Raw genomic sequence first — 72,089 nt, forward strand, 5'->3', positions numbered from 1 at the left:
GGCGGCTGCCTTGTGCTCTTGTAAAGCCGCCTCGAGCTTTGCCACCTCGTCCGTTCGGGCGACCTTCTCTTTGGCCAGTTGGTCCATGAGCTCCTTCACCTTCTGCTCCAGCCCCCGAGCCTCAACATTCTTTTTCTCCAGATCGGAGATGGCTGTGTTTTTTCGAGTGGTGACCAAGGTTATCTTTTGGTCGAGCGTCTTGACTTGCCGCTCGAACTCACCCAAGGCATGGGCCTGATCGACCGTCTTCTTTTGCTCCGCCGCCAGCAAAGCTTGAGCCTTCTTTAGCTCCTTCTACAACTCGGCATACGAGGGGCCTTGAGAGCCGGACGGACCGCTTGCAGCCTTCAGCTGTCTCAATTCTGCGTCCACCATGGCTAGACGACTGCAAACTACGATCTCCTCCACCCATCTCTGTCATGAGCAAGGTGTTAGAAGCAGATCGGAAATAATGTGTAACGGACTATATGAAATAAACTTACCCCCGTGGCCTGTTGCATATGGCTGTTGGCCAGATTACTGAGGGGGATCAGGGCAACGCACGCCCGAGCGTCGACCCACATTTCGGCTAAGGGCCCTTTCATGGTAATCAGGTGCTCGGGCGTTGTAGGTCGATCGGCTTCAGGAATTAATTCCTCGGTCGGGAGATGAAGGGAGACCCGGATAGTTCGGCACCGACCGGGAGTTGTCTGAGCAAATGCCGGAGAAGGATCGGAGGCCAGCGCCGAAAATTGGGATAAAATGGTTAAACGTTGGACTTGACGGGGAGCGGGCGAAAGAATGCTGACAGGGACGGCCTCAAGAGGGTCCGCTGGCGCGTCCAATTGAGATGGAGTCCGGTCGGATGAAATAGCCTCGACCTCTGGAGCCTTGCCGCAAGCGGTTCTAGTAACCCGCTCGGATGGGTGGACCGCGGACGTGGCCGATCGGAGTGGAATCTCCACTAGGCGCCTCTTTTGGCCAGGTTGTTCCTCTGCCGAGCGGAACCTTCCTCTTGGACAGTTGGTCCTCCGCTGGGGTGGCTCCGCTGGCCACGTTCTGTTGAGAGGCCTAAGCGGCCGACTCTTCATGAGTCCCGCTCTCCCCTTCATGTGAGCCGACCGGTTGGATACCGAGCGTCTCCATTTCTTTGGCTGCCGCGGCTTCGAGCGTCGCCGCCTTCCTCTTCAGAATACCGGCCATGACCGACTCCATGATGATATTCACTGCAAAGGAAAAAGAAGAAAATCAGTTAGCAATCAAGGCAAATGTTCCAAGTAAAATTCTTACCGAAGCCGCTCAGGAGGGGTGTTCTGATCGGACTCAGCCCGAATATGTACATAACCCCTTATGGAAGGAATTTGGTGATGTCGACCCGCAGACCGGCAAGCATATTGGCAGCGTGTAGGTAATCCGGCCGGGTCTTAAATCTTTTGAGCTCTGGAGAGGTTGGTGGTCCGATCTGCCACTTCGTCAGGATGGGGGCTCGCTCGGGCATACGGAGGTAGAAATAAATTTCTTTCCAGTGCTTATTGGAAAAAGGAAGTTTATTGAAGAAAACTAAGCCGGGCCGAGCCTGGAACATATATGTGCCCAGCTCGGACTGTTTAGGGTAATAAAAATAATAGAAAACCTCCGGTCGGAGGGGGATATTGTGGATTTTGAATAGGACCACGACGCCGCATAAAAGGCGGAAGGTATTGGGGACTAGGCTTCCAAGCGGAATGTCGAAAAAGTTACAGACGTCAACGATGAAAGGATGGATGGGAAATCGCAAACCGACTGTGAATTGGTCGCGGAAAATACAAAAGGCTCCGCGCGGCGGTTTATGAGGCCGAGCGGAGGGACCGGGTAAGATGACTTCGAAATCAGAAGGGATGTCAAAGTTTTCGATCAAAAGATCGGCGTCACGCTGATCGAAGCGCGACTCCATGGTAGTGTACCATGGGCCGAGGGTTTGGTCTTCGGGTTGAGAAGATTGGGTCATTATCCGAGCGGACGAAATCAAAAAAGACGAAGGCAGAAGATAAAAGCAAGATGGCAACGGAACAGTATCCCGAAGATGGAAACTTGGGAAAGAAATGCAAAGAAAACGCCGGAAACAAAGAGGGAAAGAAAAAGAACCTTGCAACGAAGAGGAGGATCGAAGAAAGAGCACCGGAGATCGCCGAAACCGGAGGAATGAGATCACCGGAGAGCTGGAACGCGAGAAGTTGGGAGGCACGCGAGAGCAAGAGTGCGGCGAAGGGAGAAAACGAAGCTTTTTATAGGGTGGAGCCCGAGCGGCCTCCACCGTTGGATCCAGGTCGCGAGAATCGGAGCACTCATCACGCCGTTCATTTCGAACCACCTCGATCCCATCAGAACACCACGCCGCCGCCGTACGATGACGACAGCATCGCCACGTGGCATTCAACCACTGGAACGCATTTAATGTGCGCGTGCTAGACCTTAATGATGGAGATTGGCGGAAAATTCGAAGAAATGCTGAGTAACGGTGGCGTTGACTGGCGTTTTGGCTGCCCCTGGTTTTCGAGCGGATGGTAGTTGCAACACGCCGCTCGGCCCAACTGACGGTCCAGTTAGTCGGACTAATCGCCTCCTTCGACTAGACTTGAAGGGGAGGCAAGTGATCCGGCGATAGGAACAGGGCCCCCCCCCCCCCCCCCCCCTCTGAAGGAAGTCAACGCCACGTGAAAGTCAAAGGGCCGACCGGCCGACCGGAGAAGAGGAGACCGGTTGGCCAAACAGGGTCCCATCGGAGTCAAAGGCACCCGGCAAGGAGTCAGGGTTCCGACGCTCGTTGAACAGGTTTGTACGGCCGGGCGGGTGGCCCACTCGGCCGAAGGCATAAGGTAGCAATACTGCGATCAGTCTCCACAGAGCACACTACCGGGAATATCCTAAGTGGACCAGCACGTATGACCGACCGGACGCAAGTGGACTGCCGACCGGCCGGACACTCGGCATGTAGTAAGGGGAGAACAGGACGAGGAAACATCCTCTAACAGCGGGCATGTTCGAGGAGCAGGCCATACGCAGGATCTTATGACAGGGGTCCGCTGTCCCATCAAAGACGTGCTCGGACTGTAGCAGTAAGGGGTCAGGTAAGCTTTTCTGACAAGCCCATATGGAGGTATGGGTTGAGGACACGTATGCGCCTCGATCTATGTGCATGAGTCCCTTTCCAGCCCTATATAAAGGGCCTCACCCTTCACCGGAGGTACGCATGCTAGCATATTCAGAGCCACTTCTTTGTTGCCCACTTACCTGACTTGAGCGTCGGAGGATCGTCGCCGGGAACCCCTTCCCGGCCCGATTTCTTTGCAGGTTCGTCGGAGCGCCGTGCGACCGGCCGGAGATCTACGTCAGCAACTCGGAGAGCGTCACGTGCCCAGCGTCCGTTGATTCAGCTTTCGGACAGGATCACATTCGTTACACCAGCAGCAAAAAGGTTTACGGTTCAAAATGTTGGTTATTTCACTTGGGTAAATTTTATCTCGATCAGTCTGGCATTCAACGTGCGCAGGTCGCGCTTGAGTCAACATGGTTCAGTGGAATCCGAGCCTTGGATTTGCACCTCCCTGCTCACTCACGCGTGAGAGAGAGTCTCTCCCTATATATTTGTTCACATTATCAAAACATGTGAATCAATATATACAACCAATAAATCAAGAAACTCCCAATATGAAACTAAAGTCTTATTCACAATAGAACTTCTATCTTCTTCCATATCTTCTCCATTCACTCATATTCAACACTATAATCTCCTTTGTGAAATTATAGGCTCTTTTATATGCTTCTGTTGTTTGTCGGAAAAAACTTGTCATAAATTGGATGCCCTCATCTTATCTTGAACAAACTTATACCGAAGAGGTTTACGTTCGTGATACTCTAAAACTTCTTCCCTTGATTTTCTTGTTAGCATTTTTCTTATTTCAAAATTTACAATAATTCTTATTGACACAGACTCCTAGACACAAAGCAATTTATTCTTATTTGCAGAACTGGGGTGAGTCATTGCTCATGTATTAGGCTCTCCCTTGCTTCGTCTGTATACAAATTCAGTGTACTTTGCTATAATGCTATCATATTCTGTTGTTTGTTTTTTGACGGTGGCAGGTGGCATTGTCCACGAGGAAGGATTGCTGCCACAACCATGTATGCTGCGCAAATTTTGTTTCCCTCCTGCATCCGTGTTTTTGCTTATAATCCCTTGCATTGGAAATTTGTGGTCATTTGAATTTCTGCCCTTGTTCTGGATTAATTAATTTTTTGAGTGATTTATTTCTCTAAACGTTTCTAGTAATATCGCTATTGGTACATAAGGTGTCCGTTAAATTCTCCCAGTAAGAGGAGATTGTGCTTGATGACTTTCTTAGTTATTTAGCTTAGAAATATAAGATGAAGTAACCCACATCTTCATTAACATATATATGCAATTTTGTCACTATCCACAAGTATTCTACTAATCTTAACTTTATTTAGTGTAAATTCGAAGTTAGAATCGGACAGCCTAAGCCTGTCAATTTGTTTCTATATATTATCTATTGTGTTCTAACTCTATTTTACAGATAACTAATATTTTTATGCAGGATTAGAACTGATCGGGATCGGTCGACCGAACATCGGGATCGGTCGACCGAACCCCTAAGCCAGCAGATCAGATTTCCAGAGGTTGGACCGGGCTCGACCAACTGATCGGTCGACCGAACATTGGGATCGGTCGACCGAACCTAGGATGGACGTCGACTGGATCAGGTCAGGTGGACTGAGTCAGAGCAGCTGATCGGTCGACCGAACATGGCTATCAGTCGACCGAACCTCGGATAACAGTTGACCATATCGAAGCGGAGCGAGCGGATCAGATGAGGTGGAGGTCGTCTGATCGGTCGACCGAACCGGTGATCGGTCGACCGATCCGCTTCGAGTCAACTCTGATCCCGAAGTGATCGAATCTGGATCAGTGTTGCAGAGACTATAAAAAGGAGCCTCGGGGTACTGCTTCAGAACAACTCGAACAGAAGAACTTGTGATCTGGTGTGCTGCTCCGAAACCTTCGACTACACGCTGCTGCTCCGACAATCGACAATCACTTTCATCTTTTGTAGTTTGTCGGTATAACTTCTCTTTTAAGCTCATATTTGTATTCACCTGTTTGTAAAGATTTACGAACTTATAGTTGTTGCCCACCGAAAGCGATCAACGATCGCGAGCCTTGGAGTAGGAGTCATCACAGGCTCCGAACCAAGTAAATCTTGGAGTCTTTTGTGTGTCTGTCTTTTACTTATTTCCGCTACGTTACTCGTAAGATTTCCGAAACGAAAAGTGAAAACCACGAGCGCTATTCACCCCCCCTCCCTAGCGCTTTCGATCCAACAAGCCACGCCAATCCTAACACCTCCTTCGACTGAACATAAAAAGTGGGATTAGTGATGAGGAAGTATTTCCTAAGGGTCACTTGACCAAGAAGGTCAATAATTGAGCTAGGATGAAAGACGTGGTCAATGAGGGCCGACTCATGACTCCCGGCTCTTGGTTACTCTTGACTACTCCCTGACTTCCGACTCCCAGTTATTCCCCGTGACTCACATTTCCTACTTCCTTAAACTAAGCTGAAACAACTCCAACTGTCAATAATTAAAGCAAAGAACCATTGTTCTTTTAATGCAACCGTTATCGCAAGAAAGACGAAAAACACAGCTAATTACCTCGACATAAATGGGTCGTAATAGTCATTTATTTCAGGGAACATGGCCACAATAGCGAGAAATGAGGAGGCATGGAAAGAACATGGAGTAGAGTTCTGATCCTATAAAAGATAGTGGACTCTCATGAATAAAGGTATGTGTACATAACATTCCAAATCATAATTTCCATAACTACCTTTTTCACTAAAGGTTGACTTAAGCGTCAGAATGACCTTGTCGAAGACTTTCCTTACTATCCTTCTAACCTGTTTTCTTTAAGTATTCTTCCTCATAGGATAGAAGCATCTCCATCCTCTTAACTGCCCATAACAGTAGTACAATACCGGTAAATCAGACTTCTCTATTATCAGATAAGATCATCATTGATGATGTTAGTTAGTGAATAATATTGTTCTAAATTTTATAAAGTTTGTGATAATTTTTTTAAGACTTTGTAAATTTAAAATTCATTAATCTTAATTTATACAATCGAATTCAGATCTAAGGAGATTTACTAAAGTACATGCTTTTGTTATTTGAAGTGATTGAAAAACTAATATACTTTGCTAACTTTCTTAATTTATTCATGTCCTTGTTTTCGAATTTGATAAGTATAAATTGAGAATACTAAATAGATAGAATAAAAATTTGAAGACACCTGCACAAGTAATTATTTCGTGAGGATAACGGAAGGGAAATAGTGGAAATATGAATTGTTTTTAAAATTATAAAAGTTAGGCATTTCATGGGTAATAACAATTCCCTTCAACATGAGCAAGACAAGAAAAAACCCGGTCCACAACGGTCTTTCCGAACCGCAATGGTTCAACTTTCAGTTTGGAAACTGACAGCCAGGCCTCTATTACTCGGACACGAAACATATTTTATACTCCCTACAAGCGCGCCACGTGTACTCGCTGACCATTAATCTTAAAGACCGACGTGGACCTTGCTTGACCCAACACACCGAGGGAACCTAGTTTCGGACCCATTCACTTTGATGTCCAATGGAAATTTTCCACGTTGCGCTCGCTATGGGGTAATCTTGTGGGGCCGGAGGGAACGGGCGTGATCGAAGCTGTATTCTGTCTGAGAGCAGAGTAGGATATTTTAGGCCGAATCAAACGGCGAGGGTAAAAGCGTAAATAACGTCTGCGGCTGCCCACTCCGCGTCATAACAGACAAGGGCAGAAAACGGAAAGAGAAGGCGAAAGGAAACCCGCAGGCCGTAGCAGTCGTTTCAACCTCTCTTCCTTCTTCTCGTTTCTTCCCTGCTCTCTTGCGTCCGCCGCCTCCCTCAACCGCCAAGCGCCGCCGATGTCCGACGAGGCCCAGGTATGGCTTTGTTACAGCTAAATCGGGAGAGAAAGCACCCACCTTTCGCTCGAGTTTTTTTTTTCTTTTTCTTTTTCTTCCTCTTTGGTTGCCCTCCGCGATGCTGGTTTTTGTGATGGTTTCGATTGATCGTTTGCCACGATTGTGGTTCTTTCTTATTATGCTCGTGTTTTACGGAGGTTTGGCAGAGAATGACGGCGCTGAAGAGGGCTTACGCGGACATTATCTTCAACACGACAAAGGAGTCGGCGACTCGGATTCTAGCCTCGGAGCGGAGGGCGCTCCAGCTGCAGCAGAACCTGTCGCTAGTTAAGGAAGAGTCGTTGGCGATGCTTCTTCGTCTGAAGGCGATCATGGAGGCAAAGGTGCCGCCTTTATCTTATCCTAGCTCACACTGCTTATTGTTGTTCAGTTACGTTTTCTAGCAAGATCTCTCTTCTTTGGATTTCATTTCTAGATTTACAAGGTTTTCTGTGATGCGATTTCTAGGTCGAAATTGGCTCATTATTTTTGGCCATTAGGGCCTGAGTTCTGCTGTTTTCTCTCGTCACTTCCAACAAAATGTTTGTTTTTCGAATTGTAAGAAAAGATCCTAACATGATGTTCTTGTTACGCTCGTCATATAAACCCTTCTTTTACTAACTATTTCGTCTAATGCTAGTTGCCTTTTCAAGTTCTTAACCAGTTGAATATGTGTTTGTTCCCTACACATGTTTTTCAAAGTGTTTTATTAGCTTTAGTTGCCAAATTACTTATCTTCCATATTGTTGTTGTTTGCTCAAGTCTATTAAGAGTTAGAAGAAAGGTTATGAATGATACTTAGAATCTGCAAAGTTTAGTCAGAACCTAAATTTTAAGTACTCAGATGTCATCAACTTATAATGTTATAGTGATCGAGAAATATCTGTCCTTTATAGTTCCTGCAACCACAAATAGGCCAGGTAATCATTGAGACATTTAATTGGCCAAAATTACTTTGGTCATCTATCATCAGTTGTTATCTCATGATGTTTAATTGTGTTTCTGTTAAATGTCATTCCTTCATTTTATCTTCTAATTCCTAGATGAGTTTTGAGGGAATGCAATCTTATTTTATTTAGCGAGCAAACATTTTGGATTCAAGTGGTCATTCAGTGGGTAAGGTATACAGTCAGAAATGTAAAGGTTTATATTTCTGTGCATTTTCAACACATTTCTTCAAATTATTTAATTCCATCTCTCGACATTGTTAAACTTGCAATCTGATCTGATTCTAAGGTTCATTTGCTACTAGACAAGAAAGTTTACACATTGATTCTATCTCGAATTACAACAGAGTGTTATCTTGAATTGAGTTGGTATGCTTGATGACTTTGTGTTGTTCAAATTGAGTTTTCCTATTTGACTCTGGTTCATTCAGATGTGTGTGAGGATTGAGGTTGCAACATAGAAAGACTTTGCCTTGAAGTGGTGGATAACAAAGAATTTGGTCATAGTTATTAGATTTGAGTCAGACATCCCTGTCAAGTTCTAATCACTAGATTATTTGACAGATTGATGGGTGAACTAATTGGAACTCATTTAAGTTCACAATATTTGAGGCATGATCTACATGAAAAATAACATACTGTTATTATACATAGCTTGAGGAAGAGAGAAGAAAATAAGGCAGAAGAGAAGCACATTGTAGTTAAACATCATTTTTCATTTTCCTATTGGATCATTTTTTTGTCTCCTGCTGGTTGCCATCCCTAGAATAATTTGTTAAGGTACAATGAAGTGTTTTGACATATTGTAATATTGAGCAAATGACCTTATTTCAGCATACTCTACAAACGTTAGACATTAGCACAGACAACCATGATTAATCTTTTATTCTCTTATGAAAAGATGATAATTGAGTTCATAGACATATTATGACATGTTTTGCAAAAAGGAAGGCTATCTAGTAATTAGATTGATGCTATAAAGGACAATTGTTATAATATAGTTTAGTGTTGGAACATTTGAGGATGTATCTACTGAATTTCCTATTATTTTATATTGTCTTTCCATCTTCCGGAGAGGGTTGCACTTTGGCGAGAGCTGGAGTTTCTCATTCTAGTGAGCATGGCCTGTAGACCCCTATGCAACAAAACCCATGAAGGAGAACTAGAGGCCTCAGAGAAGTCCTTGGATAAGAGGCCAAAGCTGATTATGCAGTAGATGCCATGGAAGGAGAAGCTGGAATTTGTACTTCCGAATGCAACATAATGGATTGAAGGCATACATGTAATGTATTGTTTAAAACCTTGAGCTTCCTACGGCAAGAATGTGCCAACTGCGAAGATAATAGGGAATTTAACTATGGATCGACTAATGTTATAAAGCACATTTATAAGTTCAATGCACCAAATTGGAAAATTTGAAAGTTCAAGCTACATCTGTATTAGAAACTTAAGAGTTTAGGTTACTTGGGATTTTTTCCCTTCTATCAATGACTGGCAGAGCCCATTCCAAGACCAAGGGCCATTGTTGGTGACAACACCATTTTATGTTGTTGTCTGATAGTTTTTCTCAGAATAGTTGTTTCCCCACGAAAAACTTCCATTGCCTATTATATAATCCTACCTTGGTAAAAAAATGTTGATCAAGGCAAAGCTACTTAGTTTTTATTTTGTTTTATTTTATGTTTTTACATTTTATGTTGTGCATCAACCTTTTCTTTTCCCTTCATAGCTTATAGGTGATTTGGATTCTAAAATACTCTATAATTGGTTGTATCTAGAACTTTACCATATTAGACTATCCCCTCCGAAAACAAATAAACCTCGTTCAATAACCAGAAAGCATATACTTGTCTGATTAGCGAACAGTGGAAACCTCCATCAGCTAATTACTATCTTCTTTAGCCATTAAATATTTCTTATATCTATGTCTTTCATTGCCCTGCCTAATTAGACATACAGATATTTTGCCTCTTGGGATGGCCTAGAATGCCCACCCTTGACCATGCAGAATTACGGGTGTGGAGCAACCTTGTTTCAGCATGCCTTATTCCTATGAAGTTTAGAGGTACAATTTGAAGCTCTGGTGTGTGATAAAGGCTGGTCCTAAATCCGGATAAAGGAGGAGGTTTGTATTAGATTGTCAGCTAGCGTTAAAACTATAGCAAATATTCAATGAATGGATTCATTAAACTATTGTACTAATGCTAAGTTGTTCCCCGGGAGGAATGTGTTGCAGGGTCCGACTGTAAAATCTCAGCAAGGACCGCTACATCTCCAGAACTCGGATGTAGTGCTACATATGCAAGAGTTCGCGTTACAGGCTCTGACTGTAACGTATCGGCAAGGACCGCTATATCTATATAAGAACTTGGGTGTAGTCTTAAATATGCAAGAGTTCTCGCACCATAGGTTAGATAAGAACAAATATGATAGGAAAACTAATAATCTAAGATTTGGAACATGGAACATAGGAATCCTCACTGGTAAATAAATAGAGGTAGTAAATACGATGATTATGAGAAGAATTAATATTTTGGATGTACAAGAGACAATGGGTAGGCGAGAAGACAAAGATAATAGAGAACTCAGGTTTTAAGTTATGGTACACAAGAAAAAGTAAAGTAAGAAATGGAGTGAGTATTGTTGTAGATAGTTCGTTAAAGAATAAAGTTATAGGAGTAGTTAGAAAATGAGATAGAATTATAGCCCTCAAGATAATAGTGACGAAAGAAACTATGAACATAATTAGTGTATATGTACCTGAAGTAGGATTAGATGAAGCTACCAAATCAAGGTTTTGGGACGACGTAGATAAAATATTATAAAATATTCCGCTAAATGAAATGATTTTAATAGGAGGTGATCTAAATGTGCATGTCAGAGTGAAAAATGAGGAATATGAGAGGGTACATAGGGGTTATGATTTGAAATGAGAAACGTAGAAGGGAAAACTATATTAAATTTTGTGATAGGACCTTATATTAGTTAATATGTTTTTTAAGAAAAGAGAAGAACACTTAGTCACGCTCAAAAATAGGAATAATAAATCGCAAATTGACTTTCTTATGGTTAGGAAGAAGAATAGAAATATTTGTAAAGATTGTAAGGTCATCCTTGGAGAAAGCTTAACTACCCAACATAGGTTACTAGTGTTGGATATGCACCTCAAATATAGTATCAATAGAAAAAAATATATATATGACTTCTAAAATTAAGTGATGGAAGTTAAAAGATGAAAAATAAAATATATTTAAGGAGAAGGTAGAAGTACAAGCATTGAGTGACATATACGGTGACTCTAATACGACATGGGATAAGATGATATCAAAGTTGAAAATAGTAGCTAATAGTATACTTAAAGGGGCATGCACCATTAAGTAAGGAATCTTAGTGGTGGAATGAGAAAGTATAAGAAAAGTGAAGGAACAATGAATAGCTTATAAGAAATTATATATATGTAAGAACGAGAAAAACTTAAAAAAATATACAATAGCCAAGAAAGGAGCTAAGAGAGTAGTAAATGAAGCAATAAAACTTTTGAACGATTATATCAAAAATTGGATACAAAATAATGGGAAAGAGATATTTATAGAATAGCTAAAATGAGAGAAAGGAAGACAAAAGATCTTATCCAAATAAAATGTATTAAAGATGAATGTAATAGGGTACTAGTAAACGATGGAGAAATAAAAGAGCGGTGGAAGAGATATTTTCATTAATTTTTTAATAAAGGTTTAGGTGACCAACTTAACTTAGGTAATTTAAGTAAGTCAAATGAGCATAAAAATTTAAATTTTTATTGTAGAATTCAAACTTCAGAAGTAGGACAAGCTTTCAATGGGATGCATAATGAAAAAACCATTGGACCAGATGATATTCCGATAGAGGTATGGAAGTGTATAGGGAAATAAGGTATTAAATGACTTATAAAATTATTAAACATGATATTGAAAATGAAAAAAAATGTCTGATTAATGGAGGATAAGTACTCTAGTTCCCTTATATAAGAACAAAAGAGACGTATAAAATTGTGCAAACTATAGGGGTATTAAATTAATGAGTCATACATACCATGAAACTTTGGAAAAAAGTAATACAAAAAGGATTAAGAAAGGAGACCTCGGTGACCGAAAATCAATTTGGGTTCATGCTTGGAAGGTCGACAATAGAAGTTGAAAAATATCTGGAGAAAAAACAAGATCTACACATGATATTCATTGACTTAGAAAAAGCTTGTGATAGAGCTCCAAGAGAAATTATATGGAGAATTCTAGAAAAGAAAGGTGTTAGTGTAACATATATTGAACTAATTAAGGATATGTACGAGCATGTAACGATTAGAGTAAAGACTTTAGGCAATGTAAGTATTTCCAATAAAGATAGGATTATATCAAGAATCAACTTTAAGTCCCTATCTTTTTACATTAATTATGAACGAACTCATTGCACATATTCAAGACACAGTATTGTGGTGCATATTGTTTACAGATGATATTATTTTGGTAGATGAGACACGTGAATGAGTAAATACTAAACTAGAATCTTGACGGAAAATACTAGAAGGGAAAAGCTTTAGATTTAGTAGAATAAAAACAGAATATATGGAATTTAAGTTTAGCAATATTAGACGTAATGAGACAATTGTTAAGATAGGAGATGACGAGTTGCTCGGAACCGAGAGTTTTAAATATTTAGGATCATTTTTGCAAAACGATGGAGGGATTGAGAGAGTTATCTTACATAAAATACAAGCAGGATGGTTAAAATGAAGGAGAGTGTGGATGTTTTATGTGACTGTAAAGTATATTTAAAACTTAAAGAAAAGTTCAATAAAATCGTAGTTAGATCTACTATGTTATATGGAGCTGAATGTTAGGCTATGACTTGAGCACATGAGCAGAAGATGAGAGTTGCAGAGATGAGGATATTAAGATGGATATGTAGACATACGAGGATGGATAGAATAAAAAATGAGAGCATTAGAGAGAAAGTCGGAGTTGCATCTATTGAGAGAAAACTCTGAAAAACACGTTTAAGATGATACGGGCATGTACTTAGACGATCAATAAATGCTTTCAATTAGGCGATGTGAAGCTATGACAAATACACATATCAAATGAGGACGAGGAAGACCAAAAAAGACTTGGTTAGCAACGATTAAAAAAGATAAAATTTATTTAAGTATAGATGATAATATAGTAGGAGATAAAGTTTAATGGCATAAAAGGATCCATATAGCCAACCACCAAGTGGGATAAGGCTTGATTGTTGTTGTTGTATGTGATAAAGTAGGCAAACCTAGTTAATTCCATAATAACTACCCACATATGTGTGAGGGATTCCCCTTTAATATAAATACATACGAGATGCCCACCACATTTGACCATGTGAGACTAAATGGGAATGAATCAACCTTGCTTTAACACCTAACATTTTATTTAATAGAGTATTGCGCACTATAGTCTGACAAGGTATTCTTGTTGATTTGAAAGGTTCTTGGTGATCATGCAGCATATTTTATACAACCTCTCTTGTTTGAATTATATGAGCATTACCTTTCCATCGTTGCCTTGTCTTTTTTGACTGTTGGCTTTCGCTGTAGCCCATTCTGACATCCAGTGAACTTTTATGTTCTTACTAGAAAACTTCCTGGAACTTTTAAAGAGAAATACCGTCAACTAAATCAGACCTAAATACTTGTTTGTTTCTTATGCACAGACCAGTGATGTTAGCGTGATTGTTGTATATTTTCACTTTTGCTATAATCTAGCAAACCGAATATAAAATGGCACGTTATTTTTTTCTTTTTCTTGAATTGTATGTCTAGTCTGCAATTTGGCTTGTCTTTAAAATCCAAACTAGCAAGCAAATAGGCCAAGGCATTGATTCATTAATTTTATAGTCCAAACATCCAATTATATTTGCTTAAAAGGAGTTTTCGTTGGAGAAAATTGAGATACAGGTTAATAGGTTTGAATCACTCGGGTTGGATTGTTGTCGATCTATGCACAGATTGACTTTTCTTGGTTTAGCCCTTGGAGCTGACTGGTCTTGGAATGGATCCTCATTTGAAGTGTTAGTTTGTTATATTTAATTTTATAGTATAAAATTGTTTTTTGTTTGAAAAGAAAGTGTTTTTGCTATTGTCAAAAGCTAAATACTTATTCTCTCTACCGAAGTAGAGGCTGAAGGATGTCACTGATAAAGAGTATTGGCTTCACAGATCACTGAATCAGAAAAGGCAAACTTGTCTCAGGTAAAGAAGATTCAAGAACTTGAAGTTGAACTCAGAGAAGCAAATGATACGATACATTATCTTAAATCGGAAGTAAGGAGACTGAATTCTGAATTGGACCATAAGAGCGATATTGAAACCAAATTTATTGATGAGAAAAAACCTGGTAGCAGTGTAAGTTGCAAGAAGTATAATATTCGTGAGGACATATACAAATCGGGTTCACGCCTTCACTCTCCAAATGGGCTTAAAATTATAAAGAATTCTAGCCGCTACTTCACCAAAGATGTGACGAGACATGAACCCATGAAAAATTTGGTCAGGTCGAATCATTACGGTGGCAATCTGGACTTTGCATCAGTGACACAAAGCAACAAAGAGCCAGAGTTTTATCGCGATGGTTGCATTCATAGGACACAAGCATTTGAAGAAATTCATGATCAGGAATCAAATTCAACAACAATGTGTGTGAACAAGAAGGCTGAAGGAGCGCCCCCCAGGCGTAGCCGAGCTAGTAACCATGTGGCAGATTTGCAGCACAAGAAGGCTGAAAGGGCCTTTCCCCAAAAGTTTGGTACCACCAAAAAAAGGTTAAGAAGAAATACGAGACAACGAAAATTCCTTACGTGGCCCACAAGTTCTGATACCCTTCATGACATGCTGCCTCGAGGATTATTAAAGTCTAGTTATTCCATGGTTAGGCAAAGTGATCCAGATCGATCTGCTGAAAATATGCATAGGAATGGCAGAACAGCTTCTCCAGATTGTTCAGCACAAATGCCTGGAGAGGACCAGGAATCAGAAGAAAATCGGAAGACTAACTTGAACAGATCTTTCAGGAAAAAGAACTTGGGGCTTTCCAATGGCAGTGGAGTAATGGCAAGTGGAACCATCCTAAAGCCGTGCAACTCTTCGAGCAGCGGAACCACTTGCCAAGAAAATGGTCTAAAAGAACCACTCATGATGAATGCAAGAGTGTTGATTGATGATTCTGTTTCAGATGATGATGGTAAAAATAGCAGAACTACAGAACAGAAAATGCCAGCAAAATCATATTGTAATTTAGAACAGAATCTTGATACTTCTGCAACAAAGGAAGAAACAACTAATGCACCACCAAGTGATCATCAAGATGAACCTTGCAAACCAACTGAATCTGATGTAGTTGAAGGTGCCAAATTACTCAAATACACTTTTCAGAGGAAGCGGAAGAGGGGATGCATGGATAGCAAAGTTGGTTCCAAATTCCTGGAGGAAAAAATGTCTAAGAAAAATGTTGACAAAGGTAATGTGGAAAACTTGTCTCCAAGGGATATGGATAAAGAAAATGAGGAGAATGTGTCCACAAGAAAAATGGACAACGATAACGTTTTGGTGGAGAACCACAAATCTAGCATGGTAGTGGAATCATCTAGAGACAGCAGGAGGATGGCACAGGTTGCTCGTCAGGTTAGTGAAATTTTCTCATCACTTTATTGTTAGAACGCAGTAAATTGAGATTTGACCTACTATAGAAATGTTGTATTACTTGGTTTTGTGTGCTTAAACATTTCTATCAAATCTATAAAAGAGAAAACAACAGGTGCATTGTTCAATCGAAAGCACAAGTCAGGTTCTAGTGCCTATTATCTGGATATCATAACAAGGATTGTATAAAAATAGAAAATTGTTTATTTTGCAGTATTCCTAGGCTGACAGTAAGTACAAGTTTGAACTTGTAGCAAACTTGAACACAATAAATTCTTGTAAAGACTTTCTTCGCATAGTCTGCTGGATTTCAGTTGCAGGATTTAATTTCCCCTTCATTGAATTTCAGCTCATTTCCCTGTCTGAGAGGAGATGGTGGTAGATCTAATGTTTTATCCAAAATGAAGCTAATCTTCGATGAGGACAGAGGCCAGTTATTCATCCTGCAGATTCCATATTCAATATCCATGCGACCACCTTCAAGTATGTATCTTTACTTCGATAAAATAAAGAATCGCAACTGAATGAGCAAAAAGAAGAGACAAAAAAAACTGCTTTATATTTAAGAAACATTTACATTTCCCTCTTCTGTTAGCTATTTCTACTTAACTGGCAAAGCCTCACTTCATTGATCAACAAATTATTTCTTCCTTTGGTTTTAGTTTCTAGTTATGCTCAAACATTGGCTTTGCCAAAACTCTAAGAAAAGAAACACAATTAGCATATTCTACTGAACCGTAGCGCTTTCGTTTACGGCAAATGGCCATTGTGCATTGTCATCCATGCTTATTGAGAGTATATATATCCACTCATCATAGACAGATATTCTCTCAGAACATTGTTTAGGAAACTAACTTATGCATCAGAGTTGAGGACCTCATTATCATTTTCAGTATTCCTTCCTCTTTCAATATGTTTTTGAGTCTAGTTCAGTCCATCCCAATCACCTTGTGTTATTGTGTACAATCCTGATCACTGAAAGATGATCCATTTACACAAGAACATCTCTTTCATGGAGGGCTTAAATATCCATGTCGTGAAAAGAGCTCATTTCTACCTTGAACAACTTTAGTTAAACTTACTCTAAAGTGGAGCACAAAGGGGTATCTCGGCTTTTAGATTATGGATCACAAGCAAATATCTTTAGTCACTCAAAAATCTGAAGAAAATAAAAGAAAAAGAAAAAATAAATAAATTTTGATTTTCCTCTATAGTTTGTTTAACTTTTTTTAATTTTATTTCACCTTCCCAATTTTGATAAATTACACTTTGCATTTACCTTATTTATCATATCATTCATCACTAATAAATGTAAATTTATATTTTTTTGGAATTTATTTTCTGAGGGTAAAGATATTTTTTCCCAATAAGGCTAAAAATCAAATTTAGGATCTGAAATCTTAAGAATAAGCAAAGACAAATTTCTCAACAAGAAAAAGGAAAACCCGCAGCACAATCGGGACCCAAATTCCGACTCCAACCAACTGCACCCCACCGTGACCATTGCAATATATCCAATCACGATGTGGGTAATATCGCTATTTATTCTCTGTTTACTCAAATCGTGGGACTTAGGGGCATTTCGGTAATTGTGCCGCTCTCTGACCAAACTGCGGAAATGTAAAGGCGGCGAAAACCGCAAGCATGTCTGGTTATCCTTTTCGCTTCGCTCTCTCGTCGTCTCTCGGCCGCTGCCTCATCCTCTACTCGCTTCGTCTCCGGCGCAGGAAGGAAGGGTGTTCTCTTCATGGGTTCCGACTTCGTGTCTGACGGCGCTGTTACCCTCTCGCGCGACATCGCCAAGAAAAAGAAGGTGCGAATACGATTTCCTTTTAGTTCCTCCTTAATTCATGCAATTCGATCCCAATTTGCATGCCTGACGATGCTCTTTTTGGGGGGATTAGACCCACCGGTCGGCGAAATTGAAGCAGTGCAAACTCGACGCTCGGCGCGAGCAGTGGCTCTCGCAAGGTACCTGCTCGATTTGGGGATATAATTGTTTTTGAATAGTTGATTTTCTTGCTCGTTGTGTGGCCTTAAAATTTGATTTTTGCCTGAGGTGTCTGTTCCCGATCTGCAGTGAAGAACAAGGATTACGTGGTGTCGGAAAGGAGATCGCCGGCAGCGTCGCCTCACCTTCATCCGGTGCTGTCTAAGAAGATGGATCTCGGACTGAAGGAGGAGGAGGAGGTGGAAATTCGGGTTTCACCAGACCGTGATGGATCCAATTCGCACGACAGCGAAGGAGGTTCTCCGACTCATGGGGGCACTGTTGATGGATGCCCTGCGAATAGTATTAGTAGCGGAAGCAGTTTTGCATCCTCGTTGAGAAGCCTCAGCGACGCGGAAGTGGAAGGGGATGATCACGTCGAGAGAGGGGAAGAGGGAGTTGACGATTGGGAAACCTTAGCGGATGAGTTAGGGGATGATGGCAGCCAGCCTGATCCAAACTCTGTTGACACCGTCCCTGATTCTTCTGCAGTACCAGGTCACACTGACAAGGATACCCAGGAGAGTTTGGAAAAGCCGGAGGTTAAGCAGGCTATCAGTAGGGCTTGGAGGCCAGATGACACTCTCCGACCTCAAAGCCTACCCAACCTCTCGAAGCAGCGGAGCTTCCCCGTTAGCATGGCACGTCGCTATGCAGCGTCCAGGTGGTCTCAGAGCAACATTCTCTCTGCACCTACTTCATGCCCTATTTGCTGTGAGGATCTAGATCCAACGGACTCAAGCTTCCTACCCTGCAACTGTGGCTTCCGCCTCTGCCTGTTCTGCCACAAGCGAATTCTTGAGGCAGATGGGCGCTGCCCAGGCTGCAGGAAGCATTATGCTCCTGTAGCAGGTGGTGAGGTTGTCATTTCGGGCGGAATACCATCCTTGGCTCTTCGCCTCTCTCGTTCTTGTAGCATGAGTTCAAGAACCTAGGAAGTGTGTTCCACTGGCTTCTTTTCATTTTTACATATGACAGTTTCTTAACTGTGTCTTTTGAATTTCATTGTTATAGAGCAATCATTTTATCATAAGAAAAGATGTGTGAATATATGCCCTAGGTCTTGAGTGTATAAGAAGTGTTTTTGGTAAGTTAATTTGGAGTAATGTGTTCTTCAATTGTACGATGAGTGCATTCTCAGACAGATATATAATTAAATGAAATTTTCAACTATGTTAAAGTCAATAGGGCAAAGTTCAAAGTACAAGTGTTATCTTAAATTTGTTTTATATTTGCATAAACTACAATGCCATTTACATATGTCCATATGCTTTTATTGCGTTATTAATTGTCTTACCATTAGCCTTTAAGGTAACAAGAACATTTTCTTTATTCAATGTTGTAGATATGGTACCTTATGTAAAATGTAGGCTTCTTTAATGATCTTATTTATCTGATATAATTTTAGAAAGTTGATAAGAAGTTTTTCGTGTAGTCATTAATTTCAAAGATGTTAAACACTTTCTTTGTTTCTTCTCTTGATGATAATTTTTGTTTTCAGAAAGTTCAATATACTCTTTTGACACATGCAAAAGTAAGTCCACCGAATAATTGAAGATACTGGTAAAAAGATATTGCTGTTGCATTTTGCTTCATGAAATATCACAAAATAGAAAGGGTCACTAATGTGTGCTTGAACTATTTGTTTCAGCAAACAGTATTCACCTTGTTCCATATGATTTTGTTACCACATGCATGCTCTTTTAGTCAAAAGAGATTTTTTTCATGAGACGTGGTACATACAGTGGTTAACATATTTTGCTTCAGAGACTGTCATTCTTTACACGTTCAAATGAACTTATATAGCTTAATTATTTATGATCTTACACCAGAAGGGGATATAATTTTTCTGTGGTGCTAGTCTCTGAAAATTGTCTGTATTTTTTTTCTACTAGTGACCATGAAATCTGAATGTTGAACTGATTAGTATGCTACTTGCGAAGTTCGAGTACTGGCACTTCACTTGCTTATTATCTTCTAATTAATATAATCAGTGTTCCTTGACATGATACAGATGTCTCCTTTCCTGTCTTGAGAAGGAAGAAAGGAGGGTGGAAAGAACAAGAGCAAAATAATTAAGGAAATGATAAACTTGATATAGAAGTGAAGGAATATAGCAATAATACATGTGACTTTCTCAGGGATGCCTACTGTCTTGTCTTAAGAAGATAAGGAAGAAAGGAGGGAGGAAAGAACAAGAGAAATATTAAGGAAATGCCTTGTGCTATCTAATGATAAGCTTGATTTAGCAAGAGTGATGAAAGGCAAAAGCAAGATAACTTTCAAATGTTGTCAAGTAGATGCAAGGATTCTATAAATGTTATCGTGATCATATCTCACCTTCCTAACTTATTTAACATCAATCAAACATATTCAGATTTTTTTTCATTTTTGGCTTTTCTGTTGCTTTAAAGCCCTAACTCCGAAATCTGCCTTTTTATATGTTTTGTGATTCTGTATTCTCACACCATTTCTTTAATGTTTTATGCGTCTATTCAATTACTCTTAGCCTATAAATGTGCTCCACAGTTAGTTCTGCTTGCTTGTTTGAAACTTCACTGTGCACAGTAAACTTCAAAGTTTAGGACTTCAACACTTTGTTGATCAAGGTAGTATTCTTTGCATCCTTGATATCTAGCCCTTGCATATATGCTCAGTTATATGGCTGCTCTGCTCAGGCCCTAACAATTTTAAAACTGCTTATGATTGTGATTCCCTAATGCTCCTTTTACATCCCAATGATATCTTATTAATACCTTTTAGAAGCATTGTAAGACTTGGTGATTTTGGTAGGATACTACATTAGTTTTTCATTTCTTATACAATATTGTATTCGATCAGGATGTCTAATTTATCATTTTCTGCATTTACATTATTTTTGTTTGTATAAACAAGATTTTGTTGAATTTCTAGGACTGCAAATTGATATTCATGGGCAATCTGGTAGAAAGCTCTCCCAATACAATAGTGAGCCCCTCATCAATTCTCTGACGTTTTTCAACAAGATAATAGATTAGCTGACAACATCCATCTTTGCAAGAATTCTTTTTTTTTCTCTGTTTGGAATTGTAGATTGCTACATCATGAGACTTATCGAGATATTTGACTCCATTTGTAGGTCGAATAGCGAATGATATAACATTCATCTTTGTTATAGATCATTGAGATTGGCAAGATAAATTCTGGTGATGAAGCAAATCTGCACTATTTTTGGATGATGCAACCTTGCATTGTGGTGAGCATCTGATTACCATGCTACGATGAACTACCTTTTATAGAAAGTCTGGAGCAAGTTTCATAAAACTGAGTGGCCAAACCTAAATGTATAAGAAGAGAAGTGACAAGTTTCATTTGGGGATGATGCAACCTTGCATTCTGGTGAGGGGCGCCACATGCGCTGGTCTCGTTGTCGCTGACTACCTGCAGCAGGAAGAGATGGTGGTAAGGTGCTCTCGTCATCAGGTATTTGCTGATGGCACTTGGTCTTAATCTTGTTCGCGTTAAGAGCTCGACAAAAGTAGCTTTTTTGAAATATTTATTTGTTTATCGAATGGGGTACCATGATTTCATCCCATATAGGGCTATAAACTATCCAATAGCTAAATTTGACATTGTTTAAATCCTTTTGACAAGGTAATTGACTAAAGTCAAGCCAAGTTGCCAAGTTTAAAATGAACTAAGGGGGCGTTTGGTTTAGGGTAATAGGAGTGGGGAATGGGAATGAAAATCATTGATTCCTATTGTTAATGTTTGGATTATAGGAATAGGAATACAAATAAGGGAATGAATCCTTGAAATTAGGTAATAACTCATTCCCATGTACCTCCCCAAAGATGTTGAAATGGGTGTTTAAGCATGATTTGGTTTTTTTTTCCAACTCTTAATTAGAACTATCTGAATATTTTTATATTTTAAACTTAATATAGTTCATTAATACGTTTAATATTTCGTTTTAAGAGATTGTTTATTGATTTAAAAGTTTGATAAGAGATATATTGATAAATAGTATGTATAAATTTTATTTGTTGATATTATTTATGAAGAATATAATCAATATTAACGAGTTAAACGTGGTCAAACTTGGAATCCGACAAAGCCAAAAAGCTGCACATTTCATGACGATCTCATAATTAACATTGAGCCTTTATTCTCCACCATCACCACGCACACAAAATTGAAAGGACGCTGGGCAATGGTGCAGTTACATGAGATTAATTTTTTTTAACGACGGTTGATGTAGGAGTTTCGTTGATGGATCGTTTTTATTTATTTATTTGAATAGTTGGTGGAAAATTTTTATGAGTTAAATTCATCATTCTCAGGATTAATCAGCATTAGTTAGATACTTAATGCCAATTTAAAAATATGAAAAGAAAAATCTGAGTGCAACAATAGACGATTCATTGCAGGCTATTTTCTTTAAATGGAATGAAAATCTAGAATGTTAGATGGTTGGACCGCGTAGGCTAATTTCACCCTCCATCTCAAAATTAAAAAATAGAAAGAAAAAAAAACAAAATAATCGACGTCAAAACTGTCATAGTTGACGTAGATAATCTGTATGCTGACCTACGAGATGCATCCGATCGAGATCACGCGGGGCCCGCGATCCACATCCAATAAACGTGAGCGTCGCCGTCTCTCGTCTCCGATCCACTCACTCCCGCACGCCTGCGCTTCGCGCGAGATTACGCCCCACCTTCGCCTCGACGTCTCGTTCCCACGAACGTCCATACGCGGTCTGCCACGACGCGGCCAAATTCCCAGCTTCAACGGTCAGAGCGCTGCCACCTCGATCGCGTACGTCTTGCGCGTGCGTAATCCAGGTCGCAATGCTTAATTTCTCCATTATCTCTGATCTCACATTCGATTCCTCCCTCTCCGTACGTGTTCGATTTGCTAGCCCCAATCAAACTACCGCCATTTTACAGCGAGTCTAATTGGATCCAGAAAGGAGGTCCCACTTGCTCACCAAATGACAAGCTAGGTAGCTTTATGTGACGATTTATTACTGGACGGGGAGATATAAATATCGTGTTTATTTAGTTTAATTAACATAAAAAATGAGATTTGTTATGAAGGAATAAATACCTCATCATCGTTCGTTTTCGTCTTCCTCGTGTTGCATTTATCATTAAAGAATGAGCAGAATAAAATAAAGGGGCCAGAGCGAGAGAGCAGAGGAAGAGGACGAGAGTGAGGGAGGACGATCGCCTGAGCGATCCATCGAGATCCAAGACCTCGTCGGAAGACCAGTTTCGCCGTCTTCTCTGCGCCCGATTGGTGGCCTGAATCGAAGCTGATTTGCCCGTGGATTTCCTCCCACGGATTTTTGTCGGTGCACCGCTTGTTCCGAAATGCTAGAGACCAAATCGCGTGGGGAATAATTCTGATCGCCGATCGGAAGTGTATTCGGCGGTGGCTGGCTCGTCGTTTTCCGCCAAATTTGTGGCTCTGGTTAGGATTTGATTGCTTGCTAAGTAGGGTTTTCTGTTACGCCTGGCGCGCGAGGATGGTCGAAGTCAGGCACAATGTTGGTCCCAATTTGTCAAATGCCTCACCGGATAACCTGGAAGGTGGTTTCTGGCTTTATTGGATTCCTTTTTTTTTCCAGTGTTTTTTCATCCGTGAACCCTCGGATTTGCGTTTCATGTCATGGTTATAAGTTATTTTCTCTATATGTACAATCTGTCTCTACTTCGGGGGAGGAAAGGAACTTGTTTAGGGTAAATAGGGAAAATAAAAACATCATTCGGTGCCATTCTGGATAAGCGACTAATTAATCCCTATGGTTCCGATCACAGAAGCTATGTGGCAGTTAAAGATTGATCACAGCCGAGAGGGAGCTGAAAGACTGATGAGTCCTTATCCTGATCGCCCAGGCGAGCCGAACTGTCTTTATTATTTGAGGACTGGTAACTGTAGATATGGAAGCAGCTGCAAGTACAATCATCCTACATACACCGGGGAGGTGAGAGCCATGGAGTGCAATATATGGCTAAATGTTTTTTTGCTTAATCTCCTTTGAATATGATGCTTCTTTGTATTGTATGATAATTTGGTTAAATAGTCCTGAGTCGTCAACGGCTAAAATGGTTGTTTCATTGAAGGACAAATAAAAAAAAATCAATTTCTGTCAATTTCGGTTGTTGCAATTAATTTGATTTTATTTGGTTTTTGCAGAATAATCAGTTTGGCTCAGAACTGCCTCAGAGAGATGGTCAACCTGATTGCCAGGTGTATTTTCCTACAAATTTGAGAAGATCATTTTTTTGGGTTACTTGGTGACTTAATTTGTATGTGACTCCTCAAAATTCATTTTCCTATTTACCTAAAATATATTTTCCAGTTGGATCTACAACCAGAAATGTAAACCTCATTGAACCTGCACTGGGCAGTACCATTGATTTAAGATTTGATCTTAGTATAATGCCATAAACAATTCAACTTTGATACAAAAGGAAAGCCATGATAAAATTGGGCTCTCTTCCTTATTGTTCTTCCTTTTCATAAAGAGAGAAGCAAGGAGAGGAAAAAACTTAAGCTGTGTTTGATATGCAATTTTGTTCTTGTTTTTCTATAGCTTTACTGTAAAACGAAAATTTTCTTGCAAAACTGTGATTGGTAGGACTATTCTTAGAAGATTGGTGCAACTAAAATGAAAGAAATAAAAAGGTTGGTTGTGATCTCACATTAATTGCTCAACTACTGTTGCAGTTTTTCCTGAAAACAGGAACTTGCAAGTATGGAACAACCTGTAAATATCATCATCCACGAGAAAAACACAACACAAAATTGGTTCAGTTGAATGTTTTAGGACTACCTATCCGAAAGGTATCTGTTGCTTCTTGGCCCCTTTTTTCAATTCAATTTTATAATTGCTTTATAATTTCCAAGACCTCTTGTGGTTAATATAATTAGATTTCTATCTAGTAGCTAATCGAGCAGCTTTCATTTGATTTGATCTCCAGGATGAAAAGCACTGCGCCTACTACATGAAAACTGGATCATGTAAATATGGATATGCCTGCAAATTCAATCATCCTGATCCTCAGCCTGCCACTACTGGAGCAACAATCCCTCTTACAGGATCCTCAGCCTATGGTTATTCAAATTCTGTGACAACAACATCAGCGCCTCCAGTAATTGGTGGACTTTCATCATGGTCTTTATCAAGTGTTCCTTACATGTCTAGTCCGCATATGCATGCTCTCCCAGCTTATGTACCACTTGTTCTTCCACCAACCCAAGGAACTATGGGTGTACAGCAGGGTTGGAGCACTTACATGGTTAGTAGCTATATACCTCAGACTTGAAACCAAAACTCTTCAAATTAGCTAAATGAAGCTACTACCTTAGGTTTGGTAAAATCTGATTACTACATAATTATTTTCATCTGGTTTGACATGTCAAGTTGTAGTTTTACAAAGTGATTTCTTAAGGTGATATTCATGTTTCACACTTCAAATCACCAAAATAGGAGTATCTTGTTTAACTGATATTGACAATGGATTTAGTTAAAGTAATTGATTTCTCTTACAAAATTTCATTATTGAATGATTTTAGTCTCTTTATGCTCTTGTAGTTGTGTTGCACAACTATATTTTTGTCTTATATGCAACTTACAATCACTTGTCGCTTGCTTTTATGATACAGTTTTGTCATATCATGTTTTTTTTACCATTTCAGTAAATCAATTCTTATCATAAAAGCATACTAATTTGATATTTTTGAATGACTTTTTCTCAATGTCAGTCATAAATACTGAAAAATGTTCATTTTTGAAAAAGTAATTTATATCTCTAGTATACTGTTTGGTACTGAAATAGATTGGAGCAAACCGGCAAACACATTCATGAGTTTGAGCTAGACAGTGTTCAATCATGCTAGATGTTAGAAACAGAGGCACACACAAAAAAATGCAACTCAATTATTAATACTAGCACGCCATAGATATTCACATGTAGAAGAGTTTAAGGCATACTGGAGAAGAATATGACATGTCATTGCTTTGCCAGAATTACCAAGTCTCTGCCTAAATCATGTCAAGGCCTGGCTGAATATATATATACCAACACAGAGGAGGTAAATCACGGGTGACTACTAGCTATTAATACAGGTGGCCAAGGCATGGGGAAGGCATGCTCGGACACGCCGAATTTCCATCCCAAGACCTCATGTGGCAACCCCCCATGCCTTAACTACCGCATTGCCCCGAGGGGACAACTAGTTAGGAACACATGTTACCATATACTGGAGATATGCGTGTTGATCAATGAGAAGAGGAAGCTAAGTGATAAACTAGAGTCTAGACTAATGCACCTAATCATTGAGGGCCTAAACTCAAAAACTAAAAAGAAGTATATATTGAACCACTTAAAAAACTTGAAATAAGAGCTCATGAAAAAGGTAGATCTGCTACCTTAATCGCCCCCAGTGCCTGCCCCACCGATATGGAGGGAAATAAGAGCTTATGAAATATGGGCAGCAAATAGTGCTGCTTTGTTATTGTCTTTCTATAGGATAACCAAAAGAACAGAATAGCAAATAGCAATATTGTCTGGTTTTGTAAAGGAAATATTGATTGCAGATGGATAGATGGTGGGTTGATGGTTTTCTGACATAAAATAATTTAAATATTGTTGGGAAATGATAGAAATCAATAACTAATTGTATGGTTTGGCACTGAATTGGCTGCCAAAGTTAGCTGCAAGACAAATAAAATCATGCAGATGTTTCATCATAGTAGTTCAAGCAAAGATAGGTAAAGAATGTGAATACGAAAGGTTTGCATCATAGAGAGCATTGATGGAGAATTAGTGGTTTTGCATCGAAAACGATGAGAACATTGTCCTATTGATCATAATGAATATTCTATGAAGAATAAAGCAGACGTCTTTCCCTATTCTGTAAACCTAGAAATAATAACTCAAAATAGATCTAGACGAACAGGTTTATAATGTTGATCAAAATAGTTTAACTAAGCATTCATGACGGCCATCATGGTTATTGAATTAATTTTGTGAAAAATTGATCCCTAGTATAGGATGCTCAAGGGGTATAGTAAAAAGGAGAGTATCATACAAGTAATGGAGTAACTCTCAGAGGCAAGGTGCATGAATAAACTCAAGATCACAGTTATAGACGTGAGTGAAGAAGCAAGTTCTATTTCCAACTGAAATTAATGTGTATAGCCTCCCAAAAAAATTATGTATTACCTCCTATCTTGATAATTATTGCATAATTAAATTGAATAAGTATAAAGATGTAATTACTTGTCTTTGACTTTGTATGCAGTTTGTTCATGAGGTTTAGTACGTTACATATTGTATAGTTATGCACTTGATGGGTTATAGTCTTACGAAACTCTCAATTCTAAATGTCCATAAGTTGTAGCTAGAGATTTTTTGAGCAGAGATTATGGGATTAAGTCATCTTGGATTATTATGGTATTACTGGTCCATACCTTTAGGCATTACAACATTTACAACATTTGGATTTATATATCACACTTTAGTATGAGCCAGCTTTGTTACTAAAGAATTATAGAAGGCACAAAATCTCTTTTCGAGCTTCTTCTTCTCCTAATCATGCTACTTGCAATTTGTCTGCAATCTAATCCTCTTGCCAGGCATGATAGTTTTATTCTACTGGTATTTGCCTGAAATTAGGTTATCTGGCACTTATCTGGTTGTTGCAATTGCTACTTTTTTTAAACGCATTGAGAAAGAACAAAATATTCTAGGCACTTGGTGTTAAACTTCTAGTGATAGTTGTTTCAGTATATTTAGTTGTTTATTAGGTAATTCCTCATATGCCTTTATCTGATTTTTTTTTTCCTTTCCCCACAATCAATAGAATCCACTTCACACCTTTTTTTCCTTTAGTTACCAGAGAACTCTTCAGGATTTTGAAAATTTGTAAACTTTGGCAAATTATTTTTAACCGTTTACTTCCTAGTTAGATATTTGTACATGATGTTTTTGAATTAACTTGGATGTGATTGTTTTCCACTTTCAAATGAGTGTTTCGTCCTGTTGTGGTATCCATGCTTTAACATCTACAGAAGTTAATGAACGCTGTTGACAACTCAAATTCAACGATTATGGCACTTAAGAAACTGTAAATCCATGCCAGGGAAGCATGAACCACATGACCTCTGTTGATGGGCATCCACCTAACCAAATATCCAACTCAAAGCATCGAGAACGACCGGATTTTAGCCTGCCACAAAACTTACCTGAGAGACCTGATCAACCAGAATGTCAATATTATATGAAAACTGGGAGCTGCAAGTATGGAATCTCATGCAAGTACCACCACCCAAAAGAGCATAATCAAGCAGCTATTGGGACCATAGGACCACTAGGGTTACCACTAAGACCAGTAAATTTTTTCTCCCTTCATTTTCCTTTATTCGTCTCACTTCAGTTTTAACAAACAGGCCTACATTTTTTTTTTCCTTTCTGTGTATCTGCTCAAACAGGGTCAGCCGGTTTGCACCTTTTACACAGCATATGGAAGCTGCAAATTTGGAACAGCTTGCCGATACGACCATCCAATCATTGGATATTATGGCTATACTCTGCCTTCTTTCTCGTATCCTATCTCCTCAGTAGCACTTTCCAACCAAAACACCAAGTCATTAAAGTTGCCTGGCCAGTTCTCAAAATCCGGACGACACAATCTAGAAAACCATGAGCACGGAAATACTTCCACAGATACTCCTTCGAAAACTGAAGCTCCGGAAGAATCTCCATGATAAGAATTGTTCAGCGCTAACTGCCTCATTCAGCATCCATTCTGATCATCGTTCCAAGATGGAGATTTTGCTTTCTTTTCACCTGCCCTATTGAGCTTACCAATTCTTAGTTTGGGTGTAAGTTCATGGAGGCATGGTCTTAATGGCACGAACTGTTGTAAGTTAAAACAATTTTGTTCCACAGATTCATGAAAAACCAAACTCTGTTGTATTGCAAGATTCTTTTCTGCTTTCAGTTTAAACTGTAAAGCTGGTCTGTCTGAATACACGCGATAATTTGGCCGCAAGGTAAGTAATAACTAGGATTATCTATGAGTTTAGTTGGTAAACCATCGGATTAGATTATGAATCATGCATATTATTCTTTTTTTCATTATTTTGTATCTCTGTGTGTGTGGTTTAGACAATAAAACAGGAACGTAAATCAGAACAGGAAATGGAGAAATTGAAGTCTCAAGAAATGCCTACGGTCTTCCCCAGGAGCCACAGGAAGAGCACCACCTCAAGCATGAAGATGGTGTGGAGCCATGCCCTGTCCATGGTGAAGCCGAAGATGGTGATACCTGCTCTGTTGTTCTCCAGGTACGTCACTGATACAATCGAAGCTTGAATTCAGATAAACAGATTTGCAATTGTGGTTTGATCATCATTTGAATTGTTCAGTTAGGTCAATCATTACCCAGTGCTTGTCTCTTTTGGAAGCTGAGCATCCATTCTGATCATCGTTCCGAGATGGAGATTTTGCTTTCTTTTCACCTGCCCTATCGAGCTTACCAATTCTTAGTTTGGGTGTAAGTTCATGGAGGCATGGTCTTAATGGCACGAACTGTTGTAAGTTAAAACAATTTTGTTCCACAGATTCATGAAAGACCAAACTCTGTTGTATTGCAAGATTCTTTTCTGCTTTCAGTTTAAACTGTAAAGCTGGTCTGTCTGAATACACACGATAATTTAGCCGCAAGGTAAGTAATAACTAGGATTATCTATGAGTTTAGTTGGTAAACCATTGGATTAGATTATGAATCATGCATATTATTCTTTTTTTCATTATTTTGTATCTCTGTGTATGTGGTTTAGACAATAAAACAGGAACGTAAATCAGAACAGGAAATGGAGAAATTGAAGTCTCAAGAAATGCCTACGGTCTTCCCCAGGAGCCACAGGAAGAGCACCACCTCAAGCATGAAGATGGTGTGGAGCCATGCCCTGTCCATGGTGAAGCCGAAGATGGTGATACCTGCTCTGTTGTTCTCCAGGTACGTCACTGATACAATCGAAGCTTGAATTCAGATAAACAGATTTGCAATTGTATTTGATCATCATTTGAATTGTTCAGTTAGGTCAATCATTACCCAGTGCTTGTCTCTTTTGGAAGCTGATGGTGTGCGCATGAGGATACAAGACCTTGGTGCCTTCCAGTTCGTCTTTCTCACTGCTCCCTTCTTCGTCGTCCTCTTCCTCTGCTTCAATCGCACTGGAAGTGGTGGCCATATTCACCGGCTCTGATGGTCGGTCGACGGCGAAGGACTCCAACGTGGCGCAGATGTGCCACTTGGTGGCGTGGCTCGTCAGCGCCTGAGCCTTGTGAGTGATCTTGGCGGCGCTGCGCAGGCAGATGAATAGCCCCGTCACGAGGACGATGGAGCACAGCTGCAAAATCTTCAAAGGTTAGATTTTACCGAGTGTTTCTGGTAATGAACGGTGAGGAGACTTACGGCGAGTTCCCCGGTGTTGAAGAGGTTGTCGTCGGAGTTGGGGCGGAGGGTGACGAGTGCGGTCGCGAACTGGCTGGCCGTGACCGTGACCATGCCCAACAGGATGAAGACCCGAAAGCGGTGGCTGATGACCTTGAGCTGCCGCCTCACGCGGAGGTGCTCCCGGAGGATCGCCTCCACGTCGGACTCCTCCTCGAACACCGCCGCGAAGTCCTGCAGCCGGAGGATGTGCAGATGGCAGATCAAACGGAAGAGGACGCAGACGAGGAAGAAATTGGCCGTGCGGTAGATCCACGAGGCCAGCTCGAGGGCGCAGGCGGTGCACCCGGCTGCCACGGGGTGGCCGTCGAAGAAGGGAACCCTCCCCGCGCCGGCGCCGTACCAGGCAAGTTTGCACGCTGTCTCCGCCGCGAAGCAGGGCACGACGAAGGCGGCGAGGAGGCGGTAGGATCGGCGGATCTCGGCAGCGTAGGCATGGCGGACGCGGTCGGAGTCGGCGCGGATGTGGAGGAAGAGGAAGCGCCGAAGCCCGTAGCGGCGCGTGAGGGCGGAGAGGGTGATGAACGAGAGGGCGGCGGCCGCGGTGAGGGAGGTCTGGGCGACGAGGTCGTAGGGGCGTCGATCAGCGGCATAAAAGAGGCCGAAGTGGGAGAATGCCGGGACGGCGGCGGCGAATAGTAGGAAGACCAACCAGGAGAACGCGGCACGGCACGCATCCGACTGGTCGAGACACATCCACCGAAGGAAGGTCCGGAAGCCACGGATCTCCGCGTCGCCATTGTCGTCGTCGTCGGCGTGATCGTACAGCGGCATCGACTTCGTGGAGGGGAGGAAGAACGCGGAGTCCCCGCCGCCTCTTCCTCTCGGCATGGAGCTTGGATGGTTGCTACGATGGCGAAGCGGAGGCGATCGGAAGGTAATGGAGGAAGCTCGGAGGAGAAGAAGAGGTATTAAAAAAAGGAATCGTAGAGGGAGAATCGGCCATTGGAGGGGCGTCAGAGGGCGCGGGCGCGGGCGCGGCGCTTTTGTGGATTTGAAGCGTCTGTGAGTTTTTTAATGGAAGCTGAGGGGCGTTGAAGGAGGTGACAGTTATCACTTCATTGTGGCATTCCACAATGGAACGAAACCAATTTTAAATATTTATAAATCGGACAAAAATAAAATAAAAACTCTTATTATCATAAAAAAGAGGTAAATAATAAAAAAATATTTTGTTTCACAAATGCTTTCATCTAAAGTCAAAAATCAAAATGACACTTTTTTTTTTTTTGTTAGAATCGTCAAAAAAAAATCCTATTTCACGTCAATATATTTTTATTTTCAAAATTATTCTTATTTCTTTAGACTATTGTAGCAATTATTGATTGACATTTTAACTCTTATCAACATAAGATCATAAAGACATTTCAATTTTAATTAACACTAATAAATTATATTATCGTAGTTATAAATTATACTAGTTATAAAGTATAGTTGCTATAATATGTGTATTTTATCTTAGTTAATATTATATTATAAAAATATTTTGACTCTGATCAATATTGTGTTGTAGTAACTATAGTGATTCTATAATATGTATATTTCATCTTTGGTCAATATTGATTAACATAGGTTAATATTATGTTATAATGGTTACGAATTATAATTGTTACAATGAAAGAGTATTCACATCAATTTTTCTATAATAACTTTAAAATATGAGGTAAATCATCCACTTTATTAAATTTAGATAATCATTTTTTACTGTATATTACATAAGCTACCTTAAAATTTTTATTATCTTTATTTTTTTATTATTTTCTTCTCTTTCTTTTATTTTTTTATTATTTTTTCTCTCTCCATCATTATCCAATTTATTCTTTTTTTATTCTTTCAAATTAAATAATATTTTAATAGTTAGAGAATTGATTTTATTTTCTAAATTTAAATTAGTACTATTTATCAAATCTAAATTTTATAAATATATAGATTAGCTGATGTAAAAAGTTTTTAATATAAAATATAAAATTTAAGATAAATTTTATATTTAGAAAAACTGATGCTAATAATTTATTTTTATTAATAATAGTCAATATTATATTGTAATAATTTAGGATCATAAATATTATAATTGCATAGCAATTTTTTTAATTGACATTTTCTTAGGTAGCTATAATAACATAAACACGGTCCTTGGGGCTATGATATAATGGTAGGGTATCTAAGTTGTCACTCAAATATTCGCGATTCAATCCTCAACTATAATTTATTTGTAAGAATTTTTCCACCAAATGAGACGTGCAATCAAAGGATACTGGACTTCTGCATTGACTATCGCGAGCGCTTCTTGCTTTATCCTGATAGTTGGTGAAAAAATTTTATGGGACCGAATCAATTATCTAAGATTAATCAATGAGATTAATTGGATTTATCATTTGTTTTATAATAGCATAAAAATTAAAAGTAATTTTAGAAAGTAAAATGTATCTAAGTGATATGTGACGTGCTTTTGAAAAGGAATGTCCTTTTGACATATTCCAATAAAAAAGCATCTTTTGACAATTGTATTTTTTTAAAACAATTTTAACTTAATTTTTTTAAAAAAAAACTTGAAATTTAAAAATACTATTTTAATAATTTTATAATAATTTTGATAAAATGCTCCATTATAATAATTCTAACTAAAATTGCTAAAATAATTTTAGAATAAAAGTATTTTTAGGATAAAAAATATTCTTTTATTTTTTTCAATATAACACATTTTTTATGATAACAAAAATAAAATGCACCATTTGACCTTTTTAAATTTATAATCAATTTTATATTATCATATTGCTCCTCATATTTTGTCTATTTTTTTATTTTATCTTCATAATTTCTATAAAAAAATAACCATATTTTTCCTCCTGGCTAATCATCATTCTTTCTATAGCATGTGACTATGTAAGATTAACCGAGTAAAATTACATTTTATAATTTTGAAAGAAAAAAAAAATCAAAATTTTGACATCGTTATCAGATTTGATTTGTCTCTCAATTTGTCAAGAGGAGTTGGAGAATACTTATTCTTTTAGGAACCACATTAAAAATTTAACAGAAAAAAATATTTTTCTTTTTAATTCTATCCAATCGTGTTAGAATGAGTATTTTACTTTTATTTTACAAATTGTTAGAAGTAAAATATACAAGCAAAACAAAATTTCTTTATATAATTTTTTATAATAGTAATACGTCAACTTAAACAGATGTATTCTATATTTTTGAAATATATTTCATAAACATTGAAGTATTCAATATGATCTCAATGCAAAGTGTACAATTTTTTGTCTAGTAGAGATATATTCAGTTTTTAATTCAATTTGGTTTATAATGAATCAGATTGAAATGGAATCAAAATATTGATTTGATCACAAAGTCATCGCTTTGGTGTCGACTAAAATAATATCCAATCAATTTATCATCGATAGACTTCGACTTTATAATAAGTGTAGGAACAATTATACTATTCTCAATACATTGTCATATATAATAAGTATCTTTTTATATGTTCATCGAGTTATCATTAATAACAGGCATTGACTTAGAATAAATTTGGTTTGGATATTTATAATAAGTATTCTTTTATATTCTTAGTCATCTAATCTTCAACAGATTTTTACCAAAAGAAACAGTCATATTTCCTTATTTATTAAAAAGAATATCTTAATTTTAAAACTATCAAAAACATCCAAAAATAATATTATTCCCTTCCCACTCCTCCCGTCAATCTCCTAAATCCCCTCTCTTCAGATGATGTTGATTTTTAATTTATTAATAAAAGGACATTTGATACCAAATCTCCCATAAATATAAAAAGAATTTTAGACCACATTAAATCTATTGTATATACAATTTTACAAGACCCTATATTACAAAAGTTTCTACGACTTAAACTCATGACTTCTCATTCACACGATAATAATTTTTCCGTTGCATTAAAACTCCCAATTTATCAAATTGATCTCTAGCTTATTGATAATTTAATAAATTTGTCAATATTTATTTTTTGATTATTTATGTATATACTTTCAATTTCACGACAGATTAAACCAATAAGATATAAGGTGTTTATCGACTTTTGGTGGAGTCTTAATTTTAATGTGTTTACATAATTTCAGATGAGAGCTTCATGGAAGTTTTGAATGTAGTGGGCACAAAACATTGCATCAATAACTTCTAGCAACCAAAGGAGCAAGCACTGAGATCTAAAACACAACATATGATTTGTCACTATGGCAACATCGCCTTGAATAAAAGATTTTTACAACAACAGATCTTCAGTAGGCGAAAGAAATCGTTTGCAACTGCACAATAACAAATCTCGGTTGCTCAGAATTAAGGACGATGGGAATAAAATAGCTTAGGATCGAACCCCTACAGCATCATTGATTTCAAGTCCACCAAAAATAGTTTAAACAACTGAGAACCACCACCCTTATTTGTGTAGGGGTTTAGATGTAAAGCTTCTTGATGAATCGATCTCCTAGCTTGACATCATAACTTGATCACATGCTTCCAGTGCTTGGTTCGCGAAATACCTGACATCCACATCAGGGTCCTCGGTGAGCTCAACCAGGCAAGGTCGAATCGTCTTGTCCACCAGCTAACATAAATAGAAAATTGAGCACACAATCAGACCACCAATAATATGGAGATGGTGGCAGCATAGTCAAGATAGACTAGAATTGCACACATTCTATGTACTCACAGATTGGTCGAGTATGGAAACAAGATTGTGTAAAACCTTTGCAACATTGAACTTGATGTTGGGCACCCTACAAGGATTATAATGTTCAGGTAGCTGTGACGATGCAACAACAGTAGACTTCCATTCTCATATAACCCAATGATGCATTTACCTGTCCTTTGAGGAAGCAATCACAATGGGCAGTAACTTCTCGCTCGTGATATCAGCACCCACAACAGGGGCAAGAAGAGAAATTGCTCGTAGAATGGTCATACGATAAAGATAATGTGGGCTATTGATCTTTTCTAGTACCTACAAGGGAAATAAGAGCATTGTTGTCAATATTAACATTTGATTGTGGAACTAGAAACATTACTTCTTTTTTTGTTGTTTCAAAAGTATCCATCATCACCATCACCATCACCATCATGAAGCTTAGTTTGTCCCAACTATTTGGTTAGTTGCATGAATCTTATGCCTCTATTGAACTTTATCCATGGCTATATCTTTAGTAATATTAAAAATAATTACATTTTTTTTATTACATGGACTAACAATTTCTTTAGTCTCACTCTCTCCCTCTTACCCTTCACCAACAAATTCAACTGTTCTGACAATAGAATCTATTGGTTCTTTCAAAGTTGTCTTAATGTATCAATATCAGTTACCCAAAAAGTAATGTCGCATAAAATTAAGTCTTGAGTTGTCTCAAATTAAACTTCCATGATTGCTTATGATATGGTTGAAAATTTCATTCCGTTCCGCCCGCTCACCGAAACCGACACCAGTTCGTGCACGAAACAGAGGAATCACGCACGCAACAATCGTGCGCTCGTTGTCGCACGACAATCACGCGCACTCGTCTTCGCGTGACAAAGGCGTGTCGCGATTCCATCTCGACCGCTGCTGGAGTCGCGGGACTCCTCCAGCGGCGCCAGAGGAGTCATGTGACTCCTTCGATGGTGCCGAAGGCCTCCCCCGAGACTCTCCGGCGCCACGACACGCGAAGATCGGGAATTTAGGATTTTCCTGTTAAAAATTAAATATTTTGATTTAATTAATTCAAATAGAAGGGGAGTCTTGGTGCAACGGTATAGTTATTGCTTTGTGACCAAAAAGTCATGGGTTCAAATCCTGGAAACAGCATCTTGCAAAAAGTAGGGTAATGCTGCATACAATGGATCCTTCCTTGGGACCTCGCATAGCGAGAACTTCATGCACCAGGCTACCCTTTTAAAAATTCAAATATTTCCTAACTTAAGTGTGATATTTCAAAGAAGCTTTTATAAAGTCTAATTAAACTATCCCAGTAAAATATAAATATATTTTAAAAATAATAAATTTTATTAATTAATATTCTGAAAATTAATTTTACTAATTTAAATTTTATTTAAAAATTCTTTAAAAAATTTAAAAATTAAAAAAAATCTAATAAATCAGATTAATATTCTGATATTTTTTAATTATTTTATATTTTTTTCTAGTTTACTATTTAATTAATATTCTGATTTTTTTTAGCATTTTAAATATATATTATTTAAAATAATAATTAATTTAAATAAATAAATAGTTAATTTATATAATTATTATACACAACGTAGCATTTTGTAAATTAATTTATATACTTATTATAGAAAAAAATATAAAATTGATTTAAAATTTAGATCCATAAATATTGAGATATTTAGCTTTTTTACTTTTAAAATTTTTATTTTCTGGACATATGAAACATATATTTTTATCTTAGAAGATCTCTACTAATCTACTTAGGAAATATTATACGTCCTTTATTCAAGAAATTTTGATAAAGATTTGTCAAGTTTATGATTTCTAATAAAACACTTATAATCTTGTAAACCTCTTATCATTCTAAATTGAGAGAGTTGAATTATTATTATTATTATTAGAAGATTAATTCAAATTTAAATAAAAAAAATACCGAAACCGAATCGTTCCGGTCTGGGCCGAAACCTCGGCACGAATCGAGATTTTAAACCTTGGCTTATGGATAGGACTGTAAATGAACCAAGCGTTCGTGAACAAGCTTGGTGTTCAGTTTGGTAAGAGCTTGTTTATGTTCGTTCAATATATATAAGATTAATTAAACAAACAAACTTGAACAGCTCGTTAAGCTAAACAAACAAGCTTGAACACATATGTGTTCAGCTCGTTAATGTTCGTGAACAACGTTCGTGAACAACGTTCATGAACAATGTTCACGAACCATATTCATTAATAAAACTCTTTTCAATATGCTATATAAACAATAAAATAAATAAATAAATTTAAATTATCAAGCTTAATAATCAATCAAACAACTAAAAGTTGCAAACAATCAAACAAGTTTGAATTGAGAGCTTGATAACATCTAAACGAACTAAGCTCGAACCAAGCTTAAGTCAAGCTTGAATTGAGAGCTTGATAACATCTAAATGAACCAAACTCAAGCCAAGCTTCAAACAAGCTCAAGATGATAAAAATTAAACCAAGCCAAGCTTGAACACTCATTTCAAAAGCTTGGTTCATTTTAAGCTCGGCTCGGCTTGGTTACCTTATCAAACAAGCTTGAACACCCCAAAGCTCGGCTCGGCTCGGCTCGGCTCGACTTGTTTACAGCCCTACTTATGGATATAAATAATAGTGATATGCTTATGTTTTTAAGAAAGAACTGATGGTTCAAAGCTCCATAACAATCACAAATGGGTTTATCAATGTTAGTGTAAGAAATTTTTCAAATTATACAATTCTTCTCTTATGTTAGCTCATAGAATGGACCTTGGCAAACTTCTATAAGCCTACTTATGTAATTTAGTAAAGCGGAAAAGATGAGAGAAAATCTAAACCAGAGAACTTTTCAGAGGACCAGAAATACCCTACTTTCACATTTGCAAAAAATCAAATTACAACTAAAATTCTAATTAGATAAAATATTATGTTAGAAATGGTGCGGGCAAAGGTAGGATAAAATCCACGCACTTAATCCAGTCTATATCAGGGTTCATAGTTTCCACTGCATTGATTTCAGGGACAGTCCGAACATCTCCCAATAAATGCTCAAATTCAAATATCCCCCAGCTTATTTGCTCAGTCCATATCTTCCTGGTCATTCTCACTAAAAGCCAACTATTATATAACTCATGCAATCCGAAGCATCAATATCCAAGTATAGATTATCTCATTTACATATGGAAATGTACCCTATTTCTCTGGATCATAATATTTATAGAAACATTTCATCCAGTATGCAAGGTTGCATTTCAAGATACAAATAGGCATACTATATTTTCTTAGAAGACCGAATGGAACAAACTGTTCTAGATCCATAACTAAAGTGCATCGCCAAAAAGTAATATATGGGTCCCTCGAAATTAAAACACAATATTGGTAAAACATCATCATTACAGGCATAAGGAATCCAAAATCAAATTTAAATAAAGATGAGAAAGCATAATTGCAGAATGATGCAGATGCAAGGTGCATGAGGCATTAAAAATCCAGCACAGGAATAATGAAATAAAGTACTCTAAAAGCAGACCTCCGGAATTATGTGTTGCATTGCCCATTCTGGACCAAATTCTTCTGCAAGACGCTTCAAGTTATTAGCAGCTGCCTCCCGAATTGAGAAAACCTGTTGAACATCAAGGTTAAATTGTTCATGGAATTATGACTTCAGCTACCTTCCCAACTGATCTGAAACTTATCAGTATTAATATTGGAAACTGGTATGCAGATAATTGGTTGACAATTTTTCAATGTCAAATTATTGCATAATCTATCAAAGTATTCAAGTCTATAGCTGCAAAGGTACAAAGTGCACTAATTGACTATTACTTACAAAATTAAGAGCTTCTATATGCATAAACCTTTTCAAAAATGGAAAAATAACAAGAATATAAATAGTAAGATTTCTAGTTGCACAACCAACTAAACAAAGAATCAATATAAATAGGAATGAAAAAACATCAAACTTGTTAGCCAATGAGAAAGTAGGGCAGTGGCCAATTCGAGGATACACTATACAACACCATTTCTTAATGGATGAATGAATTTTCATAAGGTAAAGGAGAAACAGATATTCAAGTAAAAAGTTTATAGGAGCCAATGGAATATGCTTCTTTATTCCTTCCATTGCTGCATCACAGAAAAATTCACATACCTTATCTTCCAACCACTGCATGCAAAGAGCGCCAAGTTTATCATCAAAAAATCTAATACCAAGCTGACTAGCCAGCAAAGGAATGTACTCAATTATGGCAAGGCGTACTCGCCAATGCCTATCCTCGGCAAGGGCCACAATAGCAGGTAATAGAGATTGGGATAACAAGTCAATACCAATAACCTGCAATATAACACAAATTCAATCAAAAATAAGAAAAATAATTGGAGTACAGGCACGTGACATAACAAGAAATCCTTACCTTAAAAAATTCAATTGATGCTATTTACAAAGTGTTTTGTAAAAGACAATTTTAAAATCACAACAGAGGCTTGTGACACTCACTTGAGTACATTTAATAAGAAAAGGCACTAAGCAATTACCAAAACACAAACAGGCTCATTGAAGAAAAGTCATACTTCGATTTCATCTCACAAGAGCAGACATTTTCCATCTGCCAGAAGTTTCAGTCAAATTCTTTCAAGAGAGTAATATGTATATCTAATACTTAGTGCATTTTTATTACCTATTATCTGCTCCTGAAAATCTATCAAAATTAATAACAGAACATACAGACAACTAGCTTAATCTAACTTGATAAATTAGTGCAACTCAAATAATCTGGGTTTATGCCACCTTAATTAAGTCAATGGAATAGAAAATAAATAAAATTCAGTTAGTATAGATTTCATCCTCAATTCAAAGTGGAGGACGTGCAGTTGCATTCTATGGATATTTTTCCTGCAATTTCATGTCAAAAGAGGAAAATTTTCCTTCTGATAGTAGTTTAAGCCAAATTCTTTCATGAGTGCAATATATATTCAGCAGTATTACCTATTGTTTGATCATCAACATCTAACAAAATTAATGCCAAAATGGCATATGGTACCAGAATGGTATCATATTCCTTGTAGTAAACACAGGAAAGAAGGGGAGAGGTCAGAGGAAAACTTTCTTTTTCCTTTCCCTCAAAATTAATCTGTCTAAAACAAATTAAAAGAACCAATGCAATTGTTTAACGTGCCCTTGCAATCACTTCACCTCTTTCCCCAAGTCTGAGCCTAGTTGCTGCCTTTCTGTTGGTCTGATGTAAAATTACCTCTAAAAAAGATAAGAATTTAATTAAAAAACTTAACATGCCAATTTTTTCCTCTTATGTTCGGTTTTTATCACTATCCTTCTTTCTTTCTCTTGGATTTGTATGTTCCTCCAACGCAACCTAAAAGTCCAACTACATGCAACGACAATTAGCTGTGCTAATCCAAATTATTTGAGGTCAGCTATGCGACTTTAGTTCCCACATTGAACTCTATGCAAGGCTCTATCGAGAAACATTGAAATTTCTTAAAATTACTTTTAAGCAACATCTTTCTGGAAGAAATTATGCCATGTCTCTAAGATGACTTAGGTGGCGTTTGATTTAGAGGTTTGGGAATGAGGGAATGGATTCATTCTCAAACCTTGTGTTTGGTTGATGGGAATGGAATCAAGATTTTGGAATGAAATAAAAAAATTTGGGTATGGATGAAACCCACCCCTCCCTTGGGTTTTGATGGAATGGGAATAAGAATTAAGTTTTAGACGAAAATACCCTTAGTATATTTGTTCAATTTTTCTTTCATTTCACTCTCTCTCCTTGTTCTCTCCTCATTCTCTCTCATCACACATTCTCTACCATTTTCTCTCTGTATTCTCTCTCATCACACACTCTCTCATTATTTTCTCTCTCTTCATTCTCTCCTCATTTTTTCATCATACTCTCTCTCTCATCATTCTTTCTCTTTCATCAATCTCTCTTACCATACTCTCTCTATATTTTATCTTATCACACTTTCTCTCTCTTCATTCTCTTCCATCATACTCTCTCTCCTCATTCTCTCTCATCACACATTCTTTACCATTTTCTCTCTGTATTCTCTCTCATCACACAGTCTCTCATTATTTTCTCTCTTCATTCTCTCCTCATTTTTTCATCATATTTTCTCTCTCATCATACTTTCTCTCTCCTCAATCTCTCTTACCATACTCTCTCCATATTTTCTCTCACCACACTTTCTCTCTCTTCATTCTCTTCCATCCCTCTCTCTCTCCTCATTTTCTCTCATCCCACTTTCTCTCTCATCATTTTTTCCCATCACACTTTCTCTCTCATCATATTTTCTCATCATACTTTCTCTCCTCAATCTCTCATTTTCTCTCATCACACTTTCTCTCTCTTTATTTTTTCCCATCACTCTTTCTCTCTCAACATACTTTCTCTCTCATCATTACTTTTTCTCTTCTCAATCTCTCCTATCACGCTCTTTCTCCTAATTTTCTCTCATCACACTTTCCCTCTCTTCATTTTTTCCCATCACACTTTCTCTCTCATCATATGTTTCTCTCACATCCAACTTTATCTTCCATCTAATTTTTTCTCTTATTTTCCTCTAAGGGTAAAAAAAGAAATTTAGGTTCATTCCGATTGAAAATATTCAACTAACCAAACATTATTTTTAAGAATGATCCCCAAGCTCATACTCATTCTCATTCCACAATACTATGATACTCATTCCCATTCCGATTTCTAGGGGAGAACCAAACGCCACCTAATGATTTCAAAGAATAAAAAAAAATCTGGAGTTCTGGAAAACAAAATTTATCTTGCTGCATATTTTCCTTCACAAGAAAATAAAGGAAAGAAACTTCATGGAAATATCAAAAGAAAAAGAGTTCACTAAGGACCGAATACATTGTGCAAAAATCTAATAATATGAATATGGATCTCAAATTTTGAATCAGATCTAACAAAGCCCTTGCAGAGAGAAGGCTTACCTGATTTACTTGATCAAGTTTGCTGATTATATTCAATCGGACATCTGGAAACTCATCTTTGAGCAAAGAAAGGAAAATGGGAAGAAGTTGTTCAATGGTTGCATCCTACAAAAAATCAACAAATTCATTAAACTTATGGCTAAATCAAGGAATGGAATACATTATATTTGAATCAGAAATAGAATATACAGCTCGAGGTTCTACTAGAATGTTAACAGCAACAAACTATTTGTTTATATTAAAAAATGCAACTAGAGAACTAATTCTTCAAAAATCAAAAGAGAACATGTCAAAAAAATATGTTCATTGGTATGCTGTTCCCATGGGTAAAAGAATAAATGGTCAAGAGAAATAGACCTTTTAATTAATAACAAGCATATTTAAAAATGACTTGAAATATGTTCGTTGGTCTATAGATGTAGAAGGCAGAAAGTAGGAATCAAGCACACTAATTCATGCCAAATGAAAGAAAAATATATAAGTTTCCACTGGTCTCATTTGGTAGAGGCTAGTGCTTCATCTGTAATGCAAACATCAAAATTATACTGTTCTAATAGTTCCACATAGGATCAAATCATGAGTTAGATTGATATTATATGAATTCAATGGACTATTGCTAGTAAAGTAGTAATTGAGGCTTCAGAGTTGAAGCCTTGTGATCAAAAGATCTTCCTTGTCACTCAATAGGTGACTTGATTTGGACTTTCATGAGCTAGGGATTGAATTAGTTTGCATGATGCTTATGTGTTCATAAAAGGATATCATGTGATCCTTTGCCGCACAGGACGGCTGCAAAAGGGATTGGCATTGAAGGCTTTTCAAAACAATGCATATGACAATGCCCGTTTAACTTGATGGTTATGTAAATACATTTATTTTATCATGTCAAATTAAAAGGTAAAAGGAACCTGCACCAAGAAATTGATAATATTATTCATCAAATGTTATATGTTACATGCTGAACTTATGTTTAAATACCTTCCCTAATGTAGGTGCCATGCCCATGATTACGGAAGCAAGAGCTGCACGAACATGCTGAGATGAATCTGTCGATAATTCCTGGATATAGTCACATTGATTAATATAAAATTCACAAATACAACCTTGAGATGCTAAATATGATTATTACGTCACTTTGAAAAGTTGTGGAATCTTGTTAGCATATATATACCTTAACACATGGGAGAATATGCTGAATTGCAAGTTGTGGATTCAGGATCCGACAAAATTTTGTCACCTTTCCAGCAGCAGCAATGCGTACTTCAGCCTCATTATCACGAAGAAGACGGACATATGCAGGTACCAAATCAGCCCTTGATCAAGAAAGAGAATCAGGTACAAAATAAATGCATGTCATGATATATCGCACACAAGTCCTATATCAGCATGCAGAATAAACTTCTTGTACCAAGATGGAGACTTATAATAATAGAAAAAATTGAAAGCTTCATGACAAATAAAATAATAGAGTGAATATCTAGCAATCAAACACAAGGCAAAGGATTGTTAACCTTGTTGCTTCAGGACCAACTGCTTCACAAAGCTCATACAATTGATTTGCAACCATGTAACGTACACGCCAGGACTTATCCTGTTTAACACATTTAAGTATATAAAACTTCTAATCATATATATAAATTATTAGCCCAATAGGGAAAGGAAGGAACATATACACCCTACAACAACAAAGTACAGTTAGGCAATGAAACATCTATGCAATTGACTAGCAAGCAATAAGCATCATACCTGTGAGAAGTTAACAATGACAGGAAGGATATGTGCTATACAGTCCTGGGATTCCAGCAACTTCCCAAGTGCTGCACAACCCTCAACCGCCAATAATCGCACAGAATCCTGATCTGAAACACATAAACACACAAGCCTGCTAGAATATTTATGAAAAAATTGCTGCCCAAATATCTATCAGTTGTCATAACAAAATGTAACATGAAAAAGGAGTGTGCTACCATGTAACAAAAAACAATGTAAACAACTCGTGAAAATCATGTCAATCTTTTAATCCACGAGCAGTATGAAAACATCATCCATCTCATTCCTTGAGAATCCCCACCTTGCATTAGGAGCATGACTCTTGAGGAACAGTGCTAGAGAGATTACTATTTGCACCTATTTGCTTGATTAATAAACTTTTACTTGTCACCTGAGAGGCTCCTATCTAACAACAATCGCAATTATTCAGAATTACCATTTACCCACTTGATGTAGTTCGTCCTTGAAGTATGTCAAAACGTACTTCTCTTTTAGTTGAGGTGTCATCTCATGCCAATGTGAGATATGTGATTCCCTTAATTGTTCTATGTTGGCTTGAATGCTTTGCCAAAAATTCTTAGTCACTCTAACAAATTTCATTTTGGCAAATTGTGCTGTGTTTGGTTGGCCAAGAAACACCAATCACAATAATTTTGCATATTAGTTAACCAATCTAGCATTTGAATCTAACTACTTGACAAAATTATAGGAAACTCTTTAACATTGTTTTGTGTTATCTCCTAACTCATGTTAAATTCCCCGTGCATTCCTATTATGACATTTAAGGGAATAAACTCAGTTATTCTCTAAACATAGGATGGTAAGACAGAGGGTCTCGAAGCATGTAAAGATTGGTGATACTCTTGATGGGTTTATGTTGATCAAGTGATCCATGTGTGAAGGATTCTGTCCTTATTGTCAATTTATCAAATGACTTATTAATATTATTCAAAACTTTCAAGATTGTCCAATCTAGTTCTCATGATCTAAGATCTTTCTTTATAATGTAGCATCTGATTTCAAAATTCTCCAACCTAAAATCTATAATCTTCAGTGGTGGTAGTGGTGATGGTTGTTGCAATACAATTTACTCAATCTTCTTCTCAAACTAGAACTATTATATAATTAAACAAACAATTTACTCAGGTAAACACAAATCTGAAATTAAAGTTTCCTGCCTTCTCTCCCACTCATGTAACTAGAATTATTGTGAAAATCAAATTCCAAATGATATCTTCTTCCCTCTGTAGAAAAAAAAATCTAACTCCAATTTTCTTTACATATAGCCAATAAATCATAAATTTCTTATTCCCATCCTCAAAGGAAGATGAGAAAGAGCATTAAGAAACACACCACATTCATACCTAAGCATTTTGCATTTCATGTGAGGAGAAAAATGGCTTAAGTTGAATGAGAACTCTCGAGCCAATTAGGATTACACTGCAACTCATAAGAAATTAAGAATATAATGTGAACACCACTAATTGCAAGCTTATTTGGATGGATAAATAGGAGAAAAGAGAGGAAGGAAAAGGGAAAAAAAAAGTTGATGAAATTTTTTATGTTTGTGCTTGTCTCCCAACACACACACACACACACACACACACACACACACACACACACACACTTCTTCCCTCCAATTCATCCACCCACCTAAATGGCTCCAAAGACAAGATGTTGTTAACAAGTCATGGTCATGATAGCCCCCAACTATTTAGGGTTGGTTACATGGATTTTATCTCTTCATTAAACTAATGCTGTATCATTAACAGCATGTGATCTTTTAAATGACCGCTAAAAGTATTGCCTAGAATTTTCTTGGTCTTAAGTACCATTCACATATTCAACCATAGTTGATTGCCATATATAATAAATCTATGAATGGTATTATTATAACTAACTATAGAATTATCAGGGTCTTTGAAAATATTGATATTATCTTAACCTATTCTTTGTCAGTTTTTCATTTATTAGAGTTACACCTAACTATACCCAAATAATAATATTTTTTTCTATTTTATCTTTTCTAGTAATCTAACACATGCATATTAGTTTTTATTATCTTTGTTATATCATTTTTTTATGCCACAATTCTGACTGCCCATTAATTAATTGATAGCAAACTGGCATACTTATGAATATCAGTATAAAGTTCAGGAAAGTTGAGCATACTGAAAAGAAAATGATTCACCATCTAAGATTCTACAATTGGATAATATTTTAGAGGTATAAAACACCACTTCGTTTGCTTCAAACTAACGTGCATTTTGCTGATAAACTAAAAGATGAAAGAACTTCCAACAAAGAATTGTGTTTCATACGAGGCGACTGAGCATGATGTAGCAAGGTTGTAATGCTAAGCCATCTTAGGGCATCTCCTGGGAGGTTTTAAAGAGGTTTGTAAAATGAAAAAGCTGAAGAAAACAGCTCTAACCATTATGGATGCAAGGTTTGAGGTTTGTAGTTTAAGAGCAGTAATGCAATTTCAAACCTGGCTCTTTCATCTCAAAATTAATAATATGGGTAGAACCAGTAATTAATGATGTACAAAAAAAGTTGATAACATAGGGTCCACAAAACAATTATAGGGAGGTATTTTTGGTTGTGGAGAGAGTGGTAAATTTTTATACTTTTGATGTGACATATTGGAGACTACAAAAAAGCTCATATTAGCTCCAACCATTGAAGATGCCCTTAGTCTATCCTTATCCAACAAAGCTAGCTGATGCTGAAATGAAAAATAGAAATGGAAAAATGATATCCTGGTAATCAAATCAGAGTGTCTAATAGAATTACCATCCTGAGTTAGGTCCTCGAACATGGACATGATGTCTGACTTTAGATGGCTTTGTTCAAGGGTAGCTGCAAATTTTCCAAGATTGGAAGCAGCAGCTCGTCTGACCATAGGTGTGTCATCTTGGCACAATTGTGCAAAAATGGATCTAAGTTCTGCTTTCAATGGATCTGTGGCACTTGGATAAACAACATGAAAGAGACCACAGGAGGAGACACGAGCAGTGAACCACTCACCAGCCGCTAGCCTCTGAACATATGGGGGACACAATGAAAAAATGAATGAGAAATACAAGAACATAGAGTCTAAAATGTCCTAAGAAGTCAAGTGATAAACTTAATGTAAATCCCTCAAACAAGTCAATAGCAAAGAAATTTAGCCTTAGATGGCTTAAAACAATGATCTGCTGGGGTAAGCTTATCAGAGTATCACATTTATCTACAATATTTCATGTGAATGAGCAGATATGGCACTCCAGAATAATATCTTAGATGCAAGAATCACATAGATAATTTTTACAGAACATGTAACGAACCATAAAGTATAAGAAAAATAATGTAACAACACGGCTCATTTCAAATTATTCTCTTTTTACAATTAAAAAGTTATCTTTTTTTATCAAAGCTGAAATTGATTTTACTTTGTATCAATTAAAGAAGATTAAAACAAATTACAAATTTATGCTAAAGTAAAGTTTTCAACAGTGAGACAAGAAACTGTCTAGCCACATGTTTGATGTTTAATTGTGAAAAAAGTTAAACTAACTGACTTCCTTGTTGAATGTTGTAGAGTCTATAACCTCTAATGAAAAGATAAATAAATAAAACATACGAATTTATTAAAAATGATGTGGACGAACCAGAGATATAAAATAAATAATAAATATATAGATCTTTGTGGGTGTAATTTCAGTTCTGTAATACTCTTTAGTCTTTGCAATTTTCATGTCTCACAAATTTTATGTATGATCCCGAGAAAAAATTAATGTGAACCTACATACTATTGAAAGAACTTCCCTGCATGTTGAATTTCTCATGAATGTTGCGACCTGCCAAATAGCTTCATGTAATATTAAAGGTGAATTTTTGAATGAACAGCCAAAACTAGGGAGAATTATTAGTCATTAAGTCTAATGGAAATTGCTAATAGCCCTACTATTAGTAGAATACCTAATCATACCTTTGCTAAAGGAATAAACCATTCTGCTAAATCACTTTCCTTCATTTGTGCTCCAATACGGCAGAGTGATTCCACTGCTTTCTCCCTAACACAAGTTTCCTCTACAGTGCATAAAGTTTCGAGGGGTGGAAGCAACACATGAGCATGTTCCACACCGCCAACATAGGGAATAAAAACACCCAACTCTTCTGCCATGGCAAGAAGAACTTCATCATCATCATCATTGTTTTCACTGAGAAATGGAATTAATTCTTTTCGAGTCCTTTCCTCCCCAAGAGCACGTGCAATGATAGAAAGCCTACGGATAGAGTTTAGACGCAGCTGAATGTCTTCATTCTTCAATTCATCAATCAGTATAGCAATTGGGTATAATGGCTCATCATTCGCAGCCATATGACTCCACTGGCCTTAAAACTGTTGAAAGAGAAAAAAAAAAGGGAAAAAATGAAGTATCAGGACAAGATAAATGGCATTATAGAAAGTCCAAAACCACTCAACAAAAGTTACCAGATCCTTCTTGAATGTGTTTATTCAGTCTTCAGATTTATCAGGTGCCAAAATCAGCATGAAAAAAAGTGCTTTTTTAACATGAATTTATCACATCATTTTTTTTTAAAGCTAGCACCACGTATCCAACCATTCGAGCCAACTAATCCTGGGATGCTCGGCCTGGCCCAGCCCGATCCCATGGAAGTTTCCCACCGGCCATCAAAATAAATCTGAAAATGCTTGCAACAAGCGGTCAGCAGCCCAACATCCTAGGTTTGTTATTCCACTAAAGGAAAATGTCCTGCAGTGCGCTGTAGTGGGGAATCAAACCATGGGTGCTTGGGAGACTGCATGGGCGCTGCCGCTACAGCATGGCGGGGAGTGAAGTGGCTTAGGGCATGATTAGTCATCTCTGTTAATTTATCACATCACTGGACTATATGCAAGGGTATTAATAATAATACTTAGATCTTTTAAATCATTGTTTGTTGCATTAAATGGAATTTTCTTAAATTTCCCTCTAACATCATGCCATTAACTAATAGATTCAACTTATCTACCTATACATCCTTAAATATGTCTATACAGTTTTGATGTATTTTCCCACACTTAGTCACATCTTGGAGTTATAACTAATTGCCTATGAATAGAAATACTTTATTTTATCTTTTTCATAGTGTTACACATCCATCTTATCCTACTCGTGTCTATACACTAACTCTTTGAGTGTGAAATTTCCTAACTACTTGACATTCAAACCCAAGAAATATGGCTAGATATACCATGTTAGCCCACTCATGTTTAGTATACTAACTTTTTTAAGAGTAATGATATGTAGAGGGAAAAATATCAAGGAAAAGCTCCGGAATAGACACATAAATTCATGACTCGCCATTTTCACTTTTGTGGGTCCTATCACTTGATGTGTCTATCCCGAGCTTTTCCCTTAGATTTTTTCGCTCTGCATATCATTTTTCCTTTTTTAATGCGAAATTTCCTGCCTACCTAACATTCAAACTCACAAAATACGGCTACATATACCAGCTTAAATTTTTTCACCACTTTTAACCTATGGGGCATATGACAATAAAACAAAACACCAGAAAACTCTACCAGTTTTAACACCTCGCACTATTTCATTAACAATATCTCCATTTAGATGCAACATAAAATCGAACATTTCTTAAAATCTTGTTTGGAGGGATCTCCTATCCATCCATCCATCCATTTACTTTATATTGTTGGATTTACATTTACATTTATATTTATTCCATAGTTATATTTATATTCAGTTCTATTTATTTTAAAACATTTGATTTTTGAAGTTTCACTCCAGGATTTAAAGTTAATGCAATTCATGGGTTCAGAAGTTATAGATACTCTTTAAATTTCCCTACACTCCTCTAAAGATTAAATGGAACTGTTAGAGTTATCGATTTTAAATCAGGTCCCAAGCCCGGATAAAGGAGGAGGGTTGCGTTAGGTTGTTAGCCAGCGTCAAAACTGGCAATTATTCAATAAATGGATCCATTAAACAATTGTGCTAATGCTAGGTTGTTCCCCAGAAGAAACGCGTTGCAGGATCCGACTGTAACGTCTCGGCAATGACCGCTACATCTCCAGAACTCGGGTATAGTGCTAAATATGCAAGAATTCGTGTTACAGGGTCCGACTGTAACGTCTCAGCAAAGACCACTATATCTCCATGAGAACTTAGGTGTAGTGTTAAATAGGCAAGAGTTCTCACACTATAAGTTGGATAAGAACAAATATGATAGGAAAACTAATAATCTAAGATTTGGAACATGGAACATAAAAACTCTCACTGGTAAATCAATGGAAGTAGTAGATACGATGATTAGGAGAAGAATTAGTATTTTGTGTTTACAAGAGACAAATTGAACAAGCGAGAAGACAAAGATGATAGAGAACTCAAGTTTTAAGTTATGGTACACTGGAAAGAGTATAGCAAGATATGGAGTGGATAATATTGTAGATAGTTTGTTAAAGAATGAAGTTGTAGAAGTAGTTAGAAAAGGAGATAGAATTATAACCCTTAAGATAGTAGTGACAAAAGAAACTATGAACAAAATTAACATATATGTACCACAGGTAGGATTAGATGAAGCTACCAAATCAAGGTTTTTGGAGGACTTAGATGAAATATTACAAAATGTTTCATCAAATGAAATGATTTTAATAGGAAGTGATATAAATGGGCATGTTGAAGTGAAAAATGAAGAATATGAGAGAGTACATGGGAGTTATGGGTTTGGAACGAGGAATGAGGAAGGAAAAACTATATTAGATTTTGCAATAGCATATGACCTTATATTAGCTAATATGTTTTTTAAGAAAAGAGAAGAACACTTAGTCACATTCAAAAGTAGGAATAATAAATCACAAATTGACTTTCTTATGGTTAGGAAGAAGGATAGAAAGATTTGTAAAGATTGCAAAGTCATCCCTGGAGAAAACTTAACTACCCAACATAGGTTAGTAGCGTTGGATATACGCCTCAAACATAGTATCAACAGAAAAAAAATATATACAATTCGTAGAATTAAGTGGTGGAAGTTAAAAGATAGGAAGCAAAATATATTTAAGGAGAAGGTAGAAGTACAAGCATTAGGTAAAATATACGATGACTCTAATACAACATAAGATAAGATGGTATCAAAGTTGAAAATAGTAGCTAAGAGTGTACTCGGTGAGTCAAAGGGACATGCACCACTAAGTAAAGAATCTTGGTGGTGGAATGAGAAAATACAAGAGAAAGTGAAGGAAAAACGAATAGCTTATAAGGAATTATATATTTGTAAGAACGAGGAAAACTTAAAAAAATATACAATAGCCAAAAAAAAGAAGCTAAAAAAGTAGTGAGTCAAGCAAAAAATGAAACTTTTGAATGATTATATCAAAAATTAGATACAAAAGAAGGGGAAAGAGACATTTATAAAATAGCTAAAGTGAGAGAAAGGAAAACAAGATATCTTAGCCAAATAAAATGTATTAAAGATGAATGTAATAGGGTATTAGTAAACGATAGAGAAATAAAAGAGTGGTGGAAGAGATATTTTCATCAACTTTTTAATGAAGGGTTAGGTGACCAACTTAACTTAGGTAATTTAAGTAAATCAAATGAACATAGAAATTTTAATTTTTATCTTAGAATTCAAACTCTAGAAGTAAAACAAACTTTAAATGAGATGCATAATGAAAAAACCGTTGGACCAGATGATATTCCGATAGAGGTATAAAAGTGTTTAGGGAAACAAGGTATTGAATGACTTATAAAATTATTTAACATAATATTGAAAACGAAAAAAATGTCTGATCAATGGAGGATAAGTACTCTAGTTCTCTTATATAAGAACAAGGAAAACGTACAAAATTGTGCAAACTATAAGGGCATTAAACTAATGAGTCATACTATGAAACTTTGGGAAAAAGTAATAAAAAAACAAAATTAAGGAAGGAGACCATAGTGACAGGAAATCAATTTGGGTGCATGTCTGGAAGGTCGACAATAGAAGCTATACATCTTCTTAGACAATTAATTGAAAAATATCGGGAGCAAAAACAAGATCTACACATGATATTCATTGACTTAGAAAAAACTTATGATAGAGTCTCAAGAGAAAGTATATGGAGAATTTTTGAAAATAGAGGTGTTAACATAACATATATTGAATTAATTAAGGATATGTATGAGGATGTAACGACAAGAGTAAAGACTTCAGGCGGAGTAACTGAAACATTTCCAATAAAGATAGGGTTACATAAGGATCAGCTCTAAGTCTCTATCTTTTTATACTAATTATGGACGAACTCACTGCGCACATTCAAGACACAGTACTATGATGCATGTTGTTTGCAGATGATATTATTTTGGTAGATGAAACACGTGAAGGAGTAAATGCTAAACTAGAATCTTGAAGGGAAACACTAGAAGAAAAAGGTTTTAAGCTTAGTAGATTAAAGATAGAATATATAAAATTTAAGTTTAGCAATATTAGAAGTAATGAAACAATTTTTAAGATAGGAAAGAACGAGTTGTCCGGAACCGAAAGATTTAAATATTTAGGATCATTTTTGCAAAACGCTGAGAGATTGAGAGTGATGTCTTACATAGAATATAAGCAGGATGAGTGAAATGGAGGGGAGCGTCGAGTGTTTTATGAGACCGTAAAGTACCTCTTAAACTTAAAGGTAAGTTCTATAAAAACGCAATTAGACCTGCAATGTTATATGGAGCTGAATGTTGGGATATGACTCGAGCACATGAGCAGAAGATGAGAGTTGCAGAGATGAGGATATTAAGGTGGATTTGTGGACATACGAGGATGGACAAAATAAGAAATGAGAGCATTAGAGAGAAAGTCGGAATTGCATGTATTGAGGAAAAACTCCGAGAGATACGTTTAATATGGTACGGACATGTACTTAGACGACCAATAAATGCTCCAGTTAGGCGATGTGAAACTATGATAAACATACATATTAAACGAGGAAGAGGAAGAGGAAGACCAAAAAAGACTTGGTTAGCAACAATAAAACAAGATAAAATTTATTTAAATATAGATGATGATATAATAGGAGATAGAGCTCAATGGCGTAAAAGGATTCATACAGCCGACCCCACCTAGTGGGAAAAGGCTTGGTTGTTGTTGTTGTTGTTATTGAACTAAGCCTTATAAGTGCAATGAGATTATTTTCTGACCAAACAAAAATGATCTTATATGCAAACAATTTTGAACAAGTTAAATGGATAATACTAACCATACTGCTTGGTAATAACTTACGAGTCTGAAAAAGAAATGATTTGCATTGAATTTCTTAAGAACGTCAAGTTTGTAAATTTGAGCATAAATCTAGTTTGCTAAGTAAAATTAATCAGATTGCTTCCAAGGGAGAAGCTTTATGTGGATGTTTGTGCAAGAAAAGGAAAAAGACAATTAATTTACTCATTTCTCAACATCAGCTTACTAATATCAGTATCTTGAATTCAGCCTCCCATACAATTGATCATCAAAATGCAGTGAAATTCAATAAGGCACAACTGACAGATCCATTGATTGACTTAATTTTGACTTTGTTGGACTAGTCGTTACACTCAAATTGATCAGATTTTTTTGTGCATTCTTTTCACTAATTCCAACTACTGGTGCTTCAGAAAGAGTTATTCTGCAATTAACATTACAAAATTGAGGTTATGAAATCGCATGGGAAATCATCATACTTATCGTTGTCTGATTAGTATTGCATGATGAAATTCTTAATTCCGTCGCAAATAAACCGAAAAGCAGAAACCAAGATAAACTTTCCAAGGTTATTCCCTTCACTATGATTGATTCAGCCATTCCTTCAGAGATAAAAAAATAGTGATACACTTATAATGCACATATATCTTGAGAAAGAGAAGAAAAACGTTCTCCTCTTTAATAATAAACCATTGGAGTTATGATCAACTACTGAAAAGCAAAATAGACATAAAAATGTACGAAATCTACCAAAATCGAAAACATAGGCAAACAAAAAAAAAAAGGAAAACAGCTAGGAAAGGAATTGATGGCCTCCCTAATTTGATAGCTCATAAGGACTGATTCTTACCCCTTGATCCAGATCCTGCCGCTGTCGCAACGGGCCGGCGTCGCAAGCGGCGAGGGGAAGAGGAGACGAGGAGAGAAAGATTGGCGGAGGGAGGACGAACAGGAACGCTAGGGCAACGACGAAACCGTGGCGGACTGGGAGGGAGAGCAGTGGGCCACTCTGTTCCTTTTTTTCTACCTGCTCGAGATTGACCTTGAAATTTTTCTGATTTTTTTTTTAAACAAGAAGTTAAATTTTTAAAAAATATTTTATTATTTTAATAATTTTTATTTTCTAATAATTTTAAAATGAGACAAGAAATTTTGCGTCCTATATATTCTAATTGTTCTTAAAATTATTTTAATTTAAAATAATAATAATAATCTCGGTTAGTCTCATTGACTATCCTGGATGATCGATCTGATCCCATGAAAATTTCCAACCGGTCATCAGGATAAATCGAGAAGCGCATGCAGCGGTCAGTCCAGAAGCTCAGCATCCTTTGATTACACCCCATATTTTAATTTTAACGTCTATTTAATTTTAACGTTTAGCTAGTTGATGTAATTGTAGCAGCTAATTAATGGTTGTTATATACTTTTTAATTTCATCATGAAGTTTGAATAATCATAATAATAATAATAATAATAATAATTAAATTAGCGATGATGTAAAAAAAATTGACCAGGCAGAATTTATTTATTTATTAGTGGGTATTATAATATCCACCAACTAATTAAAATGTGCGAGATCCATATATCACATACACATTATAACACCTTCATTCTCTCATATTCATTTTAATATTAACCTTTATTATGTATGGGTCTAATTGTCCATTCATTTATCTTTATTTTTATTATACATTAAATAAATATAATTTCAATTGTATTTACACAATTTAAATGATTATTGTTTAAAATAAATAATAGTTTTATTTTTAAATATATATTTTTATGTAAAATTTAAAAAAAAATTAAAATATTATTATAAATTTAAAAGGGATGAGTACACCATATAAAAAAATGTACACTTAAAATTAAAATACAACACTTTTAAAATTGTTGTTATACTGTGACCAAATTACAAATATATTCAACTAAGTCTACACGAAGTTGGTGATGTACATGATTATCACGTAGTTCGAAATTTATCCAAAGATAATCATGAAATCCTCGATTTAAACCTTGAACGAGTTGTGCGAATTCGTCACCTTTATCGTTGTACCAATTTGTCACCTACCCCCCCTTATCTTCAACAATCATGTTGTGCAAAATAATACATGTTGACATAATATGTTCTAACTTTTTTCTGTACCAATAATGAACTGGATCTCTGACAATTGATCATCAAGATTGGAGCACCCCAAATGCTCGTTCAACATCTTTACTTGCAGTTTCTTGTCTTTCCTTAAACAACCTCCTCTTGGGATCTTCTAGGCAAGGAAAAGCCTTCACAAAAGTAGCTCATTCCGGATATATTTCATCTGTTAGATAATACCCCTTTGTATATTGAGTCTTGTTGACCGTGAAATTAATCTCTGAGGTATTTCCATGCAAAACGTTATTAAAATGGGAGATTCATACAACACATTAATATCATTATGTGAACCTGCAATACTAAAGAATGCATGGCATATCCACAAATCTTGAGACACGACCACTTCAAGCACGATTGTTGGTGATCCATGACCTCTTATAAATTGATTTTTCCAAGCAACTGGATAATTTTTCCATTCCCAATGTATGCAATCAAGGCTGCCTAACATTTCAGGGAAGTCATATCTCTTATCATGTATTTAAAGAAGATGTCGAACATCATCAGCATTCGGCCTTCTCAAGTATCGATGACCAAATAGTTCAACCACATAACCACAGAACTTGAAAGACACTTGATGACGATTGATTCACCCATGCGTAGGTACTCATCAAGATGGTTGGCTGGGACTTCATAAGATAATTGGTGAATTGTAACCATGCATTTTTGTAGTGGTGACCGTTAGAATTTGAGAGATATCCTAAGACAATCGCTTTACGATTTTTTCTATTTATTTGATAAGTATAGATTCACCATTTAAGTGCATATTATATGTTTGATTATCTTAAACTCATTTATTGAATGTTCGTAATATAATTCATACCATAAGAGAATTTATGATTAGATCGCAACTAGTGATTATCTCTACATGTGTAATTATGAATATATTAAAATTTCTCTAGTCGTCGAATTGATGCATTCTGACCCATCAATTATGTAAGACTAGCACGGATTATACTCCTTGGTTCGGCCGAGCAGCTGTTTCTCACTGGCTGGAGATATTGGGATATCTAGAGTTAAACGTGGATGCTGGTTATGGTGACTAGTTCATCGGAGTGACTCACTATAAGACTTTATATGGTTCTCTACATATATATAGATATGTCTGTGAAGTTCTTACTGTAGCACGAGTGCAAGTTTCCTTCGACTTGAGGTATACAAGTCATCTTGGTCATGGAGACTTATACTTTAACATTTTAAGCAAGCATCTCATTGAGGTGTGGACCCAGGGTGATTGGGTATAAGTTAAAGTGCCCAAAAAGGTGATTGGATATCCCACAGAGGATTCACCGCTCCTTGCGAGGAGATGTATACCCTATGACCACTCATTAAGATTATTACTCAAAGTCTTTAGCCAAAGCATCACATGCTAAGAGTGCGAGACTCTTGTACACATGTACGAGTAATTTGAATTCGCAGAACAAGGAAGTATTACTTAGGCTAGGTGTGACGTAGTTAGTTTAGTGGGGGAATGACACATATACCATGTCTTGAATCAAGTGGGTATAAGACGAGTGAAAGAAACGAGGCACGACTCACTGTATTTGCTGAAGGGTTTAGAATTAATTCTAAGATCAACTATGATTTTCTGGCTAATTGGGGATCATGATACACTACTAGATGTCACTCATGATCGTTCTGTAATTAAGTAATTAATTATGAATGGTCAAGATAAACCGTGAACCTATTGTGTCACATGCACTAACGAGTCTCTAAAAGACGTAAAACAAGTTAAAGAATAGTATTCTTAGATCAAGAGATAAATATTTGATTGGACAATACATAAGACAAATATGAAAATATTTGTCGCAATGGAAGTGCGGATGAGCCACATCTCTTATGGAAGAGTCAGACCATACTTAGTTTAATCATGAATTAGTCATGAACCAACTTAGTTTAGTTGTGAATCAAACCAAGGGGTTAATGGGCTAATTTTTTATTAAGGGATAATGGGTTGGATTTAGATTTTCTAATCCAACTCATTAATGAGGGTTATATATTGATATGGTTGAGAGAAGATTATATACATGAGATCATTAATTGGCTTGTAAGGTTTTTGAAAAATTTTAACCCAATTTCTCTTCTCCTCTCCCTCTCCCCTCTCTCTTTACCGCTACTAACAAGGGGAAGCTTTTCCCTGTGTTGCCGTGACCACCACAAGGGAGAAAACTCTCCCTTGTGTGCTTCTCTTCTTCTTCCTCTTGATCCCTCTTCTTCGCTCATGGTTAGTAACTTCCGAAAGAGAGAATGTACTCAAGGAGTTATTTTGAGGAGCTCAACGTGGATATGAATAGAGGTGGGGTTCGACAACGTTGTTACGGTTGATGTCATTCTCGTTATATGTCATTTGTAAGGTACACCTAACGTAAATTTACTTTCTGTAAAAATTTAATTATGCGATAATATTGGCATGTTGTATCCTTGTATGCATGTGGTACGTGTGATGTAATAATTTAGGAATTATTATTGTTTTATTTTTCACTACGCATATTTACTAAACGTATTTTAGCACACACTGCATCAGACATATCCCAATAGTGGTATCAGAGCCTTATCATGCTTCGATATGATCGTAAAATTATTTTATGGTTCGTAATTTGTGTTATAATTAATTTTAGATTTTTTTTTGGAATTATTAATATTTTTCTATTTTTGGGAAGTTTCCTAAATTGTTAGGAAATTTCATTTTTGAAAAGTTTCTGATATAATTTTGAAAAATTAAATTTAGAAATATTCTGTTAATTTAGAAATTATCATTTATAGAATTTTCTAAATTTTTTAAAAAATATTCTATTTTTAGAAAATTTTCTAATTTGTTAGGTAATACCAAATATGGAAAGATTCTGAAATTAAAAAAAAAGATATTCTAAATTAAATTATGGAATTAATCTTTTATAGAATTTTTAGATTTATTAAAATATTCTATTTTTGAAATATTTTCTAAATTGTTAGGAAATACCAAATTTGGAAAGATTTAAAAAAATCATAAAAAATCTAGATTTGAGATATTATAAATTAAATTATAGAATTAATATTTTCTGGAATTTTTGAATTTATTAAAATATTCTTTTTTTGGAAAGTTTCCTAAATTGTGAGGAAATACCAAATTTGAAAAGAATTTAAAAAATCACAAAAAATTTAGATTTGAATTATTCTATAATAAATTAAGAAATATTAATTATTTATTTCTTAAATGGTTAGGAAATTAATTTGAAAATATATTTCTAAAATAATTAAAGATTCTTGATTGATAGAAAGATTCTAAATGAGATATGTTAATTAAATTTGAAATTGGTTTCCTAATTTGATTAAATAAATATTAATTTATTAAAATCATATTTATAACATATTTTTATTTCCAAAATAGAATTATAACATATGTAAATTTATGCCATGAACATACCATATTATATGTCATGTAGATACATTAATTATAACATGATTAGATTTTGCCATGGTGTGATGTGATTAAATCTTACTATATGTATGATGTGTCATGTTATGTCATGCATGTGATGTATCATGTCATCATTTATGTATGTGTGCGACACTTCATGTCATCATTTATATCATGCGTATAATGTCATGTTGATAGAATTTTACATGATGTAGATGAGACCTAAATCCCTTACTCAATATTAAAACTTACACCTTCCGTTAATATGGTAAGAACCAGAGTTTAAGTTCTTGTTTGAGTTGTTGGTCAAAGTCAAGCTCAACTTGAAATTAAACATGTTCAAGCCATAGAGATGCAATCTCATGATTAACAGGTTGGTTTTAAACTTGAAGCGTTGATTTATTGTGCCAAAGTCATGATCAATATGAATAGAGGTGAAGTTGGGTGATGTGCATTTGATGTATACTTGTTAATGTGTTAACAATCTGATATTTATGCGAAGATCAATTAGTTGCTAGCATAATGTGATAGTTACATATAAGTGATATGTAATCGGTAAATATGTTATCTACCGTTATAGCTAAGAATGACTTGTTGGCCAAAGTCAAGGTTATTCTTATCTATCGTGGATATCACCCCACTTGGAGAAAACCTACCATCTCTCAAATTCAAAATAAGGGTATTTTAATTTGATAAATAAACAGGTTTTTATGTAAATTGTTTACATAAATAAAATCATGTCTTTTATACATTCTTGTTATTATATTTCTAGGCTAATCATTTAATTATGACTTCTGTTAATCTACGTTTGATTTTGGAATCGAACAAACTAACTGGGTAAAACTTCTTAGACTGGTTGCGAAATTTAAGAATTGTTCTCAAAGTTAAGAAGCTAGCTTATGTCCTTGATCAGCCTCTTCCCACCAATCTTGATACCGATGCAACTGCGGACCAACTATTGGCCCTTCAGAAATATAAGGATGATTCTGTTCTTGCTAGTTGCATCATGCTAACCGCTAACTGCGGAGCAACTGTTGGCCCTTCAGAAATATAAGGATGATTTTGTACTTGCTAGTTGCATCATGCTAACCGCTATGACTCCTGAATTACAGAAACAGCATAAGCATTTAGATGCTTATGATATTGTCTATCATCTTCGTGAGCTATTTGATGAGCAAGCTAGATCTAAAAGGTTCGAGGTCTCCAAGTTTCTCTTTTGCTCAAAGATGCAGGAGGGTTCATTTGTAGTACAATACGTATTAAAGATGAAAGGCTATATAGAGCGTTTAGCATCACTCGATTTTACGATGGATCATGAGTTAAGTATTGACTTAATTCTACATAGTTTATCGAAAATTCATTCACAATTTGTGATGAACTATCGGATGAATAATTTGGAATCGACCATTTTTGAGATGACAAATATGCTCAAGACTATGGAGCATTCTATTAAGGGTGAACAGAAAATTGTAATGTCAGTAGACTCCTCCAAGAAAGGTTCAAAGAGGAAGCCAAAACAGCAGGCTAAAAGGAAGAGCAAAAAGGCCAAGACAATAGAACCCTCACAAAAGGGCTGATGCCATCATTATGGCAAGATGGGACACTGGCGAAGAAACTGCAAGATCTATCTTGAGTCCGTGAAGAAGAATAAGGCATCCGATGCCCCATCCTCTTCAGGTATTTTCGTTATTGATTGTCATATTATTTCTTCAGACACTTGCATATTGGATATTGGGTGTGACTCACATATATGTAATGACATACAGGGGCTAAGGAATAGTAGAAGACTCATTAAGGGAGAAACAAGTATGTGATTTGGGAATGGAGCAAAGGTTGCTGCATTCGCCATCGGAACATACTTGTTAAAGTTTCCTAGTGGACTTGTCTTAGAACTATATAATTGTCATTTTGTTCCAACATTAATAAAGAACATTGTTTCTATTTCTTGCTTAAATAGAAAAGGTTTCCATTTAACTTTTAGTTACAATTATTTTTATATAACCTTAAATGACATTCTTTATGTTAGAGTGTATACTAAAAGCCTAACTTTTTGTAAACATTTATTTTGAAATAAAGAATCACATTGGTCAAATGTCTACATTTATATGCTAAGTGTAATTGTTCAATTAATTTATATTGTAGATAACATGATGTGTGGTGTCACACATAGAAGATCATGTTATCAATTCCTTATAAATTATAAACAGTAGCTCTCGACTAAGATGGAACGGAACAAACCATTGGAATAGTCGTTGTGTAATTTGGTATTAGTTTATCTTAACTATAAAATTACACTAGTACACTCTGAGTGTATTGAGATGGACTATTTAAGGTAAGTTCTTTTTATACTTACTGAATAAAAGAACAAGACCTTTGATATTGTGGAAGTGTGTGCTCTTAATCCTGATATAATAACAAGCACATATATCTAGTATTTATTTCTTTAACTTATCAATGGGTGAGATTTAGTTCGATAAATCAAGAGGCCCGATAAGTTGAGAAATGATATTATTTATAGTGTGTGTTGTTGATTATAGAATGAAATTGTGTCCTAGTAATCTAGGTTGATAATGTCCCCAAGAGGAGCTCATAAAGATTGTCATGTAAACCCTGCAGGTGGACTTAGTCCAACATGACGATAAAGTTGAGTGGTAATACTCTTGGAGCTAGATATTAATTAAGTGAGTTGTCAGTAACTCATTTAATTAGTGGACATTCTATATCTAAAACGCAGGGAAACTAACACACTTATGATAAGAAGGAGCCTAAAGTGTAATTTGGGATTGGTGCGGTAGTTCAATAATAATTCTTTAGTGGTATGAATTATTATGAAATTAAGTTAGGTGTTCGGGGCGAACACGGGAAACTTAATTTCATCAGGAGACCAAAATCAATTCCTCCTCTCGGTCCCTATCGTAGCCTCTTATTTATAAAGTATCATACCCACTTTCTTACCCACCTTAAGGTGGTCGGCCAAGCCAAGCTTGGAGCCCAAGCTAGGGCCGGCCAAACCAAGGTGAGTTGGTTTCATTAGGTGGTCAACCCTAGCTTGAACCCAAGCTTGGTGTGGTCGGCCACATTAAATTAAAAAAGATTTTATTTTAAAAAAAAAATCTTTCTTATGTGGAAGCCATGATTTTAAAAGAGAGTTTAAAATTTAAATCTTTCCTTTTATAACTTTCTACAAAAGATTAAGTGAAAGGTTTGATATCTTTCCTTATTTATAGTTAAAAGGAAGATTTTAATTTTTTATAAAACTTTCCTTTTTTGTAACCATCCTCGTGATTTAAAAGAGAGTTTTAAAATTAAATCTTTCCTTTTATAGTTTCTACAAAAGATTAAGAAAAGATTTGATATCTTTTCTTATTTATAGATTGAAAGGAGGATTTTAATTTTAGAGAAAACTTTGCTTTTGTAAATCATCCACATGTTTTAATAGAGAGATTTTAATTTATAAAAGTTTCTTTTTATGACCAACCATGAAGGGAATTTTTTAAAGAGAAATGTTTATTTAAAAATTTCCGGAAACAAATTAGGAAGTTTTAATTTTGTGTTTAAAACTTTCCTTGTTTGGAGGGATTAAGGTGGCCAGCCATATAAAGTTTAAAAGAGAAATTTTATTAAACTTTCCTTTCATTGGCAAAGAGAATAAGGAAGTTTTAATAAAACTTTCCATATTTGCCAAGACTAAGGAATATAAAAGAGAGGGTAGAGGTGCCTCACCTCATAACAATATCTCTTCTATTGGTTCCTCTCTTTCTTGGTTGTTGGCCGGCCCCTCTCTTCCTCTCCATCTCCTATTCTTCTTCCTTGGCCAGCGGCATCTTCATCTCAAGGAGTTTTTGTTGGTAGCCGGATATTGTTAGAGGAAGAAGGAGAGATAGAAGGCTTTGTTTCTAGCATCCCTTGGAGCTTGGTGGTGGTGGTCAAACCTCATCTTCTCTTGGAGTTCTTGTGGTGGCTGAAACTTGTTGGAGAAGAAGGAAGCTTGGGTGGTTCTCGTCTCAGTAGATCGTTGCCCACACGACGTCCGAGATAAGAAGAGGAATACGATAGAAGATCAAGAGGTTGTTGCTTACAAAGAAAGATATAACTAGTAATTCTATTCCGCATCATACTAGTTTTCTTTGTACAGTTTTTGAAATACCAAACACAAGAGGCATATGATTCTAGGTTTCAAATTTGTAATTCGAGTTTGTGTTCTTTTGCTTTTTTTCGATCTTGTGATTTGATTGTTCTTTTTGGTTAAACCTAGGGTTACTATAAGGAAATTAAATATTAAATTTCGTTGAAAGACTTTGTCTAGGAAGTGGTGGATGTTCCCATACCCAAGAAGGTCTAGTGCCTCGCCATGTTTAACCTGGAAGTCAATCTCTAAAATTAATATTTAATTGAATTTGTAACATGGGTGGATTTGGATCAATAATGTTAAGTATCGTTTGCGATCCAAGTCTAAACCTCTAAGAATAGATAAGTTAAATTTGGAATCAATAATGTTAAGTTCCGCTTGCGATTCCTAATTTAATTTCTAAAGAACACAATAGGTTGTTAGGAATGGTTCAAAACTTGTACAAAAATTTTATACAGGGAACCGGTACGATATTCCGAGTATCAACCAACACTTTATGACACCGGAACTTTATACAATGACATCTATGTGTTAGATATATCTAGTAGCATACTCAATATTAAAAAGAGCAATAAATGCACCCGAATAGATAATCAATTAACCTCTTACTCGTGACATTGTCGCCTTGCCATATAAGCAAGAAACGCATGTCCAAATTGGAAAAGATTGCAGTTCTCGAATCATTTGAATTAGATACTGTTCCTATCGGGAATCTGAGAAGACGGACCTACCGGTGTGACATGGCTAGAATGTTGACTGCATCTCCATGAGCTGGATGATGAGTTGTCTTTTATGTTGACCAAGCCACCCGAAGCTCTCTGGCCAACAGTACTTGTATCCAGCGACCGGGTTACCCCGATCTCTGGTACTCCGATGCTTGAGGCGGGCCCCACGAGTGTATGAGCAATCGAATAATAGCAAAATAATGAAATAAATATAAGATGGGTACGTTGACGTACCCTGGCCCCGGGGGGCACCCTCGGATGGATCGATGAGCTGGTCGCGATGCTGATCGAGTCGTCATAATCCGGAAGGGTGGATGAACGTGTCAGCTGAGAAGCTGGATCTACCTGGAGTCGAGTGTGACCTAGGTTCAAAACGCGACACGCCGACCGAGAGATAGTAGTGACATGTAGGTCGAGAGGTGACGTCGGCATGCAAGCCGGGAGATGACAGCGGGGTGCATGCTCGGATATAATATCGGCACGTAGGCTAAAGCACAACCACGGTGGCTCGATGGCCAGATCAGTGCCGAAAGCGCCCATTGACATGGATCGGATATCGGCTCGACGTCCAAACTGTACGGCAACGCGGATCATGGGATGACAACAGCTATGAAATCGACAGGGGTCGTGAATCGGTCGATGGATGCCATTGATCAGTGCCGAAAGCGCCCATTGACGTGGATCGGATATCGGCTCGACGTCCAAACTGTACAGCAACGCGGATCGTGGGATGACAACAACTATGAAATCGACAGAGGTCGTGAATCGGTCGATGGATGCCACTGGACGCGACGACCGAAAGGGTGACGAGGACGAGAAACACAATCTGTCAACCGACAAAGGCGGTGGAGTGGCTGGCCGGGAGTGGTGTTGATGGTCGGAGGTGTTGGTTAGTCCTAGGAAGGTCGTACCGGTTCCACTGTACAAAATTTTGTACAAGTGTCGAACATTTCCTAAATAACCTATTATGTTCTTTAGAAGTTAAATTAGGAATCGCAGACGGAACTTAACATCATTGATTCCAAATTTAACTTATTTGTTCTTGATGGTTTAGATTTGGATCGCAAGCGGAACTTAACACTATTGATCCAAATCCACCTATGTTATTAATTCCATTAAATATTAATTTCCAAAATTGACTTCCAGGACTGCATGGCGAGACACATGACCTTCTTGGGTATGGGAGCATCCACCACCGCCTAGACAAAGCCTTTTAAGGAAAGCTAATATTTAATTTTCTTAAATAACTCTAGGTTAACCAAAAAGAACAATCAAATCACAAATTTGAAAAATAAAGAAAACACAAACTCGAAAAATAAATTTGAAAAACTAGATCTAATGCCTCTTGTGTTTGGAATTCTTACAAAGAGAAATAACTAGCATGATGCGGAAAACAATTGTTAATTATACCTTCTCTTTGTATGCTAATGACCTCGAGATCTTCTGCCGTATTTCTCGCCTCGCCTTGGGCGTCGTGTGGGCGACGATCCTCCAAGATGAAAACCACCCAAAAGCTTTCTTCCTCTTCCTCTAAAATCCGGCCACCACCACCACCAAGGAAAAGAGAGCAAAGGGAAAAGAAGAGGGTAGAGGGAGGGCCGACCACATAGAGAGACTCCACCAAGAGAATAAGAATTGATGTCTCATGAGGCCTCCTCACCCCTTCTTTTATATTACTTGCCCAAGACAAATAAGGAAAGACTTTTTACAAAAGTTAAAATCTTCCTCATGGTTTCCCTTTTCCCTTTTAATTTTTTCTTTTCTTTCCTCTTGATTGAATCAATCACCAAATCATGGATTTGGTTTTAATTTTGATTGGCCGGCCCCAAGCAAGGTGGCCGACCACCTCATCAAGAAAAAAGAAAAATAATTTTTTAATAAAATTTTATAATCCCTTATAAAATTTTACAAGCTCTCTTCTAATTTCCTAAAGTAGGAGTTAAAAAGGAAAGTTTTAAAATTAAAACTATGTTTTAAAATTTAAAACTTCTCTTATAAAATTTTCTTTTTTAATATGGTGATAGAAAATTTAAATTTTAAAACTTCTCTTACTTTTTTTTTCTAAACCATGAAGATGGTTTTAAAAAGGAAAGTTTTAAAACTTTTAAACTTTCTTTTAAAACATGTGGCCTAATTCAAATAAGGAAAGTTTTTAAATTTAAAATCTCTCTTTTAAAACTTGTAGTTTTCTACAAAGAGAAGATTTTGAAAATTCAAAACACCCCTCCTTGTTTGAATTATTGTGGCCGGCCCTTACATGCTTGGGCACCAAGCAAAGGGCCGACCCTTTAAGAGGAGATGTGACCGGCCATTGCTTGGTCACCAAGCAATGGACCGACCCCCTTCTTGGACACCAAGATGAGTCTTTCTTTGGATGAACTTGAGGATTTAATGAGGCTACGACAGGGACCTAGAGGAGAAATTGGTTTTGGCCTTTCGATGAGCTTGAGTATCCCATGTTCGCCCCGAACACACAACTCAAGTTCATCGATAATAACTCATTCTACTAGAGAGTTATTATCGCACTACCGCACCAATCCCAAATTACATTATGGGCTCCTTCTTATCATGAGTGTGTTAGTCTCCCGGTGTTTAAGATAACAAATGTCCACTAATTAAGTAAGTTACTGACAGCTCACTTAATTAATATCTATCTCCAAGAGTAGTACCACTCAACTTCATTGTCATGTCGGACTAAGTCCACCTGCAGGGTTTAACATGACAATCCTTATGAGTTCCTCTTGGGGGCATTCTCAACCTAGATAACTAGGACACAATTTTCTTCTATAATCAACAACACACACTATAAGTAATATCATTTTCCAACTTATCGGGCCTATTGATTTATCAAACTAAATCTCACTCTTTGATAAGTTAAAGAAATAAATATTAAATATATGTGCTTGTTATTATATTAGGATTAAGAGTACACACTTCCATAATAACTAAGGTCTAGTTCTTTTATTAAGTCGGTATAAAAAGAACTTACCTAAAATGGTCCTACTCAATACACTTAGAGTGTACTAGTGTAATTTATTAGTCAAGATAAACTAATACCTAATTACACTACGACTATACCAATGGTTTGTTCCTTTCCATCTTAGTCGTGAGCAACTGTTTATAATTTATAAAGAGCTGATAACATGATCTTCTGTATGTGACACCACACACCATGTTATCTACTTTATAAATTAATTGAACAACTATATTCAATAAATATAGACATTTGACCAACGTGATTCTTTTATTTCAAAAATAAATGTTTACAAAAGCTAAGCTTTTAGTATACTCTCTAACAGGAGGTTACCCACCGGAGGCTGTAGAGCAGATGACAACGCTAGGAGGCAGAGGCGTGCCCGCCGGCGGCGCCCGATGGCGGTGCCCGCTGAAGGTGGAGGTGGAAGCATCTGCTGGAGGTGGTGCCCTCTGAAGGTGACGGTCGCGGGAGGCGCTAGCCACTGGAGGTGGCTGCGGTAGCTGCTGGAAGCGGCGACAGCGGTGGTAATACTCCTTGGCGACGTCTACGCAGGAGAAGAAAGGGTGAAACGGATGCCCAGTGCACCCTTGACCAACGTCGGCGATGGTTTGCGTGGGGCGGAAGAGAAAAGGGGGAGGCGGTAGACATTAAGGACTGACGACGTCGAAGGAGGTCGGCAGTCGACCTTAGTGGCGTCCTGTGCTCGGCGGTAGTCCTCCCCAAAACCACGAAGCTCTGCCTCCTCCAAACCTGGCGGCCCCCTCCTTTTCGAACCACGAAGAGCAAGGCTCCCTATAAACCCACAAGCCCTAATAGTAAAAGACCCAAATGCCTCTCTCTTCCCCCTTATTTACTCCTATGCCCTAAACTACGTTCGCATCAGATACATTTGATACATGTGATTCATGTTTAAAAGGCAAGATGACAAAGTTGCCATTTTCTCAAAAGTGTGAACAAGTTGATGAGTTACTTGGGCTCGTACATACCGATGAATGTGGACCAATGCAACTAATGCATTAGGAGGTTATAGCTACTTCATTACTTTCATTGATGATCACTCTCGTTATGAGTATGTGTATCTAATGAAACACAAGTCTGAAGCCTTTGAAAAGTTTAGAAAATTCAGAAGTGAAGTAGAGAAACAACTTGGTAAAAATATTAAGATATGTCGATCCGATCGAGGTGGTGAATATTAAGCCAAGAGTTTCTAGATTATCTAAGGGATAATGATATATTGTCTCAATGGACTCCGCCTTATACGCCACAATATAATGGTGTATCAGAAAGGCGTAATCGAACCTTGTTAGACATTGTTAGACCAATGATGGATCGTGCAGATCTTCCCAAGACCTTTTAGGGTTATGCACTCATGACAGCTGTTTACTTGCTAAACAAAGTCCCGACGAAGGTAATCTCAACTACTCCATATGAGGTATGGACTAATAAAAAACACTTCATAGCTTATTTGAAGATATGGGGATGCCTGCTTATGTGAAGAGGACTATATTAGACAAGCTAGACACTAAGTTTGATAAGTGTTTATTTATTGGATACCCTAAGGAAACTAAGAGTTACCAATTCTATCACCCCTTTGAACAAAAAAGTGTTTGTTTCAAGGCATGCTACCTTCCTAGAGAAAGAATTTCTCTTAAAGGAAGCAAGTGAGAGTATGATTGAACTTAATGAAGTTCAAGAGACTCTAATAAACACTAATGAGATGCCTAATCAAGAACTATAATCGATTATGACACAACCTCCTCGTAGATCAGGTAGGACACGCAATATTCCTGATAGATATGGATCTCTTATAAGAAAATCGAATGATGTGTTACTCATTAAGGATGAGGAACCTACTGATTACGAAGAGACTTTGAATAGTTCAAAAAAGGACAACTGACTTACAGCCATGAAGTCGGAAATGGATTCCATGCATGAAAACCAAGTTTGGAACTTAGTGGACCCACCTGAAGGCATTACGCCTATATGGTGCAAATGGGTTTTCAAGAAGAAATCGACATGGATGGTAATATTATTACACCTACAAGGCAAGGTTGGTGGTGAAAGACTATCATCAAAGATAAGACATTAACTATGATGAAACTTTCTCACCTGTAGTCATGCTTAAATCCATTTGAATACTTCTAACCATATTAGCTCATCATGATTATGAGATATGACAGATGAATGTGAAAACAACTTTCCTTAATGGAAATCTACTCGAGGATGTGTATATGACACAACCTGAAGGTTTCACATCTGTCAATAAGAATAAAGTATACAAGCTTCAACGGTCCATTTATGGACTAAAGCAAGTATCTAGGGTTGGAATATCCATTTTGATGAGGCAATCAAACAGTTTGATTTCTCACAAAATCCAGACGAACCTTGTGTGTATCAAAAGGTTAGTGGAAGTGCAATCGTATTTCTAATATTATATGTTGATGACATATTACTTATAGGAAATGATGTGCCAGTTTTATAGTCAGTTAAAGTTTGGCTATCTAATATGTTCTCCATGAAAGACATGGGAGAAGCAACTTACATCCTCGGGATGAAAATCTATAGAGATAGATCGAATAAGTTGCATGATCTTTCACAGTCGACATATATAGACAGAGTGCTAAAACAATTTAGCATGTCTGAATCCAAGAAATGTGTCATACCATGAGGTATGGAATTTCAATTTTGAAGTCTATGTGCCCATGTATAGAAGACAAGAGGATTTGCATGGATAAAATACTTTATGCGTCTGCAATAGGATCTATCATGTATGATATGTTATGTATAAGACTCGATTTATCATATGTTATGAGTGTTACGAGCAGATACCAGTCTGATCTAGGAATAGATCATTGGTGGCTGTCAAGATGATCCTTAATTACTTAAGAAGAACTAAGGATATATTCTTAGTTTATGGAGATAGTGATATGACCATACGTGGATATACAGATGCTAGTTTTCAGACGGACAAAGATGACTCTAAGTCCTAGTCTGGATTCATATTCATAGTAAATGGAGGCGCAGTTAGTTGGAAAAGTTCCAAGCAAGACACTGTTGCAGATTCTACCTGTGAGGCGGAATATATTATAGTTTCGCAAGCAGCAAAGGAAGCAGTTTGGATCAAGAAGTTTGTTACTGAACTTGGAGTGGTTCCATCCATTATTGAAGCATTACCTGTTTACTGCAATAACACTGGAGACATTGTGCAAGAAAAGGAACCGAGGTCTCATCAGCGATCAAAACATGTGCTTCATCGTTATCATCTGATCAGGGAGATCATTAGTAGGAAAGAAATACAACTCGAGAAAATTCCCACTGAAAAGAATCTAGCGGATCCTTTGACACATGCTCTACCAGAACCATAAAGCAAGTTTGAGAGTCATGACTATGCTTACAATTTAGGACACTGTGGCGATTAACTTTAGGTCAAGTGGGAGTGTTAGAATTTGAGAGATATCCTAAGGCAATCGCTTTACGATTTTTTCTATTTATTTGATAAGTATAGATTCACTATTTAAGTGCATATTATACATTTGATTATCTTAAACTCATTTATTGAATATCCGTAATATAATTCATACCATAAGAGAATTTATGATTAGATCACAACTAGTGATTATCTCTACATGTGTAATTATGAATATATTAAAATTTCTCTAGTCGTCGAATTGATGCATTCTGACTCATCAATTATGTAAGACTAGCACGGATTTGTTGGTTGCTACTCGGAAAACCTAGAGGTTCCACTGTACAAAAATTTTGTACAAAGGTCTGAACCTTTTCCTAGCTACCATGTGTTCTTTTAAATTAAATTTTGGATCGCCTGCGGAACTTAACACGTTTGATCCAAAACTTAATCTATTTGTTCTTTTAGGTTTTGACTTGGATCTCCTGCGGAACTTAACACGTTTGACCCAAGTCTCCTTAAGTTATTAATTCCATTAAATATTAATTTCCATAAAAGGTTCCCAGTACTGACGTGGCGAGGCACATGGCCTTCTTGGATATGGGAGCAACCACCACCGACTAGACAAAACCTTTAATAGAAAGCTAATATTTAATTTCCTAAAATAACTTTAGGTTAACCAAAGAGAACAATCAAATCACAAGGAAAAGAAAGAAACAAAAGAACACAATTTCGAAAAACCATATTCGAAACACTAGAACGTAAGCCTCTTGTATTTAGTATTATTTCCAAAAATAACTAGTATGATGCGGAAAGAAAAATTACTAGTTATACCTTTTAGAAAAACCTCTTGATCTTCTACCGTATTCCTCTTCTTATCCCGGACGTCGTGTGGGCGACGATCTTCCGAGACGAGAACCACCACGCACCTTCTTCTTCTCCAAGCAAGGTTCGGCCACAAGAAGAACCACCTCCAAGGAAGAAGAACTTGATCACCACCAATACTCCAAGGGATCTTCAAGATGAGGCTTCCTCCTCTTCTTCTTCTCCTTCCTAGGTCCGGCCACCAACAAGAGCTCCAAGAGATGTATGGTTCGGCCACCAAAAGAGAAGAAAGGAGAAAGGCTAGGGCCGGCCACAAGAAGAAGAAAAGAGGGAGAGAAAAATAGAATAGATTCATTAGCCATGAAGCCTCCTCTACTCCCTCTTTTATAATCCTTGATCTTGGCAAATAAGGAAATTTTAATAAAAACTTCCTTAATTCTTTTGCCATTGAAAAGGAAAATTTATTTAATTAAAAATAATTTCCTTTCTCAATTTTATAATGGCCGGCCACAAGAAAAAAACTCCAAGCAAATAAAATTTTAAACACCAATTAAAACTTCCTTATTTGCTTCCGGAATTTTATAAAAATTTCTCAATAATTTTTATCCCTTCATGATTGGTTTATAAAAAGGAAATTTAATAAATTAAAATCTTTCTTTTAAACATGTGAATAAAAAGAAAGTTATCTCTAAAAATTAAAATCTCTTTTAATCTACAAATAAGGAAAGATATCAAATCTTTTCTCTTGTAGAAACTTATAAAAGAGAATATTTAATTTTTAAACTTTCTTTTAAATCATGAATATGTTTAAAAAGGAAAGTTTTCTTAAAATTTAAAATCCTCCTTTAATCAACAAATAAGGAAAGATTTCAAATTTTAAACTCTCTTTTAAACATATAGATGATTTACAAATAAGGAAAGTTTTTACCAAAAATTAAAACCATCCTTTTTAATCTACAAATAAGGAAAGAGATTAATCTCTTCTCTTAATCTTTTGTAGAAAGCTATAAAAGGAAATTTTTAATTTTTAAACTCTCTTTTTAAAACATGATATCCACATAAGAAATAATTTTAAAAAATCTTTTTTAATATTCTAGTGGCCGGCCACCTAAGCTTGGGACCCAAGCTTTGGCCGGCCACCAACTTGGCTCATCCACTTGGTCTTGGCCGGCCCTAGCTTGGGTTCCAAGCTAGCTTGGCCGGCCCCATTGATGGGTAAAAAGGTGGGTATGTGGTGGGTATAAATCTCTATATACAAGAGGCTACGATAGGGACCGAGAGGAGGAATTGGTTTTGGTCTCCCGATGAAATTAAGCATCCCGCGTTCGCCCTGAACACACAACTTAATTTCATCAAAAATAATTCATTCCACTAGAGAACTATTATTGAACTACCGCACCAATCCCAAATTATATTTTGGGCTCCTTCTTATTATGAGTGTGTTAGTCTCCCCGTGTTTAAGATAATAAATGTCCACTAATTAAGTAAGTTACTGACAACTCACTTAATTAATATCTAGCTCCAAGAGTAGTACCACTCAACTTCATCATCATGTCGGACTAAGTCCACCTGCAGGGTTTAACATGACAATCCTTATGAGCTCCTCTTGGGGACATTCTCAACCTAGATTACTAGGACACAGTTTCCTTCTATAATCAACAACACACACTATA

General features: G+C 36.7%; 5 protein-coding genes across 7 annotated transcripts; 3 read left to right on the forward strand and 2 right to left on the reverse strand.

The window, feature by feature from the left end:
• The first annotated feature begins 6,818 nt into the window (after positions 1 to 6,818).
• On the forward strand, positions 6,819 to 16,409 carry LOC122046713. Of its 3 annotated transcripts, none has more exons than XM_042607536.1 (4): positions 6,819 to 7,004; positions 7,184 to 7,369; positions 14,196 to 15,656; positions 16,024 to 16,409. In XM_042607536.1, exons 1-4 carry the CDS (start codon positions 6,987 to 6,989, stop codon positions 16,054 to 16,056), a joined length of 1,698 nt encoding a protein of 565 aa, XP_042463470.1. In that variant the 5' UTR covers positions 6,819 to 6,986; the 3' UTR covers positions 16,057 to 16,409. The 3 variants fall into 3 exon arrangements, with proteins under 3 accessions (XP_042463470.1, XP_042463469.1, XP_042463468.1); XM_042607535.1 differs by having other exon boundaries at positions 14,229 to 15,656; XM_042607534.1 differs by having other exon boundaries at positions 6,820 to 7,004; positions 7,193 to 7,369; positions 16,024 to 16,195.
• Positions 16,410 to 17,350: 941 nt separating this feature from the next.
• LOC122046714 lies at positions 17,351 to 18,865 on the forward strand. The gene is made up of 3 exons (XM_042607537.1): positions 17,351 to 17,487; positions 17,579 to 17,645; positions 17,734 to 18,865. The coding sequence occupies exons 1-3, from the start codon at positions 17,422 to 17,424 to the stop codon at positions 18,597 to 18,599; spliced, it is 999 nt and encodes a 332-aa protein (XP_042463471.1). The 5' UTR covers positions 17,351 to 17,421; the 3' UTR covers positions 18,600 to 18,865.
• A 3,897-nt stretch (positions 18,866 to 22,762) lies between these two features.
• Positions 22,763 to 28,713, forward strand: LOC122046716 (zinc finger CCCH domain-containing protein ZFN-like). Its single transcript, XM_042607540.1, has 7 exons — positions 22,763 to 23,240; positions 23,469 to 23,635; positions 23,848 to 23,901; positions 24,382 to 24,498; positions 24,636 to 24,953; positions 27,802 to 28,050; positions 28,151 to 28,713. Exons 1-7 carry the CDS (start codon positions 23,177 to 23,179, stop codon positions 28,424 to 28,426), a joined length of 1,245 nt encoding a protein of 414 aa, XP_042463474.1. The 5' UTR covers positions 22,763 to 23,176; the 3' UTR covers positions 28,427 to 28,713.
• Positions 28,714 to 29,492: 779 nt separating this feature from the next.
• Positions 29,493 to 31,061, reverse strand: LOC122046715. The gene is made up of 3 exons (XM_042607538.1): positions 30,142 to 31,061; positions 29,779 to 30,076; positions 29,493 to 29,690 (listed from the first exon to the last, which is right to left on the reverse strand). The coding sequence occupies exons 1-3, from the start codon at positions 31,009 to 31,011 to the stop codon at positions 29,554 to 29,556; spliced, it is 1,305 nt and encodes a 434-aa protein (XP_042463472.1). The 5' UTR covers positions 31,012 to 31,061; the 3' UTR covers positions 29,493 to 29,553.
• A 3,297-nt stretch (positions 31,062 to 34,358) lies between these two features.
• On the reverse strand, positions 34,359 to 53,846 carry LOC122046717 (serine/threonine-protein phosphatase 2A 65 kDa regulatory subunit A beta isoform-like). The gene is made up of 13 exons (XM_042607541.1): positions 53,662 to 53,846; positions 47,560 to 47,973; positions 46,383 to 46,629; positions 43,563 to 43,675; positions 43,328 to 43,407; positions 42,988 to 43,129; positions 42,795 to 42,875; positions 41,817 to 41,921; positions 39,003 to 39,185; positions 38,382 to 38,474; positions 35,019 to 35,158; positions 34,868 to 34,934; positions 34,359 to 34,762 (listed from the first exon to the last, which is right to left on the reverse strand). Exons 2-13 carry the CDS (start codon positions 47,950 to 47,952, stop codon positions 34,643 to 34,645), a joined length of 1,764 nt encoding a protein of 587 aa, XP_042463475.1. The 5' UTR covers positions 47,953 to 47,973; positions 53,662 to 53,846; the 3' UTR covers positions 34,359 to 34,642.
• Positions 53,847 to 72,089: the final 18,243 nt, after the last annotated feature.

The sequence above is a fragment of the Zingiber officinale genome, chromosome 2B, assembly GCF_018446385.1.
Source record: "Zingiber officinale cultivar Zhangliang chromosome 2B, Zo_v1.1, whole genome shotgun sequence".
Classification (NCBI taxonomy): Eukaryota; Viridiplantae; Streptophyta; class Magnoliopsida; order Zingiberales; family Zingiberaceae; genus Zingiber; species Zingiber officinale.

Bases quoted from the DNA above. Each gene is read 5' to 3' on its own strand.
- LOC122046713 (XM_042607536.1), top strand. The intron at 7,370-14,195 runs GTGCCGCCTTTA...TTGGCTTCACAG, and splicing joins AGGCGATCATGGAGGCAAAG to ATCACTGAATCAGAAAAGGC. The intron at 15,657-16,023 runs GTTAGTGAAATT...ATTGAATTTCAG, and splicing joins TGGCACAGGTTGCTCGTCAG to CTCATTTCCCTGTCTGAGAG.
- LOC122046714 (XM_042607537.1), top strand. From the start codon at position 17,422: ATGGGTTCCGACTTCGTGTCTGACGGCGCTGTTACCCTCTCGCGCGAC. The intron at 17,488-17,578 runs GTGCGAATACGA...TGGGGGGATTAG, and splicing joins ACATCGCCAAGAAAAAGAAG to ACCCACCGGTCGGCGAAATT. The intron at 17,646-17,733 runs GTACCTGCTCGA...TTTTTGCCTGAG, and splicing joins CGAGCAGTGGCTCTCGCAAG to GTGTCTGTTCCCGATCTGCA.
- LOC122046716 (XM_042607540.1), top strand. From the start codon at position 23,177: ATGGTCGAAGTCAGGCACAATGTTGGTCCCAATTTGTCAAATGCCTCA. The intron at 23,636-23,847 runs GTGAGAGCCATG...TGGTTTTTGCAG, and splicing joins ATCCTACATACACCGGGGAG to AATAATCAGTTTGGCTCAGA. The intron at 24,499-24,635 runs GTATCTGTTGCT...TTTGATCTCCAG, and splicing joins TAGGACTACCTATCCGAAAG to GATGAAAAGCACTGCGCCTA.
- LOC122046715 (XM_042607538.1), bottom strand. From the start codon at position 31,011: ATGCCGAGAGGAAGAGGCGGCGGGGACTCCGCGTTCTTCCTCCCCTCC. The intron at 30,077-30,141 runs GTAAGTCTCCTC...AAGATTTTGCAG, and splicing joins TCAACACCGGGGAACTCGCC to CTGTGCTCCATCGTCCTCGT. The intron at 29,691-29,778 runs GTAATGATTGAC...CGATTGTATCAG, and splicing joins CCAAAAGAGACAAGCACTGG to TGACGTACCTGGAGAACAAC.
- LOC122046717 (XM_042607541.1), bottom strand. From the start codon at position 47,952: ATGGCTGCGAATGATGAGCCATTATACCCAATTGCTATACTGATTGAT. The intron at 43,676-46,382 runs GTAATTCTATTA...TATGTGTTTCAG, and splicing joins CGAGGACCTAACTCAGGATG to ATCAGGATTCTGTGCGATTA. The intron at 35,159-38,381 runs GTCTGCTTTTAG...TTTCCCTTGTAG, and splicing joins TGCAACACATAATTCCGGAG to GTACTAGAAAAGATCAATAG.